The 60,948-nt window shown below is 32.8% G+C and overlaps 6 protein-coding genes and 1 pseudogene across 20 annotated transcripts; 6 read left to right on the top strand and 1 right to left on the bottom strand.

The window, feature by feature from the left end:
- Window positions 1-6,092: 6,092 nt before the first annotated feature.
- Window positions 6,093-8,305, top strand: LOC107891190 (aluminum-activated malate transporter 8). Of its 2 annotated transcripts, none has more exons than XM_016815901.2 (6): window positions 6,093-6,458; window positions 6,554-6,694; window positions 6,784-7,056; window positions 7,129-7,241; window positions 7,381-7,527; window positions 7,613-8,305. In XM_016815901.2, the coding sequence occupies exons 1-6, from the start codon at window positions 6,173-6,175 to the stop codon at window positions 8,141-8,143; spliced, it is 1,491 nt and encodes a 496-aa protein (XP_016671390.1). In that variant the 5' UTR covers window positions 6,093-6,172; the 3' UTR covers window positions 8,144-8,305. The 2 variants fall into 2 exon arrangements, with proteins under 2 accessions (XP_016671390.1, XP_040956699.1); XM_041100765.1 differs by having other exon boundaries at window positions 6,787-7,056.
- An 18,274-nt stretch (window positions 8,306-26,579) lies between these two features.
- LOC107891188 (protein LEAD-SENSITIVE 1) lies at window positions 26,580-28,972 on the top strand. 2 transcript variants are annotated; one of them, XM_016815897.2, is made up of 3 exons: window positions 26,580-26,760; window positions 26,872-26,945; window positions 28,093-28,972. In XM_016815897.2, the coding sequence occupies exons 1-3, from the start codon at window positions 26,741-26,743 to the stop codon at window positions 28,764-28,766; spliced, it is 768 nt and encodes a 255-aa protein (XP_016671386.1). In that variant the 5' UTR covers window positions 26,580-26,740; the 3' UTR covers window positions 28,767-28,972. The 2 variants fall into 2 exon arrangements, with proteins under 2 accessions (XP_016671386.1, XP_040956706.1); XM_041100772.1 differs by lacking the exons at window positions 26,580-26,760; window positions 26,872-26,945 and adding an exon at window positions 26,962-27,598.
- A 1,201-nt stretch (window positions 28,973-30,173) lies between these two features.
- On the bottom strand, window positions 30,174-32,439 carry LOC107891189 (ribosome biogenesis protein NSA2 homolog; annotated as a pseudogene).
- Window positions 32,440-35,788: 3,349 nt separating this feature from the next.
- LOC107891186 (receptor-like kinase TMK3) lies at window positions 35,789-39,800 on the top strand. Of its 6 annotated transcripts, none has more exons than XM_041100770.1 (4): window positions 35,929-36,086; window positions 36,331-36,446; window positions 36,534-38,788; window positions 39,092-39,800. In XM_041100770.1, exons 2-4 carry the CDS (start codon window positions 36,436-36,438, stop codon window positions 39,136-39,138), a joined length of 2,313 nt encoding a protein of 770 aa, XP_040956704.1. In that variant the 5' UTR covers window positions 35,929-36,086; window positions 36,331-36,435; the 3' UTR covers window positions 39,139-39,800. The 6 variants fall into 6 exon arrangements, with proteins under 6 accessions (XP_016671381.2, XP_040956704.1, XP_040956703.1 ...); XM_041100767.1 differs by having other exon boundaries at window positions 35,930-36,086; window positions 39,102-39,800; XM_016815892.2 differs by having other exon boundaries at window positions 35,789-36,086; window positions 36,331-38,788; window positions 39,102-39,800.
- A 1,404-nt stretch (window positions 39,801-41,204) lies between these two features.
- LOC107891183 (uncharacterized) lies at window positions 41,205-51,736 on the top strand. 6 transcript variants are annotated; one of them, XM_016815886.2, is made up of 21 exons: window positions 41,205-41,275; window positions 41,413-41,473; window positions 41,561-41,633; window positions 41,840-41,962; window positions 42,170-42,339; window positions 43,525-43,674; window positions 44,059-44,193; window positions 44,331-44,391; window positions 44,907-45,190; window positions 45,744-45,875; window positions 47,051-47,170; window positions 47,320-47,406; window positions 47,514-47,636; window positions 47,798-47,915; window positions 48,005-48,130; window positions 48,550-48,684; window positions 49,099-49,250; window positions 49,430-49,570; window positions 49,871-50,170; window positions 50,780-50,898; window positions 51,291-51,736. In XM_016815886.2, exons 2-20 carry the CDS (start codon window positions 41,417-41,419, stop codon window positions 50,873-50,875), a joined length of 2,583 nt encoding a protein of 860 aa, XP_016671375.1. In that variant the 5' UTR covers window positions 41,205-41,275; window positions 41,413-41,416; the 3' UTR covers window positions 50,876-50,898; window positions 51,291-51,736. The 6 variants fall into 6 exon arrangements, with proteins under 6 accessions (XP_016671375.1, XP_016671374.1, XP_040956707.1 ...); XM_041100773.1 differs by having other exon boundaries at window positions 41,228-41,473; window positions 51,291-51,415; window positions 51,494-51,736; XM_016815887.2 differs by having other exon boundaries at window positions 41,228-41,326.
- Window positions 51,737-52,295: 559 nt separating this feature from the next.
- On the top strand, window positions 52,296-55,585 carry LOC107891184 (protein CHROMOSOME TRANSMISSION FIDELITY 7). 3 transcript variants are annotated; one of them, XM_041100775.1, is made up of 7 exons: window positions 52,296-52,421; window positions 52,615-52,864; window positions 52,946-53,210; window positions 53,458-53,553; window positions 53,658-53,726; window positions 54,003-54,340; window positions 55,119-55,585. In XM_041100775.1, exons 2-7 carry the CDS (start codon window positions 52,695-52,697, stop codon window positions 55,258-55,260), a joined length of 1,080 nt encoding a protein of 359 aa, XP_040956709.1. In that variant the 5' UTR covers window positions 52,296-52,421; window positions 52,615-52,694; the 3' UTR covers window positions 55,261-55,585. The 3 variants fall into 3 exon arrangements, with proteins under 3 accessions (XP_040956709.1, XP_040956710.1, XP_016671378.2); XM_016815889.2 differs by lacking the exon at window positions 52,296-52,421 and having other exon boundaries at window positions 52,476-52,864; XM_041100776.1 differs by lacking the exons at window positions 52,296-52,421; window positions 55,119-55,585 and having other exon boundaries at window positions 52,473-52,864; window positions 53,658-53,721; window positions 54,003-54,335.
- A 387-nt stretch (window positions 55,586-55,972) lies between these two features.
- Window positions 55,973-57,918, top strand: LOC107891185 (uncharacterized). The gene has a single exon (XM_016815890.2). It carries the CDS (start codon window positions 56,736-56,738, stop codon window positions 57,426-57,428), a length of 693 nt encoding a protein of 230 aa, XP_016671379.2. The 5' UTR covers window positions 55,973-56,735; the 3' UTR covers window positions 57,429-57,918.
- Window positions 57,919-60,948: the final 3,030 nt, after the last annotated feature.

The raw sequence follows: 60,948 nt of genomic DNA on the forward strand, positions 1-60,948 counted from the left end.
GATTTTATTTCTTAAGATAATATTAAATTTAGAGAATAACAAGTAATACCAATTTTAGATGTTATGTTAAGCACTTAAATTTTAACCAAAAAATATCAATTAAGCTATTCACCAAAATACATTTAATTATGTATTTTGAGCCACATTTTTCATTTTGAACTATTATATGGCAAACGTAATCGTTAAAGCTTGTTGATTCAATTATTTTGTTGCTAATATGACAATCCACCTCATTTTTTTATAATCTCCCCTAAATATTACATTATCTTTCATATATAAATTGAGTCGCAACTAAAGTTATATCCAAACAATATATCGATATTAATTATCTCCATTTAACATTTATATTTAAAAAAAAAAAAAAACATACCAACACATTCAAACAATTTAAGTATGATCTTTAACACTCCCCTTATCAGCCATTCAACTATGGGTGAAAGTCCTTGACCAATCCCTCTAATTTCAAGAAGTAAGTAAATTAATCCTTCAAAGTTGGTAAAATTATTAACGGTGTTAACAAAAATCATCCAAAATATTGATAGCATTGATGACGATGATTAGGATATAATAAAATAATCATTATTTAATATGATTTAGATTTTAATTAATAATAAATTGTGCATGTGGCGAATGTTAATTTGTTGTAAAGCTGACATGTCACTTTTTAAAGAAATATTTTGATTTAATAATTAATTAAATTAATTAATTAACTAAAACCAAGAATGGGAAATAAATTTTAAAAAAAGCGGACGGAAGTGTTTCTTTGTATTCAATTGAATCAACTTTTACACAATTGTTATCTATTTTTCAAAAAATTTTGGGAAATTTACATAAATAATATTAAAATAATAATTTATTATCCAAATAATATAGACGTACTATTATTATCCAAATATATATTCTGAATAGTACAAAAAATATTTGGGTTTCCCAAAAAAATCATATTAAAAAAGTAAAAATTTTAAAATGATCATTTTAAAAAAAAGTTATGAAAAATAAAAATTCTTTAAAATTAAAAAATTAAAATATAAAAAATTAAAATTCAATGTTATCTAAACCGGGTTGGACAAGGTGGACCAGAAATTGGTTGGGGTATTGATTCGATGAGAGGTAAAAAATTGGTTGACTTGTCGATTTCTCGTCCAATTAGTTCAATCCGGTTTTTATAACAATGAAATTTGAAAATTTTTATATTTTAAAAATATTTTGTAAAAGATATTTTTTATTTTTTATTTCTAAAGAGTTTTTTTTCGCATTTTTATTTTAAAAAATAATTTTAAACTTTTATTTTTTAAAATATGAAAAAATAGTTTTTAAAATTTTTAAGTATTTTTAAAGGGTATGGACCGACAAAAATAATACTGTAAATATTGAGGGCTAAAAAAAATTATAAATTTTAAAATCGGTTGACCTATGAATCGATACGTAGGGATGGCAAAACTTGAACCACCTAATGGATTTCGATTCGAAGCAGATATTTTTTTTTTTGAAAAGTGACATAGGATAGGGTGGGGTGGATTTTTTTTATTTTGGACGGTGGATATGGAGCAGTTATGGTAATTGCTTGTCTCACCCCGCTCCACTATATGAAAGTACTATTTTATCCTTGTATATATAAACTATTAAAAGGGTAAAAATGTAAAAATGTAATATAGAAAAAAATATTCTTATATTTTATATTTAAATAATTTTTTAGAAATTGTTTTTAAATATTTACTTTACATAAAAAAAAGATTGAAATTATTAAAGATAAGTAGCAAAAATTAAATTGAAGTGGAGCAGAGTGGAGTGGAATGGGGTGAGGTGGGGTAGAACGAGGATGAATGCATCCAACACCCATAGAGGTGGTAGGGTTTTCAAGAATATACATTGATAGTGAAGTGGGGCTAGTGGTGGAGTAGAGCATGCTAACTGTGGAGCAATGGTGGATTTAGCAATATTCACTCCCACCCCGCTCCATTGTCATCCCTAATGGTACAAACTGATTGACCCGGGATAAAAAAAACCATTTGAACCAATTTTTATGACTTTTATTTTTTAAATTTTTTATAATTTATTTGTTGGGAGGGTAAAGGGGTATGATTTTTCGCATGAATCAATTTTTATAATTTTTTATAAAAATAAAATCCATGAAAAAAATATCATCATCAATCATCAAATCAACAAAAAAAATCATACCCCTTGACTCCCTCATGGTGAGTATGACTTATTCTCCCCCTTTATTGCTCAAAGATCCACAAGCAAGCAAATTTTCTTTGTATCAGAGACCACAAATCTTCTTATTGTTAAAGAGCTTCATTTGACTTTCTAAGTGCTGGAGTTTCTTGCCAATATAGGCTAAGTCTTCATCGAGATGCTCTATAAGTCTAACCTTATCAACATTAGATAGCCTTTCAAATGTTGAGGTAATTGTGATTGGAGGAATATCTTCATAAGCTAAAGTTTCATTAACATCACAAAACAATAACAAGTAGGAAACATCATGAATAAACAAAAAGAAAAGACTAGCAGTAAGAACGTAAAAAAAAAAAATTCCTCTTCGATAGTTGCATCAATAGACACTACCTCAATAAGATGTTTCAATAGGGGTGCAATGGATGCTAACTCTTAAACAACTCTATAAATATGAGCCACAACTTATGGAACAATAAGGATCTTTTCCACGAAATCTTGATAGAGTATTCATGATGTTCAAAATATCTTCATTTTGATTTTCGTTAGTTGTTATGTCGGTTGTAACTTCATGTTTGGTTCAAGCGTCAACCAATCTATAAAGTTTTTGAATCAATTGCAACTATTGTAAACAACTGGGAAGTAAAAGAAACATGGTTGTTGATATTATCTTTTTCATCAACATCTTCACTTTTAGAATCACTCAAAGTAACTTCAAAAGACTTCAACCTTTTAATAGTGTTGTCACATTCAACCTTGGTATGTCCATAGTGTTTGCATTCATGACATTTAATTTTTTTTCTTCTTATTTCTATATCCACTCATAACTTTTTTCTTCTTCTATTCATGATTGTAGATCGCCCAACATCATTATACATCTGGATGACTTTCAAACTTTCTTCTAAGATCGCCAACTATTATAGCAAAACTTCCATAAGATTTTCTTCTTTAATTGCAACTGAAGAAATAACTTACAAAGCAATGTTACTTTCTACCATTACTCTTTTTGAACTCATCAAGATTCATGTCAAAGGTTTGTTAGGATCCAATAAGCACATCAATCATCATTGTATCAATATCATTTACCTCTTATATCATAGTCACCTTAATTGCAAAACGTTCAAGAAGATATTTCAAAATCCTTTAAACCATCTTGGCACTCGAGTACTCATCACCAAGAGCAAAAGCTTCGTTAAAGATGTCACCTAGTTTAGCATAAAAAATCAGAAATTGTTTATTCATGTGATATTCTTAAATTTTCAAATCTAGATGTTAACATCTAAAGTTTCAATTGTGTCAGAAAAGTAGTTCATTCATGTGACGTTTCAAGAGTGATCCAAGCATCATGAGCAAAATTGCACTTGGAGATGCTTAGAATTTCTAAGGATCTACACCATTGAAAATATCATTCAAGGTTTTTGAACTGAAACTGGCTACCTTGTCTTCATTCGCTGACCAGGTGGTTTCAGGTTTGATGATTTGAACTCCATCGATTTCTTGAGTAGGTGGTTCTCACCAAATAAAATAATCTTTCAAGCCTTTTTGATAAAAAGGCTTTTGATATAAGCTCTCATATGTGCCATCAAGCATAGTGGGTCTTGAGATTAAGAGTCTCTCTGTCTCATTTGGCTAATTCAATAGTAGAGTCGCTACTTAGTACACCAAGTGCCTAGCTCTGATACCAATTGAAAATCGATAAATTTATCTTTTAGTTGCATGTTCAATTGCAACTAGCTAAACTAATTGAAAGAGTAAAAAAGTTTCACCTAATTTTATAGCATTTTTTCCTTTGGTGATTTGCCTAGAATTTTTTCTTTCTTTGCAATCTTTTCTCAAGGGAACTTAAGAAAAAAGCTAGAAGAAAATTGAGCATTGTGCTGATAATGTATTATAAAATAAACAACAAATAAAGTAAAAAAAAATATAGGAGAACAAAGAGAGAAATATGTATTTTATTAAGCTATAAAATATTTACAATACTTCTCCAAAGTCTATATTTATATAAGTAAGGAAGTAAGAATTATACAAAGCCCTACTCCTAATAGACATTAAATTCCTAAAATACATCAAAATTCTTATCCTAATAGGCATCTATTTTATAATAATAAAATATTTATAACAAATAAATTCATCAAATCGATGTGAGAAATTTATCTTAAAGTTGACAAAAAGCAAAAGATAACAAAGCATTCAATTATACCTTGTCAAAAGTAAGGTAATTCCATTGATTGAATTGATCGAATTCATTTTGAGCCGTGCTTAAGAAAGAAAAAAAATTCAATCTCAACTCAATTTGATTCAACTTGAATTCAATGCCAATAATATTTATTTAAATTTATAAATTTACTCTAAAAATATTATAATAAAGCATGATATTTGAATAGTAGATACGATTTTGAAAAAAGAAGAGCAAGTTACCTAGACCATCAACATCAATACATTAAATATACATTGGATTTGTTCACGTGGATTTCAGGCCATTCAAATGATATGTAAAGCCATAAGCACGATAGGAAGTAAAGAAAATAATTGGAAATCGGATAATGTTGAGATGGGATAGCATGAGTGATAGAATTCAACTACTCGTTGCTTTGCTGTTTCCCTCTTCCACTCTCCTTAATTTCTTATTTCATCCACATTTTCAACCAACTTCAGGTATTTTATGCCAAATATGTAAGAATTTTGCGTAAAGGATGGAGATGAAATTCCTTCTCTAAAACTTCCAACAAGGAAAATATATAAGCATACCAACTGAAAGGAATTGCTTTTAAAAGATAAAACGAGTAGTGATTGCTGACGAGTCATCTTTGGTGGGTTATGATTATAAGGTAAACAAAATAAAAATATGGAATGTTTAAACCATGGGATTATCAGTGTTTACATCATTTAAGTTAGCCATGTCTGTTTTTTTTCATTTATTTTTTTTAATATCTAAAAGCTGGAAAAGAGTATCGATTTAATAACATTATCTGTCATCCGCTATCTTTTCACTTCTTACTTTATTTCTTCTTTTATGCAAAGTCACCATCATCTAATGTTGTGCATCCATTTTCAATGTTAATAACTTACTGCAGGAAAGAATCATGGTGACTTACTTCTTAACTTTCGGTTCTGTTGAGAACTAGAGGCATACACTATGATTTGTTGGACATTTTTTTCTTTTTTAATTTCTTAATTGATTCCCAACTCCCACGGTTCATACTACTTAATGCACGTTGTTCTTGTTGAACCAAGTTTTTTTTCCTCAAATATTTTGGCTTTAGGCTATATATAAAAATAAATTAAAAAAAGGGGGGGCAGGACTGATTGTTGTCCAATGCCATTAACACAATAGATTCTTTTGGCTAGATTATTTGGCAATAGTTTAAAGCTTTAGCCTCATCATCCTTCCACTTTGTTAATTAAAAGAATAAAAAAACAAAACCCTAAAAAAAATTTGTGGTTTGGATAATTCAGTACCAAAGATTAAAACAGATATAAACTGAGTTAGCAAATTAAGTATTGTTATCCAGCTGAGTTTAGGTAATTGACATACCCCAAATGCAAGTAAAAGAGATTTTAGAAAGGGGTCCAAATAAAGAAAAAAACTTGGCTGTCGAAGCCAATTTGACAGTGCCTATTTCTCAAGGAAAGTACAACAGATGGTGCTTCAAAGCCTTTGGTTCTGACTCCTGAATCCTAGTGGGCTAAACTAACCCACTGTGCCACTAACAATATATATTTGTGGTGTGAGAGTGGGCTAAACTCTCTATTCTTGTAATAAAGAGTGGGCTTCTGTTTGTAGTAATAAACAATGTGTTAGGTCTACTCAGCACTAGAAAGTAGAAATCCCTCAAATTAAATGTTTGTCTCTCATTCCCCAATTAAATATTATTTGGCACCCAACTTTTCTACTTATAAATATGAGGGCAGTCGAGGACAATCTTCAATTCTTCATACACATTCCCTCTTCTTAGTTACCTTGACCGAAAGAAAAAGTAACAAGCATCTTTCCACAGCCATGGATATTGATTCAACAGCCCAAGATAAAGCCAGATTTTTTGCGGGTGCTTGGGGCAGGGTTAAGGCCTTGCCTGGCAAATTGAAGGCCAAGGTTACATCAACAGCTAAGAGCATCAAAAGGCTTGGCCAAGATGACCCAAGAAGGCTTACTCACTCCCTGAAAGTGGGACTTGCTCTCACATTGGTGTCACTCTTGTACTATGCTAGGCCTATCTATGATGGTTTTGGGGTGTCGGGAATGTGGGCGGTGCTAACAGTTGTGGTCGTATTTGAATTCACAGTGGGTAAGTTACTCCAGGAGACTGTCAAAAAATCTCAACTGTTGAAAAATAGTGAACATTACTCATATCTTTATCCTATTATATATATATATATCCAGGTGGAACTCTAAGCAAGAGTTTAAATAGAGGCTTTGCTACATTTCTCGCCGGTGCTCTTGGACTTGGAGCAGATTACTTTGCAAGTCTCTTCGGAAAGAATGGAGAACCGATTGTCCTTGGAATCCTTGTTTTCCTTTTAGGTATATATATGTGTCAAAATAAACTATATATGTTTCTCTATATATGTTTTCACGTACTCATGCAAGTTGATTGGTGTTGATTATTACAGCAGCAGCAGCAACATTTTCAAGATTCTTTCCAAGGATCAAGGCAAGATATGATTATGGGGTGCTGATATTTATACTGACATTCAGTTTGGTAGCTGTTTCGGGGTACCGAGTGAATGAACTGGTAGTTTTGGCTCACCAACGACTCTCAACAATTATAATGGGAGGAGCAACCTGCATGCTTATATCTATATTTGTTTGTCCAGTATGGGCCGGTGAAGATCTTCACAAGGCCATCGCTTCCAACCTCGAAAAGCTTGCTACTTACCTTGAAGGTGTGCATTAACAAAAATAATATTGATATAAAATTAGAATACTGCATATATTAATAACAATACTAAATGCAGGATTTGGAGGTGTATATTTTCAATCCTCTGAAAGTGATGGCATGGGCACCGGCAAGTCATTTCCTCAGGGATATAAAAGTATTCTCAACTCAAAGAGCAGTGAAGAATCTTTGGTGAGTTTGGCTTCTCTCCACTAAACTTGGCCATTGCAGTTTACATGCATGCCACTAACATTTGTACTTGCTCTAAAATTAACCTCTTCCTTTTAATATAATTGATACCATGATTTTGATCTAATGACATAAATAACAGGCAAATTTTGCAAGATGGGAACCTGGACATGGACGCTTTCGCCTCCGTCACCCATGGAAACACTACTTGAAGATTGGAGCCCTTGCTCGACAATGTGCATACCAGATTGAAGCTATTAATGGCTGCATCGGCTCTGATCATATCCAAGTATATATTCTAAAACTTGTGTGTACAATCTTTAAACAGCAAATTTGGAGAAAAGCATTTAATTTATGGTCGCATTAATTTGCAGGGATCAGAAGAATTCAAAGGTAAAATAGAAGGATCATGTACAAGAATGAGTGCAGAATGTGGGAAAACACTAAAAGCATTAGCCAGATCGATGAAAACAATGACAGATCCATATTCTTCAGCCAATACCCATGTGGAGAACTCCAAAGCTGCCATGAAAGACCTCAAGTTCGCCCTCAAAGCTGCTTCTTTAGAGAATGCAGACTTGGCAGCAATATTACCAGCAGCCACAGTGGGCTCGATCTTGGTTGAGATAGTGAAATGCGTTGAGAAAATATCAGAAGCAGTCCATGAACTTTCCCAACTAGCTCACTTCGAAAAGGAGACAGTGGAACCAACTGTTTCACCCGAGAAACCACCGCAGTTGCTTCATAGGGGAATAATCCAACCTGTTTTGGATGGTGATAGCACCGCCAACGACAATGTTGTTATCACAATACACGAAATTATATCCACCGATTCGCCAGAGAATGAGAAGGCTTGTGATCAGCATCAAGTGCCAAAGCCTGGCAAAAAAATAGAAGCACTGTAAATATTTGTTGCTAACATGTGATTAGCTTGTCTTTCTTTTTATTTTTCTAATCAAATTAGTTCTTATTTTCAATATGGGGCAATTGAAGAGGGAAGAAACTATTAGCTAATTCTTCCCTCTTTTACACATTATAATATATAGAAAAAGGGAAGGATTTGCTAATAATTTCTTTAGCTTCTTGCAATTTGGGCTATATATGTGAGACCTTTTTTTTCTTTCGTTTTGGGAAGTCAACTATAAAAGATTCCAAATGAGAGGTTGAAGCCAATTTGAGTTTGTATTTTATAATAAGGAATTAAAATTCAATAAGAAGATAAATAAACGAGAGAGTAAAACAAATGTGATTATATTTATCAACTTCACAAATTTCTCTACATCATACTTTGATTTACCACTACTACAAGCCTCACAACATAATAACTAAGCACTTAAATAAAACTAATAAATAGCTCATGCAACGTGACATTGAAAATGCAAGAAATTTAATTTGGTAGAGTGAAAAAAATATTGGAATGATGAAAAATTAAATGAGTAGAGAGCTAAGAGGATAAAACAATATAATTTCTTTGGTAGTCTTTCCATTCATTGTTTGGTAGAGTTGAAAAATGGAAAAAAAAAATGAAACATTTGAAAAATACATAAATTTGGACTAGCATACACATCTCTCTCATCATTTCAATTTGGAAGTATTGATTTTTATGCATTAGCATGGAAAATGATCATTTCTCTTCTCACTTTTCTTCCCAACCAAACACACTCAAAATTTATTTTATTTCCACTTTTCCACTCCCTCCTTTCATCCCTCCACTTTTCTATTCAATCAAACACACCCTATAAATTTATATTTTGACACTCTCCCTTTTGCAAACTTTCAATCCGCAACTCTTAGAGCATCTCTAAAATATTGAAACTTAGGCTTCACCAAAGCTTTGGTGAAAATATTTTCACAAATAAAGTGGTGCGTACTTCGTTTGATGGTATTTAGGAGTGAGCAAAATTTGATTTGATTCGAAAAAATTAAAAAAATTCAAATTTTGAGTTAATCGAATTGAGTTATTTGAGTTAACTTAAATAATTATTTCGAGTTTCGAGTTCGAGTCAAGTTGAATTTTACAATTCGAACGATAGTTTGGTGTAAATACCCCTTTGGTCCCTGTCAATTTTGAAAAGGAGCAAATTGATTTCTCTCTCAACAAAAACTAGAAAAAAAAAATCAAAATGTTTATAAAAAAAATTCCAAATTTTATATTTTTTTTAAAGATATAATCTTTTTTTTAATTCTAAAAATCATATAAATTTTAAAAATTAAAAAAAACTTTAGGGACTTAAATAAGTTAACTAATCATTCAAGTTTATCATACTAAAGTATATTTTTCTTTTATTTGGCTTTGAAAATTTTTTCGATTTCAAATTTATGTGCTCTAACATAGAATTTGTTATACAGTAACAAATTCTAATTTGACATTTTTTATTTTTTTTAATTTAACTCGAACAATTTCACTCAATTCGATTCGACCTAAATTTCATTTCACTCGACTCGATTTGAAAAAATTTCAAATCGAGATAGGATAATAAAATAATGTTCATCAACTCAATTAACTCGGGAATTTTTTTACTCGATCAGATGAAAAGCTCACGTGATTTACACAGCATAATTAACTTCTCATATGTCTCCAGTCAACCTCTTCAACCAAATGCATTTTTGTGTAGCTATAGTTGCTGCCGCATAACAGCTTCAATATCAGGCAAAGCAACAACGTCTTGTTTTTTGCTACACCAAGAAACCATTGTTGAACTAATCTTGAAACAATATCCTAAAGTAGAGTGGCAATCATTTGTGTCTCCAATCCAATCCGCATCAGTAAATTGTATAGAAACCATAATCAAGCATTCCTTTCACATAATGCATAATTCTTTTTGTTGAGGAGTTGTTGGATTCTGCATAATCTTGAGATTTGGCTCCATTGGAGTAGTGTTTTTTTTAGACTTCCCCATACTAAGCGCTCCAAAAGACTTCTTGAGAAATAAAGTATTTTCATATCAAAATTTCTAAACCAAAAAAAAATTCAATCTCCCTCAATATTTTCATATCAAAACGAGCAAACAAGTCATTCCTCAAACTAGAAAATTCAGATTCATTATCTACAGTTATTATCAATGTATAATAATACCCAAAGTTTTTCATTTGATTCTAAACTAAACTCTAAAGCCTATGGAGCAAATTTACCGTATCATGTTTGTAGTGCTTGCTTTAGGTCAGCTTTCTTCAAATGACAAACATATTCTAGAAATCACTTAGAGACAAGCTCTATAAATACTTCATGATCCAAATCTCTGTAAAGAAATGCATAGTTTCCAACCTTTAAAAGCAACAAGCCAAATAATTGATCTCATCGGTTGAAACGCTCCAAAATTTTCAATGCTGAATCTCGTAAAATTCCAATAAAATATCACAAAAATTACTGAGAATTAATTTACCGTAACGGTCTCTTAGTGCTTAGTATCCACATTGTATTTTTTTTCCTCAAGTATGGTCCGTTTTGGTATTGTTCTTGCGGCTGAGGTTTAACAAGTAACATGATACAGGTTTCAGGACATTTGATACGGGGGGTGAATATTAGTGATATGATGGTGCCATGCCATGTGTTAAATGTGTGCTTAGTCTGTTAAGGAAGTCTGGTATTTTGTCTTAGTGTGTGTAGTTAAGTTTGTTGTAACAAATGAAACGTAGGAAGATTCAAGAGACTCAGGCAGGTATACTTGTTAGTTGACTTCTCTTGATAATTTCAGGTATATATCCCGGTTCGTCTCTATTTTGAGATTTTAGTGCTTTCTCAATAAAATAAGTAGATATCGTTTTTCACTCAACTATTTTCTTCCTTTCTCATGGTGCTTTCATTTACGAATCTCAAAACACTTTTGTTCTCACTGAAATGGCGTTCAAGACCACACTGGCAATGTTTTAACGACATTGACCAAATTTGGGAAAATTTTCTGGTGAATGTATTCTGGGAAGATATCAGCATGGCGGATTTTCTGGAAAAGACGACACTCCAGTGAAGCCAGATGTTTAAAGCTTGGTGGGATTACTGATTGGGTTTTTTTTCTTCATATGTTCTGGTGTTTTATTTTTTATTTTTTAATTATGGTAGGTTGTTGTTTTGTTTCTGCTAGTTGACACCAGGTGCCTTATTTTGATTTTGTAGTGTTGTAGCGTGTATGCCTTGCCCCTGTCCTGATTATATCTTGTTACAAGCCCTTATTAACAAAACGTTTGATTGGTGGAGAAAATGGCATTATCTATTTATAGTGATTAATTACAAATGAAATATTTAAATTATTATTAATAAAATTAGAATATATATAAAATCATTACTTTCATTAATTTCTTTTTTACTAAAAATTCACTATTTAACTTTTCAACCATTAATTAAAATTGGATCATAGATGAAATTTGTAAATCTAGAGTTTAAACCTCAATTCCTACGACATATTCTCGTATTTGCTTAAAAACATCAAAATTTATTTCATTTATTAGGCTAGGGAAACATAGTTTCATGTTCCCTCTCTTACTCTCCTAAATTTTGACTAATTAATTATCACATTTTCTTACCCGAAATTTTGATTAAAATCATATTCTTGTGAGGCATATATAAAATTATGAAGAAGAATTTCTATAATTCTCTACTTTTACATACAATAATTAAACCTCACCTCATGAGGTATACGAGACGTTGTCTTGAATTCAAGAATTTTTTTTAGTTTATCTATATTAATTAATTATTTTTTTTGTATTGAAGATAAGTTATATTATTAGAGGGTATCTTCATCTTTTTGTTTTAAAATAAAAATAGGGATATGGTGGTATTTCACTAGAAAATCTTAAATTTATCATTCAATCAAAACTTTATTTTAATATTTTTATGCATTTTAATTTTATTACATCCATTAATTGTATATATATTAATAATATTATTGATTGAGCTCGTGGCACAAACTAACTCTACACCAACTTAAGATTGATGACGACACCACGATAAACAATTATTCATTTAGTCTATTTTTTTTCATTTTAACGTTATATGTATTTCATATGTTATTATTAATTAGACCTAAACTATACGCTTCTATATTTTAAGCATATGATTTTCACACTATAATGATTTTTTTAATATAATTATTATTTTAAAAGAATAAAAGATCTTCTCACATATTCCAACCCCAAACCCAGTAGTGCGGACAAACATAAAACATACATTAAATTTTTGTCGCTGAAGGAATAGATAATTTGGAAGTGAAGGAAACAGAAAAGTTGTCATATTACGGTGGAACTAGCAAACTAATTAAGGACGTAATACTGCTCTTGGGATTAGCATAAACCATGGGCGAGCAATAACAAAGTTGAAACTACAATACAGACATTCAACAATTGAGGTCGGAATTTTGAGTTGGTCACCACTTATAATTCCATGCAAGTGGGCATTGTTTATTGATCCCAATGCACAAAGTAATAAGACAATATATCCAAGGGGTTTGGGTTTGGGTTTGGTGTGTGAATTTTTAAGTTCAGATCCCAGCAAAACCTGTTTTGCTACTCAGGGTCAGATTAGTGTGTATATATATATATTCCTTTGTTTGCCCCCATTGACCTTGTTCTACGTTTCATTATTTTCTTTGATGTCACCAATTTGGCCGCTTTAAAGATAGCCCATTTTGATAAAATGAATTAGGTTTAAATTGGTTATCAGTTTGAATTTAATTTTTAATATTTTAAATTGATTATTTTAGTTTTTATATTTTTAAAATATTTAATTAAATGGTAATTATTAAATTCGTTAAGTTTAGTTTTGTTATTTTCAAAATATGATGCAACAAATATATTATCATATATTAATGCCCATATCAACTTATCATTTTTATGTATTACTCATTAAAAATCTTCAAAAACTGTAATGACTTACAATGATTTAATTAGAAAATATGAACTAAATTTACAATTACACACATAGTATAAAATTAATAATTGAAGGCAATCAAATGAATTTAACTGATATTAAAATCAAGACTAAATTTTCAAATTTTTAAAAATATAAAAATTAAAATTCATCGATTCAAAAAATAAAAAAATAAAATTAATTAAATTAAAACATAAAATTTAAATCCAATCTTTCTTTCACGTAGCAGAACTTAAATCGCTTATAGCTACTGCAACTTGTGTTTTGCATGCCAATGTCAAAAGTCAATCAAATTAAGTGCTGGATATGTGAAATGGACATAACAGCAGTCAGCAGGCCGTGATACTAAAAGAGTTATCATTATCATCATCATTACTGTACTAAAATTGTTTGATGTAATGGAACATCCGAAAAATAAATAATATTAATAGGTTCATCATTATAATTATAATTTAAAGAATAATATTTTGTATATTACTATTGGAGTTTTTAAATTTCACATTAAAATGTTAGCAAATGACTCTCAAAACATGATAAAATATTTTAAAAAAATACATGACAATTTTTTAATTAATTGTTGAATAAAAACAATAGAGTATACGAAATACAACCCACAATTTAAATCTAAAATAAATTTAGAAATAATAAAACATCGAAAATTCCAAAACCTTAATTTTGTCAATACAATCAAAGTGTCATTTATTTTTTATAAATATAAATTTTATAAATATTTTTTCAACATATACTTTTTTAAGGGTTATAAATAATAAATATATACAAGCTATTAATTTTGATTAGTTGAAAAATATGGAATTGATAATTGAGTGTTGAAGGGGTGCCCACCCTTTGATTATGGAGTTGTTTGAGACATTTTTCATATTTATGATATTAACAATTTATTGAATAGTATTTTTGAGTTGTGCTGATTATGCGGATAATATCTAATCTATTATTGAAGAATACATCATTTGAGGAAACATGTTTGGAGAGTCAGATCACCTTATATAATCAATTGGACCGTGGATATTGAATTGAATTGGAACACTGATTGCTTAGCTGTCAAGACCCAAGAATTCATGTTTTCCTTGTTAATAATTAAATTTAAAAAATTACATTTATTGCATAGCATTGATATTATTTTTGACAAAAAAAAATCAAAATCTAAAAAGAAATACTAGAGTGAAAGATATTGTTTAGTGGAATGAGTAACTCGGCTCTTTTCTGGCTTGGTTGTTTCCTCTTTTTCTTTTCCTAAATATTATTTAGTCCGTCACTCATTTCCCATGCTATATATTGAACCAGGACAACGCACCCAATGTCTTTAAAGTGAAGTGCCCTGATTACAGCTTAAAAAGTTTACGATTTATATTCAATATTTTACAGCACTAGCATTATGGCTTGTCAAAGTTAATTTCAGATGCGAATAGAACGTGGGAAACACAATGCAAATTGCAATATAAGTGGTTCATTCATTACCATGTTTTTTTAGGTAAATGTCAGTAAAGTTTGTTACTTTTTTTGAAGTTACCAATCGGCTGCAATCCCACAGCTTAAACCAGCTGTAAATTCAATTAAGTAATAACAAGGGAACCAATCACTTAAATGTTTTACAGTCGCAGAATCAGTAAAAACCTTAGAAAATCAGATTCATGAATGACTTTAATTATAGAGAAAGTGTTTCAGGATGAACCTAGACAGTAATGAATTGACGGGATTCCAACCATATATACTCATCATTGAAGACCCTTTCCTCATTTTGGTTACAAGGCAATTTGGTAATTATAAGATCAAGATATCTCATTCTCAACTCGAGTTATAGTCATGATGCATTAAAAATCTCTGAAACCCTGATGGACAAAGCTAGGGTTCTTTTTTTAACAGAGAAAAACGATAATAATAATAATAATAATAAAAGTTGTGTAACTTTGTGTAGATATAGAATCCGAAGTAATATCAACATATTTGAATACATATCTTTTATGACTTACGTATTGTTGAGTATAGAAGTTGTTTTAAGCAATATAATTAGTAATCATGAAAGTGTATGGGCTAAACTGAAATTTCCAAACAGTCGCTGCCAAAATAATCCCTCGTGCGCTTTGAGTTTGACCACTATAAAGCCTGCTTCCCTACTTGTAAATTTGGATCCATCTTAGAGTTTTTCAACTTGTTGAAGAGTCAGTTTGTGGTTGTAAATGGGAATCACATGGCCACTTATATATAAACCACCCTACATCACCACTGTAAACTCTTTTAACTCCATTTCTGTGTGGTTTTAAATGCAAAATGAGTTGGATTGACACGTGAAGCGCACGCCAAAAAAGTTTATTGCCAGCGGTTTCTTTGTCTCCCTTGATGATTTTCTTTTTATGTGTATAACAGGTTTTGTATGATGAGTTAGAGATTAATTAACCTGCAGAGGGGTCTTCACTCTTAACTAAGGGATCCGCTGTTCATACATCGCATCTTTGTATGTATTACCCTCCGAGGATTTTGTAAAAATTACAGCTGATTCATCCCCAAACACAGCTGAACAAGTCCATAACCATAAATACAGTGCATCACACTAGTTTCTTCACCAAACATTTCAACCAACTCAACAATAAACTTAGTTTTCAGAGGTGATAAGATGACGTAACCATTGGCGCAAAATTTCGATTTCGATATTTTGGTTTTGACTATCAACAAGAACCAAAGCTTTAGATGAAAACTAGCATTTATAAGTCCTATAACCATTGATGACCTTCCTATTGTTGGCTTTACTTAATTATTCCAATTATTCAAATCACTCTAATTCTATCTTTCAACTTAAAATTTTAAACAATTTTAGAATTAACTTTACTCGCTCCTAACGGAGACTCAGTGGGCTTCTCTTATGTATTACATAGGCCTTATGGATTAGTTGCACTACCCCAGGCGGATATCATTGGACTTATAAGCCCATTAAATAACTTCTTCCTTTTCTAGTTTGTTACATTTCAGTTTAGAATTATTATTAACCCTCTCTTCCAACCTTTGAAGTCGTCTCTCCGTTAAAAATCATAATCATCCTCTATGCGCCTGAAAATCAAACATGTGGTTGGTGCTATGTATACATTAATATGGTTAAATTATATGAGATGGTCAACCAAAAGTTTATATTAGCATCGTTGAATCATTTGCATAGTAAATAGTATATTAGTTGGTATGATCAGTTAGACCATCCCGGTGATGCGACAATATAAGAATTTACATGGAATTTTATTAAAGAACTTGAAAATTCTTCACTTATTAAGTGTTGCTTGTTCTCAAATAAGATTTATTAAACTTTCCTAGCAAAAGTTGAGATTGAACCTCTTACCTTTCTGAAAGAAATACGGGCCGTTTTATCCAACAAGGGGATATTTTGATATGATACTAGTAGATACATCTACAAGATAATCGCATATGAGTTATGTTGTGCGGAAGCGTGTAAAAGAGTAAAATTATTGTACTAAAAAATCACACTAAGTTCAATTCCCAGGAAAGAGAGGTGGATCACAAGGATCGCTTAAGTACCAGGTCTTTCCTAGCCAGAATATCCCTCAATCGTAATTTAATAGCACAATAAATCACTACAATCACACTCACACTCACAATTCATGCAGAATAATACAATAAAGAACACAAGAATTTAACGAGGTTCAGCAAATTTTGCTTACGTCCTCGGGCACTACCAAATATATTTCACTCCAAAATAAAAGTGAGAAATTACAAAGAGAGAGAGAAAACAATGCCTTAAGTAGAGAATGGCAAGTTTGAGATACAGAATGAGAGATGGTCATGCTTATTTATAGTTGAGGTTCAAGGATCAACTTGCAAAGTCACTTTACAATTAGGGACCATATATTGCAAATATCTCAGATTTTATTATGCCAATATCTCGGTACCCATATCTTTGACTTTCCAATATTTGATACCCATATCTTTGACTTTCCAATATTTGATACCCATATCTTTGACTTTCTATTATTTGATACCCATATATTTGATTTTCTATAAATATGGATAATTCCCAATAATCTCCACATTGAAGATTTGATTCGAGTAATCTTATCTTCACACAATTCTCTCTGCCTTTGTCAACAACATTTGATAGTGCCTTCTTCAACTGTTAAACATGCAGAATATTGATCAAGTTCAAACAATGTTCGAACTTGATTGTTGTTACCACCTTGGTCATCATATCTGCGGGATTATCTGCAGTTTTAATCTTTTGAAGGTGAATTTTCCCCTCATCAATAATTTCCCGCACAAAATGGAAACGTACATCGATATGCTTTGTACGTGCATAATAAACTTGATTCTTTGCTAAATGAATAGCACTTTGACTATCACAATACACATTAATATGCTCTTGAACCAATCCCAAGGTTTTAACCATACATTGTAACCAAATAGCTTCCTTTACAGCCTCTGTTACAGCCATGTATTCAGCTTCTGTGGTTGACAACGCAACTGTAGACTGCAGTGTAAACTTTCAACTTATTGGTCCTCCAGCAAGAGTAAACACATAACCAGTGGTTGATCTCCGTTTGTCCAAATCACCGGCATAATCAGAATCAACGTACCCAACAACACCTTTACCAAGTGTAGTATCCTGCTTGAACAGTAATCCAATATCCATGGTCTTATGAATATATCGTAGAATCCATTTCACAGCTTGCCAATGTCCTTTTCCAGGATTATGCATATACCTGCTCACTATACTAACTGCCTGTGAAATGTCGGGTCTTGTACACACCATTGTATACATCAAGCTACCTACTGCATTAGAATACGGAACTTGTAACATGTATTCTTGTTCCGTATTTGTTGAAGGAGATAGTTGTGCAAAAAGCTTGAAATGAGAAGCCAACGGGGTACTTACAGCTTTAGTCTGCTTGTTCATGCCAAACTTCTATAGTATCTTCTTTAAATATTGCTTCTGAGACAAACTAACTCTGCCATGAGCTCTATCCCTACATATTTCCATGCCAAGGATCTTCTTAGCTTCACCTAGATCTTTCATCTCAAATTCAAGGTTGAGTTGAGTCTTCAATCTCTCAATTTCAACTTTACTCTTAGATACTATCAACATATCATCAACATATAAGAGCAAGTATACGAAAAACCCTTCTTGTAGCTTCTGAAAATACACGCAATGATCAAATTTACTTCTTGTATACCTTTGCCTTTTCATGAACTGATCAAATCGCTTGTACCACTGCCTCGGAGATTGTTTCAATCCATAAAGCGACTTTGTCAGTTTGCAAGCCCAATTTTCTTTATCAGCAACCTTGAATCCATCTGGCTGAGTCATATAGATTTCCTCTTCCAAATCACCGTGTAAAAATGCGGTCTTCACATCGAGCTGAACTAGTTCAAGATCATATTGCGCAACTAAGGCTAGCAAAATCCGAATAGACAAATGCTTCACAACTGGAGAAAATACTTCATTGTAGTCTATTCCTTCTTTCTGAGCGTAACCCTTTGCTACCAATCTAGCCTTGTATCGAACTTCATTTTTATCAGGAAATCCTTCCTTCTTTACATATACCCATTTGCATCCAATTGCCTTTTTTCCTTTGGGTAGTGTCACCAACTCCCAAGTCCTATTTTTATGAAGAGACTGCATTTCTTCATTCATAGCTTGCTTCCACTTTACACCATCAGGGTTACTTCTTGCTTCTGTGTAAGTAGAAGGAACATCATCATCTGCAATTGGAAGTGCATAGGCCACCATATCATCAAAGCGAGCAGGCATACAAATCTCTCTTCTTGGCCTTCTATATGCAATTGAATCATGTTGCTGTAGAAGTTCTTGGGTCGAAACTTCTTCATCATTTGTTCCTTCAATATTAGCTGGATCATCATTAACCTTTTCAAGCTCCACCTGTTGCAAAGTGCCACTGGTTGTGTTATCCTTTTGTGAATCATTGTTCTTCATCATGGTTGATTCATCAAAAGTCACATCTCTACTGAAAATAATTTTCCTTGTATCAGGACACCAGAGACGGTATCCTTTTACTCCACTAGTTATACCCATGAATAATGCTTTCTTTGCTCTTGGGTCTAACTTAGATTCTTTTACATGATAATATGCAGTGGAACCAAAAACATGTAAAGAATCATAGTCAATAGCAGGTTTACCAGCCCACCTCTCCATAGGAGTTTTTCCATTTATTGCAGCTGATGGCAACCGATTAATTAGATGGCACGCATATGTAACTGCCTCAGCCTAAAATTCTTTGCCCAATCCAGTATTGGACAACATACATCGAACTTTCTCCAGTATAGTCCGATTCATACGTTCTGCCACCCCATTCTGTTGTGGTGTATCTCGAACAGTGAAGTGTCGTACAATGCCTTCATCGTGACATACTTGTAGAAATGGATCATTCTTGTACTCAGTACCATTGTCTGATCGAAGTCGTTTGACTTTTCGACCAATCTGGGTCTCTACCATATTCTTCCATTTCAAAAATACATCCAAAACTTCATTTTTCCTTTTCATTAGATACACCCATACTTTTCTTGAATAATCATCAACAAAAGTAACAAAATAGTGCATACCTCCCAAAGAAGCCACTTTAGTAGGTCCCCACACATCACTGTGAACGTAGTCCAGAATTCCTTTTGTATTGTGAATTGCTGAACCAAATTTTATCCTCGTCTGCTTGCCCAGAACACAATGTTCACAGAATTTCAATTTGCAAGAATTTGCACCTTTGAACAAGCCTTGCTTCGCCAAACTCTGTAAAGCTTTTTCACCAGCATGTCCCAATCGCATATGCCATAACCTGGTAGCCTCTGAATCTGCATCTTTCGTAGAAGCTATTGATGTTGATCCAATAACTGTACTTCCATTTAAATAGTACAAGATTATTCCTTCTTGTGCCTTTCATCACCGTCAATACCCCAGCTACTACCTTTAGTAATCCATCTCTCAAAGTGATTGTGAGCCCTTTAGATTCTAGGACCCCTAATGAGATAATATTTTTCTTCAAGCTAGGCATGTAGCGAACATCTATCAAGACTTGAATTGAGTCGTCGTGATTCTTCAATTGGATTGTACCTACTCCCATTGTCTTACAAGCACTATCATTTCCCATAAAAACAACTCCACCTTCTAGTTCTTTAAGACTAGAAAACCAGTCCTTATTAGGACACATATGGTAAGTACATCCCGAATCCAAAATCCACTCATCTGTATGACATGCCATTGCCATGCCAACCAAGCTAAAGTCTGACTCCTCATCATGCTCCGCTACACATGCATCAGAAATAGCTTTACCCTTTTGTAACTTAGGACAATTCTTTTTCCAATGCCCTTTCTCTCGACAAAAAGCACATTCATCTTTGGCAGGTCTCCCTTTGGGCTTACTCCTTCTACCAGATTTGTTGCTGCGCGAACGACCTCTTATTGTTAAGACTTCTATAGTTGTATCTCTGTGATCTTTTTTATCTTTCTTTCGAGTCTCAGATCTACACAATGCACTACAGACTGCATCAAATGTGATTGTATCCTTCCCATGAAGCAATGTGGTGGTAAGATGATCATATTCATCAGGAAGAGAATTCAACAACAGTAATGTCTTGTCTTCATCTTCAAATTTCTCATCCAAATTTAGCAAGTCTGCTAAAATTTTATTGAATGAGTTCACATGGTCATTCATCGACATACCGGGTGCATACGTGAACCGATAAAGTTTCTTTTTCATATAAAGCCTATTTTCAAGACTTTTTGTTAGAAACTTTTCTTCCAGTGTATCCCACAACTTCTTCGCTGATGTCTCCCTCATGACAGAGTACTTCTGCTCTTTGGCCAAACATAGGCGAATTGTTCCACATGCCTGTCTATTGATCTTGGCCCACTCATTGACATCCATCTTGTCAGGTTTTTCTTCAAACCTATATCCAGCTCTTGCTGACATAAGACATCCAGGATCTCACATTGTCACATACCAAAATTATTGGTACCATCAAATTTCTCTACTTCAAATTTCGCATTGGTCACAGTAGTCTTTGTTGATGACGATGCCTTTTCTATTTTTTCTCCTCAATCCCAACTACAGTACGTGAACAGTGCCGTGAACGATCGTATTCCCCAAGTACGAATCTAGCTCTGATACCAATTGTTGTGCGGAAGCGTGTAAATGAGTAAAATTATTGTACTAAAAAATCACACTAAGTTCAATTCCTAGGAAAGAGAGGTGGATCACAAGGATCGCTTAAGTACCAGGTCTTTCCTAGCCAGAATATCCCTCAATCGTAATTTAATAGCACAATAAATCACTACAATCACACTCACACTCACAATTCATGCAGAATAATACAATAAAGAACACAAGAATTTAACGAGGTGCAGCAAATTTTGCCTACGTCCTCGGGCACTACCAAATATATTTCACTCCAAAATACAAGTGAGAATTTACAAAGAGAGAGAGAGAAAACAATGCCTTAAGTAGAGAATGGCAAGTTTGAGATACAGAATGAGAGATGGTCATGCTTATTTATAGTTGAGGTTCAGGGATCAATTTGCAAAGTCACTTTACAATTAGGGACCATATATTGCAAATATCTCAGATTTTATTATGCCAATATCTCGGTACCCATATCTTTGACTTTTCAATATTTGATACCCATATCTTTGACTTTCCAATATTTGATACCCATATCTTTGACTTTCTATTATTTGATACCCATATATTTGATTTTCCATAAATATGGATAATTCCCAATAAGTTATCAACTCGCAATCAATTGTTTGTGAGATTACTTGTTTAATGATTTTTTTAAAAATAAAACTTTCAGATTATGCAATCGGTTATAGCCAATGTTGGTGAGTCCATTACTCAGGCTTTCAATGATTATTATAAGCTAGATTGTTAGTATGAGCAAGTATCATAAAGCTTAATGTTTATACATATAAAATGGTGTTAATAATTAAATGCCTCCAATTAGTAGTTAAACCATATCCTTTTTAGAACATAATTTTTGAATATGTCTAAGGATGTGATATTTTATATAAATCAGCACTTGTAGGCATCGTACCATTAAGTTGTGATAAATACTCCCCATTACAATTAGTTTTTGGTCTGGAGTTAAATATAACTCATTTTAGAATTTTTGAATGTGCGATTTATGTTTAAGTTGCTCTACCACAATGCACAAAATGAGTATTCAAAGGAAGTTGAGAATATACATTAGTTATGAGTATCCTTGTATTATTAAATGTGTTGAATAAATTGGATATTCAATTAAAACATGATTTGTGATTACTATTTAATTTGATAATTTTCCCAACATTAGGGGAGAGAAATGATAATAGCCGGATGAAATAATTAATTGCAATGAATTATCATTATTTAGATACTCGTAGAAAGTTATTTGAAATTAGAAGTTTAAAAAAGATAATTCACTTTATTGGAAGTCAACTGCCAAATGTATTCACTGACTTGATGAGAATAACCAAGTATATATATCAATTGATGTGTCGAAGTCCCAATAGGACAACCTATTAGAATAAATGAAAGTGATCCATGCATGAAATATGGTAAATTAATTGGTTCCAAAGATGAAAATTCTTGTAGAAAAAATAATAAATCAATATGATCATAATAGTGGAGGCGATGCTATTGAAGAAACTCAAAATATAACTAATTATTACAACTTTATGAGCAATTCAAGTACCTGAAATTGAAGAAAAAATAATGAAAATAAATATATCTCAATAAGTTAAGTTAATACAAGAAAATGAGGAATCAAGAACGAAAAGTTATCGACAACAATATTGCACGCAATAGTATTATTAAGATAATAAAAGGAAATGAGGATCTTGAATAAATTTGTTGAGAAATATAGATATGAAATGGATTGGCCAAAATGGAAAAACTCAATTCAAGTAGAATAAAATTTGAAAAAATTTTGGACCAGTAATCCAAACATCTAAATGTACAAAGCTAGTGGGGTATAAATGAGTAGTTTTGCGAAAACAAAATAAGTATCTAAATGTATAAAGGTTTTTTTTAAGTCCTAACATTGATTATGAAAAATATAATATGTTATTTTGTGGTGGATGAAATAACTTTTAGATATTTTATTAGTTTGGTAGTTCATGAAAGATTTGACAAATATCTTATAATTGTTGTTATAACCTTTATATGAATCGTTATATAGTGAAAATTTATATTAAAGTCCTTAAATGATTTAGAATGCTAGAAGCATATATCATTTTTTGGGAAATTGTTCAATCTATTTGCATAAATATTTATTAAAATGATTGAACATATGCATTATTATATAGAAAGAATATGATCAACACTTGTTATGATTGTTGCTGAAACTTCTAGAAAGATCAAAATATATTTCCCCAAAGTTCTTCCTCACTCGTAATATTAAAAAATGATGATATGAATGTTTAGGAAATCTATTTAAGTGGTCATTTGAAAAACTAACATTATTATATATCATGTGATGTTGTCATGAGGGGAGTCAAATATGCATTATACTCTTTTTTTATATATTTTTTAATGAGACATCATTTATGCGTACTATAAATATGTATATTTTTTTCCCAAATTTTATTTTATTTCCATAAGTTTTTATCTTAATAAAGTTTTAACAAAGCATATTATCTAGTTATAAATATTCAAGGGGGAGTTATGAATATTTTAAGTAGATGTCCGTTAAAATCAATGTAAGTTTGGATGCATTAAGACTCTAATGTTTATTAGAAATAAATGATAAAATTTCTATTTAATTAATAAAATATTACTTTTTTTTACTTTCCCACTTTTTTTTGTTTACTCTGATTTTTTATTTTATAACAATTATTAATAAACTTCAATTTAAAATTCTAATTTAATTATGAAAAAAGGCTTTCAACTTCACTGTAGATTGGAAACCGGTGTTCCATGACACGTAATAGTAACACCTGTCTGCTGTCGCCGTCGCGGTCGCCCTTCGTTTTCTTAAAGTCGAAGCAAAACTTTAAATTCCAGCAACAACAATCTGCTATTAACTGCGTACACGTTCGCCACACGTATATGTATTGTGTTCATAACATACATAAAATAATAATTATAATTATAATGCGATAAAAAAAATAAGAATATATTAATTTAATATCACTTAATTCAATAAGCTTAAATTACGTCAGTTAAGGATACGCAAATGTTTAAAAACATTTATTTTAAAATATAAACATTCATTCACTTTTTAATAGAAAGTATTGCAATTCAATCAATTAAGGTGTTATTTTATAAGTTGAAATTTTAAATGTTAAAATTTATATAATAAATTTTTAAGTATTAAATATAATTATTTGTTTCATAAAATTAAATTTTAATTTTTGAAAAATATTTATTTGCAATTTTAATCTTCTAAATATAATATCTTATATTATTTTAGACCACTTTGAATAAAATTTAAATAGGATTATTTAAATGTTTTGTTTTCTTAGAAAAAGTTATCATTTATTTCAAATATATTTAAAATTAAGTGATAAATAGTTATTTATTTACTTTTTTTATTCTAACACTTTTTTTGAATTTTTGTATTAGTTAAAATTTTAATAACATTATTAAACACATTTACATAATAAACGATGAAAATAATTTTTTTAATAAAAAACTAAAGTTCCAATGATTTGTGAAATGGTGATAATAGAGCAACAGACGATTTATGTTAAAATGAAGTTTTAGTCAATACTAGGTTCCCAAACAACTTATATCTTCTTTGAAAGTGATATCAGTTCGGTTTAATTAGATTTTTTGAATTTTTTAAATGATGAAATGTAGTTTAATTTTTTATTTTAAATTTTTAAATTTATTTTGATAAAATGAATTTTATTTTATAGCTTTTAAATATTGTTTATATTCCTAAAAAACAAGAATTTTTAAATTATTTTTAAAAAAATAAAATTAATTATATATTAAATAAAAATAAAATTTGATTCGATTTCGAATAACCACGTCTTTTAAACTTGGATTTTATAAATTATCAAAACATGATTGGAGTTAGATTTTTGTTGTTGACACCTAACTCTTAGAAAAAATTGCCATGAATTATGTTAAACAATTTTTTTTTATTTTTGAAAATATCAAACATATTATAAAGAAATGATTTTAAAATTGGGTAAACTACATTGATAGCCACCAAACTATTGATAATTTCTTTTTTCATCATTTATTTATGAAAAATTATAAAATAGTCATTCAACTATTTAATTTTGTCTTTTTTTGCCACCAGTCCATTAAATGACTAATGAAAATATGAAACGATTATTTTTAAATTTGACATAATATCAATTTTAAAACTCAACATTTATACAGTATGCCAAATTAGTTTTGATTTTAAAAATTTTAACCCTCAACATTTACAAATTGTGTAATTTAGACTTTTTTGTAGTTTTCTGTTTCTTTGTGACATTTCTACTTAAAAAGCTAAAAAAGAAACAAATTTATCCACTAGATTTGATAAAAAAAATATACCAAAAATGAAAACACCAAAAAATTTAAGATAATAATTTTTATTTTTTTTGGTTCTTTTAAAATTAACCCTTAATGTAGTAAAAAATAGCAAAACTACAAAAAAAAAAAACTAAATTATACCATGTATAAATGTTAGAATTAAAATTAGAATTACAAATTTTAGAATTAAGACTAAATGAACACAATAAATGAATGTTGAAAATTAAAGTTACTATTATATTAATTTTAAGCTACCTTTTCGTTATTAATTTAATGACTAGTAATTGAAAAAGAATAAAAATCAAATAGTATAATTTTATAATTGTACGATAAAAAATAATTGGCTTATAGATGTAAAAAACCCTCAAACTTAAAAATAAAAAAATAAAAAAATAAGCCCTTTTTTTTGCACTCAATCAAGTACATGAAATGCATCAAAAATGTCATTTGATCATTAACTTTAACAATACCGTTAAAGTTAACTGCTCAGTTAAAGTCATCTTATGTCACAACCACGGCGTGACATGTGGTAAAAAAATTATAAAAATAAAAAAAATAATAAAAGTTATAAAAAATATTTTTTTTTAAAATTAGAATTTTTTTATAAAAATCGTAAAAAATATAAAAAATTGAAAAATTTCGTAAAAATCATAAAAAAATTATAAAAATGCATTAAAATGCCCTTTAACTATTAAATTTAACTGTTGACCATTAATATTAACGATACCCAATTTTTTTCAGTTAAAGCCATCACGTGCCGCAACGGCGCATGACATGTGGCGAAAAATGATACATTTTGACAGTTCAAGTATTTAATTGAGTGTAAAAAAATATAGGAACTTAATTATTTTTTTAAAAAATTTTTAAGGATTTTTTTAATGCATTTTAAAAATTTAAGTATCTAAAAGAGAATAGAGCTTAATAAATTTTTTCTAAAAATGTTTGATTACTTTTTACACTTACGCGAAAAGAAATTTATCAATGGTTAAGGGATAGACGGTTTAAAAATAAATATAATATCTTAACGATTATTACACGTAAATCTAGTTTACGGGAATTCGGATAAAAAGGGAAAAAACGAGACTTAAAAAGCAAAGCAGGAAGAAGAAGACGAACCGGATTTTCGAAATTACAATATCCGGATCTGGTTTTACCAAAGAAGAAAAAGCATGGGGCTGCTTTCTAACAGGTTCTTTTTATCTTTTTTTGCAGTTCATCTGTTTTTGTTTTTTAAAGATTGGTATGCTGAACTGATTCAAAATCATTTTGCTTCTTTCATGTTAACGAATGGGTAAAACAGAATTGATAAGAAGAGCCTGAAACCAGGGGATCACATTTATTCATGGAGGACTGCTTATATTTATGCCCATCACGGTTCTTTACTTACTTCCACCCTTTCCTTTTTTGGGGAATAGTTTGCATTTCTATTTGTGGATGTGGGTTTGAATTGAATTTTAAGCATGATCTGATGGTTAAGGAAGTATATGTTAAACTTTTAGGACAAAAAGCGCTTTTGAGAAAAGCTGAATTTTTTTCCTTCTGCATTTGGCCAATTTTTGGCGTTTGAAAAGCACTGTTTCTATGCTTTTATCTCAGAAGATCCTTTCCTCTTGAAAACCTATATTTTATTAGTTAAGCAGTAGGACCATTCTATAATATGCTTAGCCTGCTTAGGTACTCTGGTATCCATCCTATATCGTATAACCGTAATTAAAGAACTGTATAGTTTCAAGGATTTTGCTAACCCATGGCACTTTCTATTTTTGTAATGGACGTTCTATGAAATGCAATAACTGGTAACATTATTTATCATTTTCAATGCATTTTGTTAAAGATATTACCGTATATTGTGACCTTAAGAGTGACTTCAGCGCATTTGTTACCAAATCCTATTTTAAATGTAAGTGGCAGTGCATTATCCGCATTTATTTGTATTTGAGAACTTCAGCTCTTGGCCTAATGGCACTGGATGTTTACCTTAAAAACCCACATCGTGGGTTCAAATCATAGGAGCAGCCTTGTTTATGGTATGTGAGTAGGTAATGATTTGCTTTTGTCAGGGTGTGTGAATCAATTGCAAATGTAATATATATTTATATTTATATTTATATGAATAGAATTGGTTAGTTTTTCTACCTTCTAGAAATAGTTTTGCATTTGCAGTGATGCTCTAACGAACTACTTTATTAAGAAGTTCTTTGTATATAGAGGAGCGACCAGATTGAATTATCTATTTCATGGTTCTTGTAATTTTGAGTTTGAGATCGGGTATTGCAAAATAGGAGATGTTGGAATGCATTTGGAGGTAGAAATGATACGTATGAGTTCAGAATGGTAAATATTTTGCTATTATAGAGATTATGATACGAATTCAGAATGGTATATATTTTTCTGTTATCGAGTATGTTTTCAGATTATCTATTGAAGAGTTATGTGTTTACTTTTATGTTTTTCATTTTCCAGTTATATTTTGCTGGAATTATTTTAATAATTGTATCTTTTTCCTTGTGTATGAGGACAGGCATCTATGTTGGAAACAATACGGTCATCCATTTTACAAGACGTGGCCAAGAATTTGGTACAGGAACTGTGCTTGATCTCATCCTGGTAAGCTCTGGGCCAGCTCAATCTCAACTGCATTGCCCTACCTGCACTCCACCTGAAGAAGGTAATGGTGTTGTTTCCTCGTGCTTGGACTGCTTCCTTGCTGGTGGAATATTGTATCGTTTCGAGTATGCAGTCAGCCCTGCTCTCTTTATTGCAAAAGCAAGAGGTGGAACCTGCACTCTTGCAGTCACTGATCCGGATGATTTAGTGGTTCATCGAGCAAAATACTTGCTCGAAAATGGATTTGGTTGCTATAATGTATTCAAGAACAACTGTGAGGATTTTGCAATCTATTGCAAAACTGGGCTGCTCGTTCTGGATCATTCGGTTGGACGAAGTGGTCAAGCAATATCTATTATAGGAGGCCCTCTTGCAGCTGTGTTGTCAACTCCATTACGCCTTGTTACTACAAACATTTATGGTATGGCAGCTACAGCAGTTGGGATGTACTGTGCAAGTCGATATGCAGCTGATATCGGCATAAGGATGGATGCAGTGAAAGTTCCAGTGGAGGATCTTACGAGAAGACTGGCAGCCGGCTTGCTTCAGGTGATTGAACCTCAACATTTGGCAGCCACTGCCCATTAGCATCTTGTTGCTCCAAGTTTTTAATCCGGTGAAACTCTGATCTTTCAAACGCGTTGTGAGGATTTCCATATCTTTCATTTGCTGTTTGCATCTTTATTATTAAGATGGTGGTTTGCTTGATAAAGTTGGTTTTTTTTATGCCCTTGATATGTAGTGATTTGTGCAACAATAATGACGACTTATATAAGGAGTTTATAATTTATTTATCAGCATTTCTAATCCACAAATTATGGACACACCCGTATGGCAACATCTTGTAAGGTGACGTCTGGTTTTCTTTCAATGAGTATTTGGTAATGGAACCTAAATCTCTTAGGAAACGTAAATCCATGGTTGGGATATTTTTCAAAATTCTTTACATTAAATATAATATTAATTTGATATTTCCCAATTACTACACTAGTTATAACAAAATTAATATACGGTTAAAATTGTATTTGAAGTAAATATTGATTTAATAAATGGGTGTGGAAATTTGATCCGGAAGGAGAATCCTCAATAAACTCTTTTCGGGCAATGGCTTAAGAGGAGATTGTACTAGTAACAGTCGAATGGAAGAAATTGTGGAAATTAAAATTGCCACTCAAATTATAGTTTTCCATGTCTTCCCGCAAAAGATGAACTTATTAGAATATCTGTTAGTGTGAGTGATCTTTCTCTCTTATAACAAGGAAAATGAAACAACTTTTTGTCCAATGTGAGTTTGCACGGCCTTCAGTTCATTTTCTGTGCAACATTTCTTGTTGAACACAACTCCGCAATGGATTTTTCAATGGTTTGAATATAAATCACCTGGAACCTAAGGAAGCAAGAAGTTTTTACTCGATTTGAATGAAAAATGTTGGAACTCACACCTCAATTTAGAACAAGTAATTGAAAAGTGATCTCGTTAAGGGCAGGAGATAATAACTTTGAAACGGCAAGGCTAACTAGAGATTGATGTTGTTTGTAAGAACCTTAAAATGCAGTCGTAGCTTCAAACTCGGATTACGATTACAAGATTAATGTTGCAGTGGGATATTTTGAGCAGGACTACTTAACAGAACTAAAACATGGGCCCGTATTTAAGCATTTGAAGGTATTAGACTCGATAGACACAATCAAAGTATCCTTGATGAAATAAGGCAACAAACAAATGCAACTAGAGGTCAAGTGGTGGACAAAGTGATATTATACCAAAAAATGATAATTGTCCCCAAAAACTTATATGCTTTTTAGCATCTAGAAAGTCATCATTCTATCACCAATTAAATTCCTTAGGAATTGATCACTTTCTATCGTACCATATACCAGGGGAAAAGGCATAACTCTTATAAACCCAGATTTATAAATAAACAGATTTGGTTCAAAAGCATTGAAATATCTAAATCTAAATCTAACACTGAAAAAAATGAAAAAGAGAGAAAGTTAGCAGACTTGATATGAATTGGATTATCAAATTTGAAATGTCTGTTGTAAACCGCTTACACAAGCAAAACTGCATTTATACAACCATCATTCTCTGGGTTATTTGTTACTTGAGCATATTTTACTGCATTCGGAAATCCAAATAGGAACAAGCATTAAAATAAAAAAGCAAGATAGGATATTTATTCATCATGCTTGAATAGTGAGAGGATCTTTACCCCAAACAACTTTCCCAGCCGGTGTGACCAGACCCAATTCACTTACATTCACCTGAATTCAACATAAAAATATGGACATCAATAATTTCGCGCAAGCAGAATTCATGCCAAATATATATAAAAAAAAATAACAATGACAAAAAAAACCTCAATGATTGTTCCTTTGGTCATAACACCAAGAGAGGTATACATTGGACCATTGGGATTTTTCTTCACCCCAATGATGTCAAGATTGAAGGTGCATTAGAGTTCAGGGTGTGTGACATGAGCTTTAGTAAATCGCAACCCCGACGGACGGATAAAATGCTCGTATTTGGGAGGTTTTCTTGTAAAACCAGGTCCTACAAATGTGCACTTTGTGACCATCCTCTTCCATTGTTTAGCTGCAAGAGAAAGAAATTAACACAGGAGAACAAGAATTTCTGATAAAAATCCAACATTATCCTTTCCTCTGGTGCAATCCAACTCCAGATACAAAAAAGTTCATGTTGTGCAAGTAAAGTTAGCATAAAAAGAGGAAGAAGCAATTTATATATACTTACTTTTTCGTTTACCAGATCTGATCACCTTAAACATCTCATCTTCTGCCACAGGCCTTACCTGAAGGTCAAAACTTAAGAAGTCAAACAACTGTAGTTACAAGAAAAATAAAATACAGAAACAGAAAAAATACCTGAGAAAGCACATATTGAGATGCAACAAACAGAAAGTTTCAGAATCTTTTTACCTTGGGTATAGGGACCTCCCATTTTCCAGCTTTCTCTTTCCTTTTTTGCTTTATCGTGTTGCTGAGAACTTAAACATAGTATAATGTTACATGTATTGATGATTGGATTCATGTGCCATCAAACTCTTATGTCAGCTACCTTTGCACGTGTGGTGTTTTCACGATCCATAAGATATGCAGGAATAGCGCCATCTTGCACTTCATCATCAACCTTGCGCCTAGTTGACGATTCCTCATGCATGGCCAATCTGTTGATGTGATGCAGAATTAATTCCTAGTTATTATGGTTAACAAGGTCTAGACCCAAAGCAAAAGCTTTATGGTGTTAACATCTTAAAAAAATAAATTCACTGTCTCAGGCCCAAGTTCCATTTCATGACTCCATAACTGGCCTTAGAAACGATAGGCATTTAATTTTCACAGTACACAAAAATAGGCGATTACGGACCAACCGAGTGAAGAAAATTTAAAATTGTGAGCAACATGAAAATGGAAAACAGTCATGTTAATTTCCTAGGAATAAGGGGCATGAATAAGACATTGATTTAATGGAAGACAATATGATCATTATGGGCATTACCACAATAAATTTAGCCCATGAAGTCAATCAATTTACAGAATCTAATTTCATCTGAAAAACTATTAAAAAGACAAGTTATCATCAAATTTTTAAGTGCAAAACAGAACATCATTCCCATAAGATTTTAATTGGATTAAAACATACTAAAAAAGATGGAAAAATCCAAATTAGAAAAAATAATAATTAGGAAATAGAACTAACGTTTTCTTCATGAGGGCCTTCTCAGCATAATTTTTCTTGGCAATCATCTTACCCTTAATACCAAGGGCCTACAGAGAAACAAATGAATTAGCACATAAACCCCCGAAAAAGAAAAGAGAAAATAATCAAAATAAAAGGGAAAATTAAGAAAATAAAGACCTTCTGGGCCTTAGCGGAACGCTCGTGAACTTGGCGAGCTTCCTTCTTGCGCTTCTTCTCGAAGAAGTCATGGCGATAACCATGCCTCTTTCTGTGTAGCTCTATGTAATCACCTTGCGGCTAAACAGACAAATCAAATAAGAAATTAGCAACATCGACAAAAATTAACCATTGCAGCCACTTCTTTAAAAAGAAAGAGAGTGAACTCGAAACGAACAAACCATCGCGACGAAGACTTGATCTTTATTTCGAAGAAGCGAGTGAAAACCCTAGTCTAGGGCTTTAAAATTTTTTGTAAAATAACAAATGGAGGTTTAAGGTAGGGTGAAAATGGTATTGAAATGCGGGTCGGGTATTTGTTTGCAAGATGTTTTGGTCGGTTACAAATTTGTGCTTCATTCAGGAACCTGGGCTGTTTAAACAAGGGTCTTGGACTCGAATAACAAATACCTATTATTTAGATTCCATTTCAAGGCTTGCCAACATCTTAAATTATGTTAATTATGTACAACTAAATATGGTACGATAATCTTAAAAACTTAATTTAATGAATATTTTAAGAACAAAAATATTGTTAAAGTAGATATTATCAAAATATTGATGTTGAGGTTTTTAAAATTTTTACATTGTTCTTTATTTTTAGTTTTTATTTTTAAAAGTTAGCCACAACATTTTAAAAAAAACAATTTAGTAACATTAAAATTATTTTAATAATGAAATGACTTAATTGATTTATCCTTGATAGTTTAATAAATTTAGAATGAGGGTCATAATTCGAAGATGTTTGATGTAAATAGTCATTCCATATAAATTATATAATATTATATAAATAAATATTTTATGAAATTATATAAAATAACGGATATTTTTTTTTATTCAGACTAACCTATCCAAATCATATCTACCATACTAGTATCATTTTTTTGGTACAATAGCAAATATACCAACCACATGAAGTCTGATATGTTGTTCTAGCCATCCAATTTACTCGTCTTTGCAAGCCATCCCTTGTTGGAGCACCAAGAATTTGCACTTCCCGTTGTAGAATCTGTACACCCTCCATAAGAGGTTGCAACTGCCAATTTATTACTGTTTTCTTTTCTAGAATATTGCTCAATTTCCAGGAGGGATCCTTGCATAGACAGTTCTTTACATCCATATGCTTGAGATGTAGTAGAAGGGTCCGAAGAAAGATGAGTGTAGAATAAAGTTTGGTGGATCCCTCTATTGCCTGCCATATGATAATTCGGTTGTATTTCTTGTATTGAAAAATCGCTGTTGCACCAAATTTGCTAGTATCTTGGTTCCCAGCTATTCCAACAACCATGCCCCGGTTAACTTCATCTCGCTGTTGGAGTGGTTCTCCTTCCATGCTCGAGGCCCTTCGTCCTAAGTGCGTACATTGAGGCGTGCTTGTCTTGGAGATACTCCAACCATGTCATACCACTATCATTGAGGCTTAAATATATTTGTTCGTGACCATCAAATGGTTTAAATATTTGCCAACTCACGTATATTTCAATTTATAACAAACAAATCATTTGATCATATTTCAAATAACACAAATAAAATGTGGGTGAAAGAAAAATAATCTATCCTGTATATTAAACACTTAATTATAATAAGATATTTTTACTTTACATAGTAATTTGTATTATTTTGAAAGTAATCCTTTTATATTTTCTATATAAAAAAATATACACACGATAAAATTTGAACTCAATCCTTTTTAGTTTTCAACTCATTCATTATTTATATTAATTATTTATAAATGTATTCGTTACATAATTTTTGGTAAAGGCCTAAAAGGAACACAACTAGCGCGATTCGAACTTAGGTCACACCTTGTGTGATGAACACGTTGGCGATTAGGCCAACACACATGATTCAATTTTTATTTTATTTTTAAAATAAATTAAATTATTTATATAACTTTTTTTAATTAGAGGTGTTCACGGGCTGAGTTTAAGCCTGATATTAATATATATTTTATGCTTATCTAAGTTTGACCCTGCCCAAAATATGGGTTTAAAATTTTGCCCAAACCCGCCTATATTTGCAAAAGACTAACCCAATCTCATTTTAGGTTCACATATATTATTTTTAATTTTTTTAAAATATTTATATTATATTATTTTAATATTTAATAATTTTATACATTTTTTATTTATTGAAATTTTTTATATAGTCATTTTAACATTATTTTAATGTTTGCATTAGAGTAGTATTATATATTTAGTATAGGTTTATTTTTTAATTTGTTCCAAATTACATAATATATAAAAATAACATAATATAAAGTATTATAAACTTAAAAATGGGTCTGGCTCGGGCTTGAACATGTTCAGGGCCTTAAATATTTAAGCCCGAGCCTAATCTATATTTTAAATGGGCCTAATTTTTTTGTCCAATTCTTTTTCTGAGCCTAATATTTTTGCTCAAATCTTCCTAAATTTCGGACAGACTTTTGGGCATAGGTGAGTAGCCCAATTCATGAACAAATATATATTTAATATATGACTTTAAAAAAAAAGTTTAATGATTTGATAAATTTTCAAACTAAATTGGTATATGATTAACTTTTAACATTAACCCAATCAAAATCATTGGTTAGGATTATTAATATTGTTTAAATTAGGTTTAGTTGTCCTCTACTAACTTACCAATAGTATAGTATCTTCCTTCGTTAATATAAATACGTTTATGATAGAAAAAATACTGCTGAGCTATTCGTCAGTTCATACCAAATTAACCACAACTTTAAGTAATGATCCCAGCTACGATTTCCAATTACTCTAGTGCTTCATTTTGTTTTTTAATTGAGACTGCGAGCGAGACTCATAGTTTACACAGAAATACTGTGCTTTTTTCACCCATATGGATCATCCCTCCACACCTACGTGGACTGCAGTTTAGGATAAGATCTCTTAACTTTAATACAATATCGATCATCGTGATTTTGAAGGGCTATGCAACATAAAAGTTAATGCTTCGGCCTTTGAATTAGCATATACAATATAGCCCAACAGTAAAAATGATTAAAAACGAGTGTGAGCCCAAAAGTATATGCTATATATTAATATTATATTAAACAGCTTAAGATTATGTGTAATACGTCGAAGAGCAAATGAACAATAGAGAGGTTTTGAAATCTCACTTTTTGGTTAATCATGGCATAAGTTTGTTTCTTGTTTCTTTTTTTAAAGTATTGTTTCTCAATCAAATCAAATCTTCTTAAAGTAACGAATAGTGTATCTTGTGATTTTAACAAAAAAAAAAACTTTTTATATTTTGGCGACCTGAGTGATTACTTACATCTAGTGAAATGACTTACTATTCTTTTATCTTCACCAAAAATCATAAAAGACTTGGGAAATTTGAACACTCAAATCTGTTCCTATATCAAACTCTCCACGGAAGAGATGAAGTAAATATTGGAAGAAAACAATAGAAAAATCTGAAAAGAAAAAGCAGGACCACAATTACACCATTATTCTTCCGACCCCAAATTAGTTGAGTAAAATAATACTAATAAAACTTGTTTGGTCTGTATTATTTTATTATTTATTATCTGCAGAAGAATATGAATAATAACTTGTACCATGAAACAAGCCACCAAGACATGGAAATCAAAGCACCTCTGAAATGGATCAGTGTTCCACTCAACAAAAAATGACCCACCAGCTTAATTGCTACAATAAAAATATATAACTTTAATTAAACAAGCCGTAAAAGTGGAATTGATTAATTAGTTAATAGCAGTGAGTGCTGTTTTAATGAAGAAATGAAAAAGGAAAGAAAACTGTTAAAAGTAATGGCACCTGGATGTAGCATCCTACTCAAAAGACAGTACTGCCCTTGTCTTTTTGCAGTTATTGATGAGGCAAGGGGAGAGTGAAAAGGAAATCTGGTATGGTCTTTGGTGGTGTCTGGCAAATGAAAAACCACTTTTCCAGAATATTGAAGTTGATGATTATATGTATTTATATTTGTAATGCTAATTGAGAAATTCACCTTTAGGCTATAAGGTATCGTCCAAGTTTCATTTTTGTTTTTTCGTTAGGCTTATATTCTTCAACTGTTCAACTTTGATCGAATACTTTGTTTTGTTTTGTTTTTCATGTAATAAATCTGCCCTCGTTGCTCTATAGCTCCCAAAGTTTGATTTTTTTTTCTCCTTGTTTGTTTTCATGAATTACTGTGTCTCTTCTTCACTGTCTCTTAGTATACCACAAATCTAAAATCTATTTTTTTAAAATTATTTGATGCAAGACTTGAAGTGGGTATTTGAAGAAACCACCATTGTTGCTCAAGTGAAGCTGCTTTTATAGTAGTTGAGGTTATCTGCTCCAGTGCAGCAGCACCCAAATATCTGCAATGAGAAAGAAGTTAGCTTCAGTGCTTCTTTTGTCTCTTGTTACAGTGGTTTTTAGCACCACTGACTCTGGTGACCTTGATGTTTTAATGCAATTCAGAGATGAACTTGATAATCCGGAGCTCTTGAAATGGCCCGAAAAGGGTGGTGATCCTTGTGGTCCTCCAAGCTGGAACCACATCTATTGTGAGAATTCCAGGGTTACTCAGATTCAGGCTCAAGGTATGGGGTTGAAGGGTACTTTGCCTCAAAACTTGAACAAACTCTCCATGCTCAAGAACATTGGTCTCCAAAGGAACCAGTTGAGCGGAAAGTTGCCATCTTTTTCTGGTTTATCTAATTTGCGGTATGCTTATTTGGATTACAACAATTTTGATTCTATTCCATCTGATTTCCTTGATGGTTTAGATAATCTGGAAGTCTTGGCATTGGATGCCAACAATTTTAATGCTAGTACAGGCTGGTCATTCCCTAAGGCTTTGGAAAATTCTGCTCAATTGACCAATCTTTCTTGTATGAACTGTAATTTGATCGGGCCATTGCCAGATTTCCTTGGTTCCATGCCTTCCTTGACAAACTTGATGCTTTCTGGTAATAGGTTGTCTGGTGAAATTCAGGGAACTTTCAATGGCAGTGCTTTACAGATGCTTTGGCTGAATAATCAACTGCATGGAGGGATGACTGGTCCAATCGATGTTGTGGCAACAATGGAGTCCCTCACAGTTTTATGGCTGCACGGGAACCACTTCACTGGAACAATCCCAGAGAGAATTGGTAAGTTAACTCTCTTGAAGGATCTCAATCTTAATAGTAACAAACTTGTTGGCCTAATTCCTATTAGTTTAGCAAATATGAGACTGCAAAACTTAGATTTAAACAATAATCACTTGATGGGTCCAATTCCAATGTTCAAAGCATCAAAGGTAACTTTTGCTTCAAACAAGTTCTGTCAAGCCACTCAGGGGCTTCTTTGCTCCCCAGAAGTTATGGCACTTATAGAGTTTCTTGGAGTGGTGAATTACCCTTCCAAGCTTGTATCCTCCTGGTCTGGTAATGAGCCCTGCAACTGGTTGGGAATTAGATGCAATAGTGGGAAGGTTTCAGTCATAAATTTGCCCCATTATAATCTCTCTGGTTGTTTGAGTCCTTCAGTTGCAAAGCTGGACTCCCTTTCTCAAATCAGGCTTCAATCTAACAATCTAAGTGGTCCCATTCCAAATAACTGGACTAGCTTGAAATCCCTAGAAACTCTGGATCTCAGTGGCAATAACATATCTGGTCCTTTACCAAAATTTAGTAGAACTGTGAAGCTTGTCGTAACTGGTAATCCTTTATTGAACGGTGATAAGACAGACCATACCAAAGGGGCTAATATTCCACCTGAGAGTTCAGATTCTCCACCCAATATCCCTACTACGTCATCACAAGATTCAGATCCGGGTTCCCCTGCCACTAACTCTTCTCTGAAATCAACAAAAACAAAAGGTTTCAAAAGAAACACATTTGTTTTGATCATGGCTCCTGTTGCAAGTTTTGCACTTGTTGCATTTCTTGTCATTCCTCTATCCATCTACTTTTATAAGAAGAGAAAAGACAGTAATTTGTCTTCAACTTCCCTGGTAATCCCTCCCAGGGATCCATCTGATCCAGATAATATGGTTAAGGTTGTTGTTGCTGCCAATAACACCAATGGAAACACTTCTACCCTAACAGGGAGTGGCTCTGCAAGCAGAAATAGTAGTAGCATTGGGGAGTCTCATGTTATTGAAGCTGGAAATTTGGTCATATCAGTTCAAGTTCTTCGGAATGTAACAAAAAATTTTGCAGCACAGAAAGAGCTCGGCCGTGGTGGCTTTGGTGTAGTTTATAAAGGGGAACTAGATGATGGAACACAAATTGCAGTTAAAAGAATGGAGGCTGGTGTGATTACAAACAAGGCTTTGGATGAATTCCAGGCTGAAATTGCAGTCCTTTCAAAGGTTCGGCACCGCCATTTGGTATCTCTTTTGGGTTATTCCATTGAAGGCAATGAGAGAATTCTTGTTTATGAATATATGTCTCAAGGTGCTCTTAGCAAGCATCTTTTCCATTGGAAGAGCCTGAAATTAGAGCCTCTATCTTGGAAGAGACGGCTAAATATCGCCTTGGATGTAGCCAGAGGAATGGAGTATCTTCACACCCTGGGTCATCAAAGCTTCATACATAGAGATCTTAAGTCTTCAAATATTTTACTTGGTGATGATTTCAGAGCAAAAGTTTCAGACTTTGGTTTAGTCAAACTTGCTCCTAACGGGGAGAAATCTGTTGTGACCAGGCTTGCTGGGACTTTTGGTTACTTAGCACCAGAATATGCAGGTAAGCAAACTGTCTAAGGTTGTCCAATCATTTGAAATGAGATCAGGCTTAAATAAACATAAGTTTTCTCATGAAATAGTTTACTTTGCTTAAAACTTTTAACCATTCTTTCTTTCAATATGAATGTAGTTTGAACTCCTCCTTGGAGTTACAAGGACTTTTTGAAAGTAATATATGCCGGTAGTAAGCTGATCTAGAGGATTTTAAGCTGATTTGTTCTAGTCTTTGCACAAATGGAAGCATATCCCGTAGTTGTTATTGATGTCATTTGTTTTTGTACTGACTCTAACTTCAAAGTTCCAGTATACTTCAGTTACAGGAAAAATCACCACCAAAGCCGATGTTTTTAGTTTTGGTGTCGTGCTGATGGAACTTCTGACTGGATTGACTGCACTTGATGAGGATAGGCCTGAAGAGACCCAGTACTTAGCTGCATGGTTCTGGCATATCAAACCAGACAAGGAGAAATTAAGGGCTGCTATCGACCCATCTCTCGATGTAAAGGATGAAACATTTGAGAGTGTCTCCATCATTGCTGAACTTGCTGGACATTGCACTGCAAGGGAACCCAGCCAACGGCCAGACATGGGGCATGCTGTGAATGTATTGGCTCCACTTGTTGAAAAATGGAAACCACTGGATGATGATAATGATGATTATTGTGCCATTGATTACAGCCTTCCTCTTAATCAGATGGTGAAAGACTGGCAGGAAGCTGAAGGAAAAGATTTTAGTTATTTGGACCTAGAAGACAGCAAAGGTAGTATCCCGGCTCGGCCTACTGGTTTTGCAGAGTCATTCAATTCTGCCGATGGTCGATAAAAAAGAGGTACTTCGTTGCATTTCTTTGAATTCCTTGTTGTTATAAATAGTAGTTTGTGTTCTATCTATTTGAGAATTCAATGTTGATATATATTTCCGCATTAAATATAGTCGTTTGTAATATTTTGCTGCTTATGATGGTGTAAGTTGCTTTGATTAATTTTATGGGCAGAGACGTCTTGTTAGCCAACAGACATTATAATTGGTATTAGAACCAGATATCTAAACTAACTTGTCGCCCCACCGGAACAAACAACAATATCCATGTCTCTCTGTCTCAACTCCTCCTTGTCCTTCCCAAGTAAAACTCTACATCATAAGAGGTTTGCCACAAGGATGGATGCAGCAGATTTCTGGATTGACATTAACTCTTTTCGAATTATGAATTGGATTCTTTGTTATTTGTTTATATTTTTTTCTGCTGAATTAAAATCAACAAGTTATTCGGGAGACAATACTAGATTGGACAAATGGACCGAAAACCATAAAGGCAAAAAACATGTTGCAAGTATGTCGGAAAGCAATGATATATAGTGAGAGAGGCAACCGAGTAAGTACATAATTGCATGGGTGTTCGTCCAACGGGAAGTAAGAAGTAAATTATGGCGGAAGTAGGATGCTTCTTGAGTCTATCATCATATATGTTTTTACAAAGCCAATGGATAATTCCAATCCAATCGTAGTATTATTTTAATTAAGGCAACAGCTTAACTTGGTTTTCAGTTTAAAATAATAATGTTTTTTTTTTCTTCTTGGAAAAGATACTACTAATAAGAATAAATAAATAAACAATTCTAGTTTATTAAAAATAATAAACTAGAATTATTTGAATTCAATAGATCAGCATTGAATTTATTTTAATTTTTAGAGTGTTTAGTGATTTTTTTAAATGCATTAAAATTTAAAAAAATTGGTTAATTAAAGTAATGAAATCCAATTCAAATCTATTTATTTTTTATAAGGGTTAAAAAGTAAATAAAATCAATTAAACTCTTAAAAATTTCACTTTATTAACTGAAATCTTTTATTAATGGAAATCTTCAATTAACTAATTTGATTGTTAATTATGTTGACATGGTAAATGATGCTGACGTGGTCATACTAGAGCCGTTGTTTTTGTCAATTTTTTGACAACTTTGCTCATTTTTTTTGTTATTATTCTTCTGATTTATTGAAAAAAAAGTATGGCGGTTTCATTTCTTTTTCTTTTTTTCATAATAGAACTGTTATTCCTGATTAATACAATGGACAAATTAATGATTTTCCATCAATGAGATGCTGACTACACAACAATAATTCTAGTGCTATTTGCATAAATTGTGAATTTATCCTTTTAAATTTTATATTTTTTAAAAAATTAAAATCCCAGTCTTGATCAAGTTTATTAAATTATAGTATTTCCAATATCTAATATGATATTATTACATGTCAACTATTTCCACCTCTTACTAAAAATAGCTAATCTAATGATATATTAATTCTTTCACTCGAAAAGAATGGCCTACTCAAATTACCTCAAAAAGAAAAGCCCATAAACTTAATTGGTCGAATTGTTGGGCTTTTGGGCCGATTACAAGAAAATAAATAAGAGACTTTGAAAGGGGTTTTATCAGATGCCTAAACCCTTGCTGGCGATTGACCTATAAACCAGAACTCGGAAACCAGGTTCGTTGTTGTGTTACTGTTCATTCTCGGAAAGCAAACGCAAATATTTTGGTAAAAATTGGCGAATTTCGTTAACATCCTTCCCCCCTTTTTCATTTATGCGAAGAAGTACTGTGATTTTACGTCTATTGGTGTAGTAAAATGGTGCGTTCGAAGGCTCCTTCAAAGAAGCAGCAAAAGAAAGGCATAGATTTCAAAGTAATTCTACTGCTAGTGCTTCCTTTCTGTTTTCTTGTATTACTCGCTACTATTTTAAAAAAAATATTTATTTGAGTTTATTTACAGAAAATAAAGAGAAAGCTAGGCCGGAAATTGCCTCCACCGAAGAATGCCACAAATACTGAAATTAAATCCAAAGGTGAGAGTTAATAATTTAATCTGTTATCATATTTTTACTTTTGAATTAGGGAGACAATATGTTTAGCTGGAAAAAGTAACTAGTGGAATTTGAAACACTTCTTTTGCTACAAAAAATTCTTAGTTATAATCTCGAAAAGCATTATTGTTAGCTTTATTGGGGACCTGATTGATCGAAATTTGCTATTATGTGTATTGCGCGAGCAGCAATTGTACTTCCTGAGCAGAGTGTGGCAACAAACAAGGAAGGTTTAGCTGTGAGTAAGAAAGGATTGACTTTGAAAGAACTTCTTCAGCAAACATCTCATCATAACGCCAAAGTTCGAAGGGGTACCTTTTTTTATGATTTTAAAGAATTACAGCCTTTTTATTGTTCGATTGCATTATTTGTTTTCTAATTTGTGATTCATGAATAAACTTCTTATTTTTTATTCTTTTAGATTTTAGATGATTTGTTGATCGAGTATAATTTATGAATCTGTGTTTGTTTTTGAGTTCCGTAAATTGTTCTTTATATGAGTTTTCTTCTCCTTGAAGATGCATTAATGGGAATCAAGGATTTAGTCCTTAATCATCCGGCAGAGTTGAGGCTGCACAGATATGCAGTTATAGAGAAACTGCGGGAGCGGATAAGTGATGATGATAAAGTAGTTAGGGAAGCGTTATATCAACTGTTTAAGTCTGAAATTTTCCCTGGTTGTGCTGAGGTTTTTTTTTTCCCCCTTTTGTTTGTTTGCTCTTAAATTCAAGCTGGTGTTTACTTTCAAGATTAAGTTTTCCATGATAGTGTATTGCTACATGCTTATATTATTCGGTAGAAATTCTGGTGATGCAGATATCTTTATGCTTTAGCTTTTGATGTTATTTATTAAATAGTTAAAGGGCTGATTTAGACTAGCTTATATTGTTTCATAAACAAGCCAGAGTTGTCAAGGGCACAAAGCGCATTCTAGGTGGTAGAGCCCTTATATTGCCTTAGGCACAAGGTGCAAAAAAGGCTCTAGCCTAAGTGAAGTAAAGCATGATATGCATGTATGTTTGTATGTGACTTTTTTATGTGTGTGTGTGTATAAAGCTTAAGACATATAATAAACTCTAAAGTTTGGTCTAGTTTATCTACAAAATATGCAATAATGTTATTAGTCAATATGTGTGATTTCCTTATGGTTCATGTCTATAGTTCAATACTAAAATATTGAAAAGTATAAATTTAGATGCTATGCCTTTCTTACGAGTAAAGATATATCTAAGAAAAGAGAAAAAGAAAAGATAAAAAAAGAGAACTTCGATCAACTGGGCTTTTTCTATGCCTAAAGCTTTGCAAGACAGCATGCTTAGGCGCAGCAGGGATGCGCCTGATCAAATGGGCCTTGCCCAAAAGTGTCTTAAGGTGCTTTTGTTGTCTAGTGCAAAGACACAAGCATGGTGCACACCTTCACAACACTGAAACATGCTGGAGAAATGCTAAGTGGGTTTGCTATTTTTGTTTGTCTATGAGTTTGGTATTCTTTTTTGTATGCTGATGTGTCTCTTAAGGTGTGAAATTACTCTCATAGTTCAAACGTGGCTCAGGGTGGAATGCTGTTTAAGGCGAAGGAATTATTATCATTTTTAAGTGTATGCTTAAACCAGATTATTGTTCTTAGGATCAATACTTGATTTCACATGTATGTATATATGTATGTGTTTGTCGTATACATATACATATATATCTTTTAGAAAATAATCCTGCCCGAGTTTCTTTCTGCTACCATCTTTTCTAGATGTGCTTCATTTGTTGTCCTGTGAGAATGAGTTAAGATATGGCTGTACCTATTTTCTCCATTTATCATTTTTATAGTGATTATTCTTGTCCATTTAACTGACAATAGGTTTTGGCTTTTCTTTTCCAGGATAATCAAGGACTTCTCATCTCCTTATTGATGACATATATTTTCAATGCAATGACAAATTTAGCAATTGACATCCGCATGATGGCTTTCAAATTTTTTGATCTTGTTGTGCAATACTATCCTCCTTGCTTTTCATTATATGCTGAGAAGGTACATAATTTAGTCATTTTTTTAATCATTGCAATTATTATATTTTTATTGGCTTCGGTAAACAAGAAATTTTGTTAAAGGAATTGATATATAGTGCAGAAAAGAAAAGTCACGTTGATACTTAATAATATCAGATGTTGAAGCTTTTTTGGTTTCATTGGAACAGGGTATTATTGAGTTTTCAAGATAAAATTAAGTGATGACCTTTTAAACTTGTGATATAGCCAGTCCTTATTCTCTGTAGTTGTATTTCCTTTTTTTTTCCTGAACTTTTTTATTTAGGATGGTGATATCCCATTTTGAATTAATTTGAGTAATTGTTTCTTGTTGTTTTCTATATATATATTCGTGTGTGTGTTTCTTAGTTGGTTGTTTCATGACCAGATTCTTCAGAGCTATGAAGATATTTTAAGGAAAAACCAGTATTATTTAGAAGACAAGGGGAAGCTCAGAACTACTCTTTCAGGGTTAGTCCGCTGCCTGTCACTGTTGCCAAGCAAAAAGCCAGGATCTGAAAAGGTATGTTCCTATTGTCAATCTTGTGTATACCATCTTTCTTGGCTCTATTATTTTGGCAAAAAAAACATGAGGTGGTTTTTTGTCTGTAATGATACCAGCTTCTAATGCCTGTATTTATTTTCCATTAAATTTCCTAGGGTATTTCAGGAGACAGGATGATACATGCTTTTGAGCCTGATGCACCAACAGCAAATACTGGTATGTAAAAGCTTAATGCACCGTCTTCATTACACTTTTTTTCTCCTTCGTGTTGCTTTTCTATTCCACTAAATGAATGATGGTTACAATTAATTGGAAAGTGTATGGTCTGGTTTCTGTGTTTATGCCTTGTGCAATTCCCCCCCTCCCCCCCCCCCAAAAAAAATAATTATTAGGTTTTTTTGGGCTTCAATTTCTGTTTGTTCTTTAAAGTATTAAATTGTGCATTTGCTGCCATCTCTTCCTAATGGAGTTAGGTGACTTCTCTATCTAACAATCAGAGTTGAGGAGTGTGTTTTCTTCATTATTGTAATAATAAGTAGTATAAATTGCAAAGTTTCTTAACCTTGCCGCGCTAAACTGTCTTTTTTCCCTGCTACATACTCTGCTCCAAATTTTGTCAACTTTGTTATTTTGTTCTTTTCTTTTCAGCTTTTTTTGTTTTAATTGGGAGGTGAAGAAAACCATGCTGGCATGCTCTGGTTGTATTAACAACTGTATTTTTGTTCCTGTAGGGTTCTCTACCATTATCAAGAAACTAAAGGACCTTGTGCTAGTTCTAATAAACTGTTTCCAAGATTTTATTCCATTGCTCATTTCTATGCCACAACTGGATGCACAATCATTTGATTGTATATTATCCATACTTCAAAGCATAGATATTGCTGTAAGATTTTTTATTTATGGTACTCATGAAGTGGCAGCTGATTCAATATGCAATCAAACTCTCTCATCATCCTTGTCAAAGAAGTTATTGGGAGTATTTCCCCTTTATCCAAAACACCACCTTTCTGTGAAGGTATTTCCTTAACATGATTTCCGAATCTTTGTTTGCCTTTCCAATGGCCTTTCTTATCTTTTGTCTCTTAACAAATACGTCTTAATTTCTTTCCATTCACTTGTGTAAGGAAAACATTCAGTCAACCCATTTCGTTTTAGCAGTAATAAAACAAAAAGATGAACAATTTTGAGTTTTGTTGGATGCTGATATATCTTGCATTCTATAGACTAATGCTTCAGTTGGTATCTTAGATTATGTTTTATACTGACTGTTGCTGTCTTGTCCTTCTCTGCACATCCAATACTATCACTGTTATTTTGATACTTAGAGGCTTTTGAAAAGAAAAAACAATTGCCTGTGTAGAAAAAATATCTCATTGAGTAATATGGCTTTTGATCAACCCCCGTTGTTGACCACTAGAATTGAGAACCATGTATCTTGCCTCTCCCCTGTTCCTTCTTGATATGCTTGTGTGAGAGTAACCCTAACCATTACATGATTTCTTTAGAAACTGTTTTTGATTTTTCCTTAATCTTTTATTGCAACTGATCCTTTTATATTTTGAATTTAGGAGGATGATAGATATTTTATCCTGAACATTGTCATAACGGAGATATTTTTGCACCTCCGGGAATGGATCTGCCCTTCTGCAAATGTGTTTGAGAAATTTCTCGAGTTTATAGAGAATGCACTGCTCGGCACGGTTGGCTTCTTGAAACCATCTTGCATTCCTTTATCTGGTTTCTTTCTGAACTTGCTCATTGAAGTAAAAGTAAACTCTCAAGTTTAAAGATCATGTAATGGTTTTTTTCTTATAAAACAAGGTTTTGATTCAACTTATGAATTCTTAAGATTCAAAAGGTTATCTATTGTACCTACTGTAGTTTCATACTGGAAGGTAAAGAGAACAATTAGTGTGTTGAGAGGGGGTGTCTTCATTTTTTTCATACCATATCACAATTATGATGGATGTGTGCCTTGCATTAAAACTTGGTTAATAGTCTGATACGGACCTTTGGAGAACCAAACCTCAAAAGCTGGCTATTGAGGCTAGAGCGCCTAGGTCCATATAAACTCCGCTAGGAAATTCCTTACTTTCCTATGTGGGATCCAAGTCCCATACCTTGCAATTGGCACATAAAAATCTACCACACTCTGCAGCCCCAGCGCCCACGCGGGCTAGTTTTATGCTAGCTTAATCTATCCTTGGGCAAACACTGCAATGCTGGTGTCACCACCTGCGCCGCACGATTGCAACTAAGAAACATGATTGTTGGCTTTGATACCAATTGATACAGACGTTTGGAGAACCACAGCCCAAAAGCTAGAGGTTGGAGAGCCTAGGTCCATATAAACCCCATTAGGAAATCCCTTACTTTCCTATGTGGGATCCAAGTCCCATACTTTGCAATTGGCACATAACATAGTCATTGCAATTTCTTGGAGATCAGTGTTTACCTGTTCATAATCTTTCAAAATTCAGCAATTCAAGGGTCTGATTGTAGATTGTAGTAGGGAATTGTTTGGAATAGTTCTTGGAAAGGTTGAGAACCACTGAAAATTGGAATAGGATTTCTGTGGTTGAAGTCAGAGAAAATTTAGTGGCTAAGGAAGTATTTCTGGCTAGTTACTCTTTTTCTTTTTTTGCTTTCTTGGTTTGATTTAAAAATCTATTGTCTACCTGAGAACAATTTTCCTCGGATTATTAGCTTTGCATTTTAAATTACGCAATAATTTCAAATTTTATTTTGTCATCATACTTCTCCGAATTAGTTTAAAGGTTCTTAAAGTATTTTGATGCTCTTCAACTATAAGACTCATTTTATGTTATGGAGTGCAGACTTTATAGAATTGCTTCTGATAACTTGCATCCTGTAGATTTGTAGTAGCACACGTTCTGGTAAAGTAGCATGGGAAAAGCATGTACCTTCATTGCTTCCTTTCATTCCCAAACTAGCATCAGAAGTGGAAACTCGTTGGCAGTTACGCATTCTTGAGGTTGGTTTTATTTTGAGAGCACTGTTTTAAGTACATTATCGTGATTAGTTTTTCTCTTGTTTTATGGGCTTCCAGTTTTGTTGGCCATATGGTTCAAGGTGATTGTTTCACAGGTCTTAAGAAAATAACCATTAAAAACTTTGTTGCAGTCATTTACTCAGACATTCAAGGGTTGCAATCCAGAGTCTTCACTTAAATTGTCTTGCCTGTCCATGATTGAAGAAATGTTAATTCCTGTAAGCTCAATTCGATACATTTTAAGTGTCACTAAAAGGCAACTCCTATTTTGGACCTCATTTGCACCATCTGAAAATTAAGTCTAGTACTATTTTTTAAATAACAGAATGGAGATAAGCACTATACTGAAGCAAGTGATACTGTGGTATTAGACTTTCAGACTGTTTGGATAAGAGAGCTGCCCTCGTTGTTAATGCTTCTTGGTGATAGACAACCATCCTCTTCTCAGGTATTAACCTATTTTACTTTCTGAGCTTCACTAACATGGTTAGATGGTGGACAAAATTGTTGAAGTTGAAAAGTTAGAGCATTGTTTATAATCATCTTAACCAATGATCCACTTTGTTGTGAGTCCTCAAAACACGAGTAACTATTTTTCTTGCACCTTAGGTTGTCTTGCGCCTTCTTCTTCGTCTCGGGCAATTTTCCGGTTCAAACTCTTTTCTTTTTTGGGACTATGAAAATACTCAATTTGCACTCAGTGAGTTTTACAGCACATGTGAAGAAGGTATAAGTTAATTTTTGCCGAAACTTTAGTTGATGAAACAAACTTACGTACTTTAGAATTGACCTATCATTTCATTTCTTCGTTTTCAGGAAACATATACTATGGTCCTTTCATGAGACTTCCTAGGGATTGTCAGGAGTTGTCTATCTGTTGCCTTTATTATTTCTCTAACTTGAGTGCACTTTTGCTGAAATCAGTAGCTTTATGTTGCCTGTGTAAGTGTTTTTTACGATTGTTTGTTTTAGGTCCTTTATATTAAAATTTTGTACTTTTATAATTTCAAAACCTTTATGTTTTTTACATCTGAAACCAATACCAAAAAGATAAAAAATTTGAGGTTTTCAAAAAAGAAAGATGACAGTTTCAGACGTCCCAAAATGGCAAGTTTTTCTTTAAGGTAACCCAAAATGGAAAGTTGGCATATAATTGAGGGACAGTATTATTTTGCTTTAGTAAAAGACAAAAGAAGTGAGTTGTACATTTGGACATTTGTGCTGCTGGATGTTGCCGGCACCTTCTTTTTGCCTTTTGGTGGATGATCTTATTGTAAATTTGGTGAGGAGATGCTTAAAATAGCAAGGCTAAGTTTGACATATAATGTCTTCTATTATCTTCATTGTCCTCTATATTTCAGGTCCTGAATTGGAGCTTTTTGTATCTTTCCGGATTATAGAGGTTCTGCATGCTGCCTACAAAGCTGGACACATCCAAATTGCTGACCATATCAGCTTCTTCATGACTTTACTATCTCGTTTCAAAGTTTTCCCTGGTATTTCAGAACTATCTTCACTTTCCAATTTTGTTGGTTATATCACTTGGCTCTTTTCTTTTGTCTTTTCAACAAATTTAAATATTTTGTTATCTTTTAACTTAACCCTTTATGGTGCATATGCTTGTAAATTTGTAACTCGTAAGCTCATAATGGCATGCTACACAATAGGATGGTTTTGTAAAATGTTTTTACTTCCTAACTACAGAGAGTTGGCCCTTTAGATTCTATTGATTTGGTTGCTCTAAAACTCCTCTTTCTATGAGCGGGGAATAAGGTGCTTCATGGTGCAAGTGCTTATAGGGGAATAAATGACTGCTACACTCTGTTCTGTTTTGATACCTTTATAGTTTTACTTGTGATTTTACTTTATGATTATTTGATATCTATCTCAATGGGATTTCAAATTTGCAGAAAATATAGATCCTGTTAGAGAAAGTGATGTAAAGGTTTCAAATCATGGAGCTTTTAAGTCTCTCACCAGCGTGCTTTGCTCATACTTGTCACAGATGGGTGATAGTTCTGTTGTTTTACAAATACTAGATCAAGCAATCATTGGCTTGATAGTAAGTTGACAGAACTGCTTGCATCTTCTTTTCGGTTATTTCCTTGTTCCCATAGCCCAGGGTTTATCCAAGTTTTTGATATGTTGGATGAGTTGTTTCTCATTTTCCATTTGGTCCCTTTCCTTAAAAATTTATCTGCAAGTCAGAATGCTTGACAGTGGTAATGTAACCTTTTACAGTTGTTGCAACCACCTCTTGACAATGCATGTGCAATGTTGAGAGTGCTCATTCTGCTGGACTCTAAACCCACTAGGCTTTCTGAACAAAGTATAATTGCTCTAAGCAATTTCCTTCCAGGATATCTTATGGATGTTGTGCATGTAAGTTGTCAGCATTTGCCTTCGACTTAAATTCTTCACATGTTTCTTATCTGCTATCCTGTTATATTTCGCATTTTTAGTTTTTCTGTTGGTCATCTTCTTGCCTTTATATTGATTCTAAATACTATAAATTATTCTTATTTAGTTCTTGTTATTTGTGCATCTATGCTTGAATTTACTAACTCCTACCAGGAGTGAAAGGGAAACCAGCAAATAAAAATTCTATGCATCATCATGTTGTCTCTGTAGACTACTTCGTTTTCTTGATTCTAGTTGCCAAATTTCTTTTGATTTATGCAGTGTATTCCAGAAGATGATGTTCGCACATGGCGTTATTACCTTCTACCATGCTTTTTCTTGTTTGATAGGAGTAACAAGGTTCTGAAGCTTGTATTGGATTTAATTGGTTCATTTTTAACTGACAGTAATTTGTCGCTTCCATCTGATACCTCTACAAGATATGCCACTGACAATCTCAGTCGGATAAATGCAACTATTTCTCTGCTACTATTAATGTACAAGGACATTAAAGTTCAGAAAATTATTTCTTTATTCAGAACAGAGGTCAGCTCAATTTTGAAAAGCATAGCTTCTTTACAGGTATGGTTTTGTATCATGCATTGTTCTTCTAAAATGATTTTTATAAGCAAAGAAGCAAAAGTATGGATGAATCTTGTTTGTGTTAATCATGACTGAAATTTCACTAAGATTCTAGCCTCTGGGATCCTTTGAGCATTTATACTTTTATTTGTTTATCATGCATCCTGTGCTCAGTAACATTGATTGTTGATGCGTCAATCCCATTGTTCAGTTTCTGTATATGAATATGATTTCTGCCAAAAGCACATTTTGTTTTAGGTCTTTGGTTTGCATTATTTGGTCCAGTATGCTCTTCTAATCCTATGGACTTCAAGATTTCATTAAATGATGAAAGAATAGAACTTCTTCGTTGGATATGCCCCTTTTCATCCGATTTTGGCAATTTATGACGTTACAACTTATTTCCCTGCTGGGTCTGCTTCCTACTAGATCTGTCCTGCTGTTATATGCCTAGTACCTTTTGACAGCCATATAGTTTTGAAAATAAATGGTGCTTTAGTTAATCCTTTGGACAAGGCCACTGCAAATTAACTTAAATTATAGAACTCCGTGGTTCTCATGTTGTGTGATTAATTCATGTCTTTGGTCTCTTTTCTATTGTTACTGCAGTCTTCAGAAGTCAAGATGAACCTTGAAGAAAGGCACAGATTTCAATGTTCATTTGAACAATTAAAGGTGGTTAGTAGTACATCACCTGCTGGCTGATTATCCAATGAACTTTGGGCACTGTGAGTATATTTTATTTTCTTCTATCATTATTATTTTGATACAACTCAATTTTTATTTTGTAAAAGTCTTTCATCTATTTTTAAGATTATACCTCCAAACCCTTGTTCAAAAATGTGTTAGATGCAGTTAGTTAAGGAAAAATGAAGCCAGATAACATAGGTTCTAACAAAAATTTGTGCAACAAAAGGAGAGATTTTCATGTGATGGAAAGGTTAAACAAGACAAAAGAGTCTTAAGAAGAGCTAAGATTACTGCTATAGATTGTTGTCTGAATCCAATGATTTGAAGTTAATATTAATGATGCTTGTAAATAATTGATTCTGTTGGGGAACTATTGTAACTTCAAAAAGAAAAAGGTCTTTAATATCTTTCACATTCCTGTTTCAAGCAGCAAAAAGGCATTTACCCCTTTGAGGGTTTGGGATCGGGACTAAGCAGAAAGCAAGCACAAAAAGGGAAAATGAATCAGGTGGAAGGAATATTGATGAAAATGCTGGTTCAGCTAATCCGACGTTGGTAAGGGCCCTGCTTTGGTTGTTTGTAATTTTAATGGTGTTTAGAGGCGAAATTGTTGATTACACCACGTGGTTGTAGGATGAAGTACATGCATTGTATATTTGAAAAACATAGATATAGCAGCCAGCCTGCAGTCCAAGGGAAAAGCCATTGAAATGGATCCCAAGGATTACATATTCCAAATCAAATCAGAAATCCTGCCTCATAGATGATTTAGCAGACGCTTATGAATTTTTTTTATAATCATCCATTCTATAATGTAAAATTTTCGGATAACCTGTGAGTATCTTATTCTGCCTATTGCAGCAGTCTCTTTGTTTATTATCGTTTTTCATATTAACTTTTTGTAATTGAAAATTTAGAAGTACGGAACGATTTATTAATTTGACGTTATCTTTAAAAAAAAAGAGAGATGATAATTCAACAGAGCATACCTTGACTTGAACCTATTCGTAATTTCATTTTGCTAAAATAAGGATTTGAAAATTGGTTTGGTAGCAGCTAGAAGTTTGCAAATAAACCTTAAAGGTATGCATGAATGAAAGCCTGTACTACTTCACTTTATACTTGAGTAAATAAGAATAAATTAACTAATAAGGACATGACAAATTAATAGAGAAAATCACTTGCATTGATCAAAGATGTTTTACGCCAAACAAACATGAAAAAAAATAAAGGTTTTTTTAACTATTTCTACTTGAGCAAACAAAGCTCTAAGGAATGTTTGGTTCAATGTAATGTATAGTTATTACAAGTTTATTTTGTAGGCCCACACAAATAGCTGTTTGGTTCAATAGAATACTTATTAGGGATGTATTCCATTTTGGGCTTATGTTAGAAAATTTATTGATTTTTATTTTTTCCCTTTTTCACTGATTACTAATTCGGTGCTTGAAAAACTCTATTTTACCCTCACCAAATTCTCATTTAAAAAAATACTCGAACGACATTCATTTCTTGCTTCTTTCAACTCCGGCATTTCTCCTCTTCATCTAGCGTCCTTCAGGTAAATATTTCTCACTTTTGTTGTTACTTTCATTTTCCAGTTAAAACGGTAAAGGAAGAGAGTAAAGAATCCATGAATCCAAACGCAACCTTCATAGGATTTAAAATAGGAAGCTTGAATTTTAATAAAGGGGCTATTCCGGTAAGGCGGGAAGTTTTCAATAAAAATTTAAAATATCTTTTAAAATCTTTAGAGCGCCCATTCAGCAGCAACAAAAAGTCAAAAACTCCACCAATATGCCATTTTGATGAATCATCCAAAAGAGGGTCGAAGATGCAATCCAAAATAAATTCCTTCTTCAAGCCTCCTTCTTCTCTGTCGGTTGAGCGCTCAAATTCACCTCCAGTTTTCAGCGATGATGAGAACGATGAATTAGCTACCTGGGAGAAGAGGCAGCACACCATTGTTAACACCTACACGCGTAGACCTTCAAATTTTAATGGGTATTTTCTTTTCTACGAAAGGTCTGGATTTTTGTTTTGTTTTATTTTTTAAAATTTTATTTACTTTTTGGACTTTTTAAGGAATGACAAGAAAAAAGAATCTGGCGATGGCAAGTTCGACAAACCCATATCAGAGACTAGGGTTTCAAGGGAAGAATGTGGTTCAAATGGGAGAAATCTAAATAAGAAGAGAAGTTATGCACAGTTTCATTTGGAGTTAGGTCAATCTGATTTTCTTCTCCATGCCTGTTTAATTTGTGGGGTCAAGTATTCTCCCGGGGATGAAGCTGATGAAAGGAACCATTCCATTTTTCACAAGAATTTCACTCTTGGGGTTCAATTCAAGGTACATCTCTAATTTGCTTAATACTATATATATGCACATGAAGAAGCTTCTCTATGTTTCGCTTTGTGCTTTTTAACATGCCTTCTGCAGTTCAAGATTGTTCTCCTGCTATTTACATAAATACAATAGTAGCAAAAAAAGAAGTTTGTTCTGATCCAAAAGCTAATAGAGTATTTGAAGAATTTGAAAAGTAGTGAAAGAATGGTAATTTTCACGGAATCTTTTGACTTCTAGCTTCATTTTACAGGGATGGAGAAATGAGAGGGTTGTTCATGTGCCCAATGTTGAACGAAGTCGAGTCATTTTGGTTTTGGATTCTGATCCTCTAGCTCAGAGGAATAAGGTTAAGATTTTGGGTTTTTGAGAGTATTACACGGTTTACCTTTTATAATTTATTTTAACTTGATGATTGTGAGGTTCTTCATTGCAATACTGTCGTGTTAGTAGGTGCAAGAGGTTGTAAAGATGATGGAGACTGAACTTGGTGGGGGCTGGATTTTTCACAAGCTTTGTAAGGTGGCTTGATTGCATTTTACATACTGGCAATTTGACACGTTATGCACAAAAATCTGTTTCATTTATCCTAATTGTCGTAGTAAATGATTCTTATTTCTTCCAAAGTTTCAGCAACTACTTCAGTATGCTTTGCTTTACTTTGTGTAGTGTTGGTTTATTACTTAGTTGCTTGCATTTGATAAATTTCTATATCACTGTATTACAGTCCAAATAGTTGCAAAGTACAACAATTTGTAAACTCCAATCTTGGGAATTTTTATATTCTACTGTTTCCAGGTATACCTATTCATTTCCTCCCAACGAATTGCTGGTTGTCTAGTTGCAGAACCAATAAAGGAAGCATTTGAAGTTCTTTCATATCCAGTTGGTGAAAGACAGGATGGTGCCATAGCCAAGCGAAGAAGGTCAAACCCAAGCAAACTTCAGTTTGGGGAAATTGTTTTAGAGAGGGAAGTCATAAAAAGAGCTCCTTCAGAGGTATTGCATGAAAACCACACTGGAGTAATTCTCTGTAAAAAGGAAGCAGTACATGCTGTTTGTGGCATTAGAGCAATCTGGGTCACTCCCTCCAACAGGAGAAAAGGCATTGCCACTCAATTGTTGGAAGCAGTGAGGTAAATCCTTGACCATTTTAGTTAACTCCAAACTGTTGTTTCAAAATGGCTTTGGTTTTTGGTGATGTTTGAGTGTTTTACACGGTATACTGGCTCAATTTGAATGCCTGCTCACTTTAGCCTTGTACTTATTTCTGTTTACAATATATATCACAATGAGAACCAGTTAAAGCATAACCTAAGATATTATTATTGGATATCAATGAGATAGTTAATATATATAAATAGCAAAAACAAATAATTAGATTAGCATAATCTCAAAAGAGATGAGAGGATAGCATTCTGTTGTTTTTTATGTGTAAATCAGCTGATTTGACTAAGAAAATAATGCTAAGGGTTGACTTATGTAGCCTTCTTTCGATGTACACTTCCTTTTTTGTGCTCTGGCGGTCAAGCAGGGCACTTCCTAAAATTGAGCCAAAATTCATACTTCAAGCAGGCAAAAGTTATCTTAACCCAACAATGCCTGGTATTTCTTGTGTCATTGTTGGTTGGTTAACTCTGTAATGTCCCTGTCAACATGACTGATTTGATGCTTATGTGATCCCCTGCAAGATCAAACAAATTCCCCAGAGTGGAGAAGTTAAGTGTTGAAAATAGTAATTGCAATGAAACAATCTTGCATGTCAAGTCATATCTCCGAAAGTAGCTACTTTTGTTTTATGCTTTTGGGAAGCAGTACGTGAAATTTTGAGTCTGGAATTTGGTGATTGAACTGCAAGGCCTATTTCTAGCTCCAATTCAGTTTGTAATGACTATGCTGTTTTGTAAATTACAGGAAAAGTTTCAGCAAGGGATATGTTACTGAAAAATCTCAGCTGGCATTTTCTCAACCAAGCTCAGATGGACAGGCTTTGGCGTCCAACTACATAGGTACCAGGTCTTTTTTGGTGTATAAAACGGGCAATTTGTGCCGCTAGATATTATATATATAGCCAAATTCATTGTTTTCTTTCTTGATCTTTTATTTGTTAGAATGAATAAATTTATTTATTTCTTCCATTTTGAGTTGAGAATGTGTTGTTATCTTGATGACATAGCTACCAAAGCCTAACCGTGTTGGTTCAATATCTAATGGAACCACATTAACGATGGAATTCTTTCGTACAAATTCATTTCCCCCCAATATTCAGTCGAGAAAGAGGCATTAGCTATCTTGCTTGATTCTGTAATGAACTTTGATCCAATTCAAGACTTTTCGAATTGGATAGGAGGTTGAATTAGTAAAGTCATCGGTTTGATCGATCTGTTTGATTCAATTAAATACATCATTAAAAATTTGGTTCAATCAATTTATATTGTTCCTAGATCAATCCATTCAAAGCTCTTTTTTGGATTGGAATCTTGGCCAATTTTTTATCCAATTGGTGGAGTTCAAATAACCTGGATTCAATTGCATTAGCTTTCATCACAAAAAGTGTTCTTTTTGACATTCTCAATCCGCCACCACCCCCGGCTAACGAAAAGTCGAGTCTTTTTTAGAAAAGTAAGATATTAGTAATAGGTACCCACTGAATACTAGAACAGCAGGTTGATAGGATTCAAAACCCATGATGTCAAGCTCTCCATTGTTTTGCCCCTAAATCACCTGCTGCATCCAATGCATAGTTCATACGACACCAATATTCGCATTATGTTTCATCTTATTCCATTACACTCATCAAACTGTTCTCACCTTACTCGTAACAACAACTAGGGTCAACAGTGTAAGCGTCTGTTACTTCTTTTCTACGCAACATTCCTTCACTACTTTTTTTTACACACGAAAATTCAAGGATGGCTCAGCAGAGTTTATGTTTAACCAATAACAAGACTATATCAACAATTTCAGTTCTAACTTACTGAAGTTTTACCCAAGATGGAACAAACATCCAAACGGAAAATGGCCAAAAATCGAACCAATGGGAAGACGTTTTTAGTACCTTCAAATTCAATCCCATATAGATGCCAATGGTACTTGGAGCAGACAATAAAAACATTAGAAAGATATACATGAGGGGGAAGGGCAATTTCGTCTCTCAATCCCATAAAACAAATGAATTTCAGTTTTACTGCGTCGTTTTGAGAATCCCCATCCCAACCCGTCTTTTACTTGAGCCCCAAGTTTTTCTCTAAGCTACATTAAAAACGTCCAAATGAAAAGAGTACCCGATACATATCTATATCTCCACCTTACGTATCTCTTTCCTCTTCTTTTCCAAAACGATCCTCACCGCCTTACTTTAATTTACCCTTTTGTACTCTCACCCTCTGCCCCCTTAAACCCCCCTCCCTCCCCCAAGCTTCTTATATATAATAAACCCCCCTTTCTCTTTCTCTCATCACTCTTTTTCGGTTTCCACTCCTGATTCTTCCGCTTATATTTGCAGTTTCTTCGGAAGCTGACGTCATCAACATGGTGGAGGCCGCTGCCGTTGGTGGTGTTGTTGCTGGAGGGGGAGTTCCTTTCCCGGTTGTTTTCTTCGACGGAGAGTGTGAAACTGGTATAGGGAATGTCGTTATTCATCCAGCCATGGATTTCAAGGCTTTCCAATCGATTCTTAGCCGTAAGATCGGGATCTCGCCTCATCAATTCTCCGTCTATATTGCAGACGGCAACAACCCGCTCAACCGCTTCCCTTTAACTGGGAAAATAAATTTCTCAGTGCTTTCTTACGAAAAGGACTGTTTCGTCCTCGTTGTATTGAAAAGATCACGGCGGTCACGGACAAGGAAAGGAAAGAACGCGGAATCGTCTCCTCCGATGGCGGAGATAAAGAAGGAACCGCCAGCGAACGCTATGTTGTTGAGGCGAGGCGGTGGTGGGGGTAGTGAATTGGTGGAGGCGAGGGTATGTACGGGATTGGATGAATTTGAGAGGAGGGTAAGGGATTTGCAGATGGAGAAAGAGAGGTATTTGGTGAATTTGGGAAGTGCCAATCTGAGAATTGCAAGGGAATCGAAAAGTTTGGTTTGTGAAGAGTGCGAGAAGGCCAAGGTTGTCGGAACAGATATCGACTTTCATTGGTGCGTTTACGACGCCGTTACTTTCGGGTTCCGGTCTCACGCCGGTCCGATTGCCCGACCCGCAAAAGGCTCCGGTTATTGAAAGTAGGCTTATAATGATGATGATTATTATTGGTTTTAAGTAGAAAGGAAGTTTTTCTATTTGGTTTTAGCCCCTGCGAAGAGGGGGGTTGAATTGAAACAGGAAAATTTATTTGGGCGCAGTTGAGATTTTGCCGTAACACACATGGAGTTTTGGAATGAAGAGGTGGAATTGAAAATAGTATGAAAGGATATATATACATATATAATATATAGTTGGAAGGATTATAGGAGCTTTGATTCCCTTTTTCTTTTTAGGGAATTGATGATTTGCAGTCTCATCCTCCCTTATTGTATGTAGGGATGGAAAATTGAAGTTAAAGAACATGGTGTTCTCATGGAAAGGAAAATTATTTACAAGTATAGGACCTTTTTTTTTTAAAAAAAAAATCTTTTGTTTTTTGCTTTAATTGTTTAGCTTGTGGTTCTCCTGGAAAATATTTCTCACTTGAATGAATAATATATCATATCAATCCTTATCTTGCTCTTTATATCTTTTGCCTATAAACATCTTTATTGTATAATAATATTACCTTATCTTGGGTTAATAAACTGGATTAGTATTAGTAGATAATAAACTATGCTTTAAATTTAAATGAAAGTTAATAATGAACACAATTTTCAATACCATTACCTATACCTGCACGTGCTGGAATCTCTTACATCACTTCAAAATTATTTTTTTAATTTAGTTATTTTAAACAAAATAATTTGTATGAATTTATTATTTTAGTTATATTAATTCGATCTCTTTTTTGATCTTTCACTAAAATTTAGGATTATAAGGAAGTTTTTGAACTAATATGTCACGATATCAGCATCCCGTTAAAAAAATGAAAATTTTAATGATAATATTTAATTTATATAATTATTTTATTTAGAGTGATTAAATTAAATTAAAATAAATTTTATTTTAAAATGAATATAATCGAAGAAAAATAGAGACAACACAACTAAAATAATGATTCACCTTTCTAATAAATGGGTGTTAGGAAAGGGTTTCTAATCGATCATTTTAAAACTAATAATACAAAAAAGAGAAAAAGGAAAGAAACAATTTTATGGTATTGATTATGGCTGTATGAGAACGAGACTACTCAAAAAGTAGTACTAGGGGTTTGAAAAACCTGCAATGCCTTTCTATTTTCTAAGAAGGTCATATCATTTTCATATTTTCGCTATTACTTAAAATTTATAAATATAATTACAATTACAAATAATACATATATGAATCAAACAACCCGAACATGATTCATACAAAATAAGTTTATGTTGTACTTTAAATTTCATAAGTGATAAATTTTAGTAGTTCTTAATTCACCAAATCAGAGGAGTAGATTTCAATTAGTGATTGTATCCTTTTATACACTTAACATCTAATTTGGTTGTATAATAAGCAAGTTTTGAGTTTTGTACTTTAAAGATTTTTTTATTAATTTAGTACATGCACGTTCATTTAATTTACCACATTCTTCCATTTCTATTTCTTTGTTATAGAAAACGGCTAAACCATGCCATTTACAGAATTAATTTTCACAGTGTATTAATCTTTTATTTCTTAAAGTTCCTTTTTATTATTTTACCTTTTTCATTTTCCATTAATTTCTATTGCTATTCACGATCGAAATTCTGGCATCGATTGAAAATATTTTTTCTATTTTAAATTATTCATAACCTCAACTCTTAAATAAAATGATAAATACACTTAAATACATGTCTTTTTGTACCGATAATAATACTAATAACAACTAAATTAAGACTCAATCTATTTTTCTATATATTTTTAAATTCTCCTCAAATTGAAGTAAATAATAGCATATCCACCATTTGATTTTGGTGATCATCTTCCCAATGTACCACCGATGGAATCATCCCTATTGTTGTAACAAATCACGATCTCCGTTTCCAATAATGGGCCAAACTAGAAGGCCATTTTCTGGAAAAAAAATCAAAAGAGAAAGTTAAAAAATAAGTTAAAATAAAAAAGGGTTTGGTGAAGTTGGAGTTTTAAGGTGAAATCTGATAATGATTTGTGAAGATTTTTTAATCTGGTTGAAGATGTGTTGATACTAGTATTCAATAAGGGAGAGATACAAAAGAGTTACTGGTGATGATAAGGAGATCGATTCATCTATTACAAGTGAAGAGCCAGACTAGTTAAGGAGGAAGAGGAAGAAGGTAGAAAAGGTTGTAGACTATTTAGGACAAAATGCTTTAGGGAGTCAGGTAGGGAAAAAGATCCTCCACTCATCGTGCGTTGGGGTATATATATAGCGGAAAGGTCTCCATGCCTTGTAGTGCCATGTCACCGACAATTCGAATGGTAGCATATACCCGTGCGGTCAACTAGGTGGCAAGTCTGTTATATGTCGGTTGTGTAACACCTCTTACTTGATCTAATAACAGATCTAAGTAAAAGATGTTACATTTAAGCACATAATCATATTTTGAAATCACATTCATACACTTGCTTGATAACATTTCTATTATACATTTATATTTCATATTTACACTACCAAACCTAAGTATGTGTTATCTTTAAACTCCAAAATTTATATATATATGTAACAGCCCGATTTTAGGCCTAGTCGGAACAATGGTTTCGGGACCACAAATTTGACGAGGAAAAATTTATTTTTTTTTATATTTTTATGGTCTAAAATTTCACGGAATGATTTCATAAAAATTTCGTTCAAAAATTTCAACGTTTGGGCACTCAATTTAGCCAAAAAAGACTAAATTGTAAAAAGTGCAAAAATTGAGTTCTACATGTTAGAAGTGCCCAATTGTTATGAAATTTTAAATTGGAGGTCCTTGAATGGTAATTAGACCATTGGTTAACTTGTTGGCCAAAAATGGACAAGAGATAAGTGAAATAGGATATTTTTAAGTTGGGGCATTTTGGTTATTTAGTAATTAAAAGAATTAAAAATGCCAAAATAGCCAAAAATTTGTCCATCTTCTCCATGATGAACAAAAAAAGCAAGGGGGAAATCATGGTTAGGGTTTTCAAGCTTCCAAGCTCCATAGTAAGTGATTCCAAGCCCCGTTTTTAATTTTTTTAAGTTTATGAAGTCCAAGTAGCTTAATTTAGCTTATTCTAGCAATAATTTAACCTAGGGCTTATATTTGGAAAAATACACATAGGTGAAATGTGTTTATTTTGATATTTTATGGTAGAATATGAAGTTTTAAATTGTGTTAAACAATTTTTGCTAAGCGATTTTTAGTGAAAATGAGTGAAACAACATAATCGGTAAAAATTATTATTGTTCATAAGTGCATGTTAGAGCAAGAATTTGATGTTTCTATAGAAGGGAAAATGTTTAGCATGTTATAAAACATAAGAAAAAGAAATAAATTTTAATTTCTGAGCCTAGGGGCTAAATCGTAATTTTGTGAAACTTTAGGGGCAAAAATGTAATTTTTCCAAAATGTGATTTTTGGATTGGATTGAATAATTTGAATGTTATATAAGCTAAATATGTTATTATAAATCAAGAAAGACGAGAAATTGACAT

The sequence above is a fragment of the Gossypium hirsutum genome, chromosome D09 (genome assembly GCF_007990345.1).
Source record: "Gossypium hirsutum isolate 1008001.06 chromosome D09, Gossypium_hirsutum_v2.1, whole genome shotgun sequence".
NCBI lineage: Eukaryota > Viridiplantae > Streptophyta > Magnoliopsida > Malvales > Malvaceae > Gossypium > Gossypium hirsutum.

What these genes read in the sequence shown, in the direction of transcription:
- LOC107891190 (XM_016815901.2), top strand. Translation starts at nt 6,173, where the DNA reads ATGGATATTGATTCAACAGCCCAAGATAAAGCCAGATTTTTTGCGGGT. An exon ending in GCTTGCTACTTACCTTGAAG is followed by an intron (nt 7,057 to 7,128) that starts GTGTGCATTAAC and finishes TACTAAATGCAG; the next exon opens with GATTTGGAGGTGTATATTTT. An exon ending in TCGGCTCTGATCATATCCAA is followed by an intron (nt 7,528 to 7,612) that starts GTATATATTCTA and finishes ATTAATTTGCAG; the next exon opens with GGATCAGAAGAATTCAAAGG.
- LOC107891188 (XM_016815897.2), top strand. Translation starts at nt 26,741, where the DNA reads ATGGGGCTGCTTTCTAACAG. An exon ending in ATGGGGCTGCTTTCTAACAG is followed by an intron (nt 26,761 to 26,871) that starts GTTCTTTTTATC and finishes TGGGTAAAACAG; the next exon opens with AATTGATAAGAAGAGCCTGA. An exon ending in TTATATTTATGCCCATCACG is followed by an intron (nt 26,946 to 28,092) that starts GTTCTTTACTTA and finishes GTATGAGGACAG; the next exon opens with GCATCTATGTTGGAAACAAT.
- LOC107891186 (XM_016815892.2), top strand. Translation starts at nt 36,436, where the DNA reads ATGAGAAAGAAGTTAGCTTCAGTGCTTCTTTTGTCTCTTGTTACAGTG. An exon ending in CTTAGCACCAGAATATGCAG is followed by an intron (nt 38,789 to 39,101) that starts GTAAGCAAACTG and finishes AGTATACTTCAG; the next exon opens with TTACAGGAAAAATCACCACC.
- LOC107891183 (XM_016815886.2), top strand. Translation starts at nt 41,417, where the DNA reads ATGGTGCGTTCGAAGGCTCCTTCAAAGAAGCAGCAAAAGAAAGGCATA. An exon ending in AAAAGCCAGGATCTGAAAAG is followed by an intron (nt 44,194 to 44,330) that starts GTATGTTCCTAT and finishes TAAATTTCCTAG; the next exon opens with GGTATTTCAGGAGACAGGAT. An exon ending in AACACCACCTTTCTGTGAAG is followed by an intron (nt 45,191 to 45,743) that starts GTATTTCCTTAA and finishes TTTTGAATTTAG; the next exon opens with GAGGATGATAGATATTTTAT.
- LOC107891184 (XM_016815889.2), top strand. Translation starts at nt 52,494, where the DNA reads ATGAATCCAAACGCAACCTTCATAGGATTTAAAATAGGAAGCTTGAAT. An exon ending in AGACCTTCAAATTTTAATGG is followed by an intron (nt 52,865 to 52,945) that starts GTATTTTCTTTT and finishes GGACTTTTTAAG; the next exon opens with GAATGACAAGAAAAAAGAAT. An exon ending in CTCTAGCTCAGAGGAATAAG is followed by an intron (nt 53,554 to 53,657) that starts GTTAAGATTTTG and finishes TCGTGTTAGTAG; the next exon opens with GTGCAAGAGGTTGTAAAGAT.
- LOC107891185 (XM_016815890.2), top strand. Translation starts at nt 56,736, where the DNA reads ATGGTGGAGGCCGCTGCCGTTGGTGGTGTTGTTGCTGGAGGGGGAGTT.